This window comes from Triticum urartu, chromosome 4A (assembly GCF_056163025.1).
Source record: "Triticum urartu cultivar PI428250 chromosome 4A, HENAU_Tu73, whole genome shotgun sequence".
Classification (NCBI taxonomy): Eukaryota; Viridiplantae; Streptophyta; class Magnoliopsida; order Poales; family Poaceae; genus Triticum; species Triticum urartu.
Genome location: NC_141876.1, coordinates 585794028 through 585866116, shown reverse-complemented (window position 1 = coordinate 585866116; position 72089 = coordinate 585794028). Strand labels below are relative to the sequence as shown.

Sequence of the window (72089 nt, the reverse complement as noted above, 5' to 3'; positions counted from 1 at the left end):
GGGGGGGTCGATATACCCCCTCCCGATAACTTCAACACGAGGGGAGTTGATATACCCCCTCCCCGATAATATTATTTTCCCATGTACATATGTCGTGTCGATATAAACTCCTGATAACTTCAACACGAGGGGGGTCGATATACCCCCTCCCGATAACTTCAACACGAGGGGGGTCGATCTATATACCCCCTCCCCGATAATATTATTTTCCCGCATGTACGTATGTCGTGTCGATATAAACTCCTGATAACTTCAACACGTGGGGTGGGGTCGATATACCCCCTCCCGATAACTTCAACACGTGGGGGGTCGATATACCCCCTCCCGATAACTTCAACACGAGGGGGGGTCGAACATGAGAGGAAGAAGAGGATAAAAAAAGAAGAGGAAGAAGAAAAAAAGAGGAGAAGAAAGAATAGAGGAGTTCTTCTCCTATATTCTTTCTTCTCCTCTTTTTTTCTCCTCTATTCTTTCTTCTCCTCTTTTTTTTCTTCTTCTTCCTCTTTTTTTATCGGGAACGAGGGTCGAGAGGGGGTCTAGGGTCGCCGATGGGTCAAGGGTCGAGAGGGGGTCGACGGTCGCCAAGGTGTCGAGGGTCGAGAGGGGGTCTAGGGTCGCCGAGGGGTCGAGGGTCGTCGAACATGAGAGGAAGAAGAGGATAAAAAGAAGAGGAAGAAGAAAAAAAGAGGAGAAGAAAGAATAGAGGAGTTCTTCTCCTCTATTCTTTCTTCTCCTCTTTTTTTTTCTTCTTCTTCCTCTTTTTTTTATCGGGAACGAGGGTCGTCCAGGGTCGCCGAGCGGTAGAGGAAACCCTCGTTCCCGATAAAAAAAGAGGAAGAAGAAGAAAAAAAGAGGAGAAGAAAGAATAGAGGAGTCCTTACTCCTCTATTCTTTCTTCTCCTCTTTTTTTCTTCTTCCCCTTCTTTTTTTATCCTTGAAGCGTTGTCGAGGCCACCCCAAACCCTAGAGAAGCAGCGTCGAGGCCACCCCAAACCCTAGAGAAGCAGCGTCGAGGCCACTAATTAATATTAGTTCTATGTTTGCCACTAATATATCCATCTGTCATGTTTGAATAATAATTGCCATGTTGTAAATATTTGTAGAAACTATGGACACCGCCCGAGACGAAGTACAAGAAGAGTTGTTGGGGGACATAATCGCACGAGGAAGTGATGCCGTCTGCTCGTTGTTTCTCAACGACACCGATGGTCTGGAAGCAGCTGGCTATGATTATGATGGCTCCGGTGACCTAATGCCGGTGCAAGAAGGAGACCGTGAGGACGGCTCCGGTGACCCAATGCCAGTGCAAGAAGGAGACCGTGATGACGTCTCCGGTGACCGAACCGAGTCTGGCCAGGTATATATATTAGTTAAGCTTCTGCTGACTAGCTAATTGAGGCATTCATTGTTTTGGTATGTACACATATTAATTAAGTCATTGTTCTTTTTTCTAGCCCTTCGGATCGAGCACAACTTCGGTAAAGAGACGAGGCCCGAAGAAAAAGTTGAGCTCAGATGAAAAGTTTGAGATCATAGCAATCGCGCCCGACGGCCAACCGATTGAACCCCTCCGAACAAAGAGCGCATTTGTTACTCAATGCGGGGTTTTGGTTAGGGACAAGATCCCGATCAGCATCCAGCAATGGTTAAAGCCGGCTACAGAAGACCCTGAGGTGTCTTATGTCAATCATATGCAGAAAAATGATCTTTGGACTGAGCTGAATTCAAATTTCACCCTACCGCCAGAGGATGATCCGGAGAAGCCAGTTAAAGAGCAATTAATCAAGTCTTTGCTCTTAAGAGGATGGCAGAACTATTCAGGAGGTGGAAGAAAGATCTGAATACGTTTGTCGAAAATAAAGAGACACCAGAATTCAAGGGAAGATATGAGAAGATCAGAGATCACTGGCCCGCATTTGTGGCCCACAAGACATCGGAAAAGAGTAAGAAGATGTCGGCGACAAACAAGAAAAATGCTGCGAAGAAGAAGCATCACCATCGCACGGGGTCTGGTGGCTACCTCGTAGCCCGGCCTAAGTGGGCCAAGACTGAGAATGATCTGGTTGATAAAGGGATCGAACCAAAGACAATTAACTGGCCAGACCATTGCCGGACTTGGTTCTTCGGGGCTGGCGGAACCTTGGACCCTGTATCAGGGAAGTGCATTTGGACGAACGATCAAATGGACATACCAGTCAAGAAGCTTCAACAGTATATCAAAGCAGCGCAGCAAGGGACGTTCGTTCTAGACAGACAGAACGACGAGCTCACAATGGCCCTCGGGAATCCTGAGCACCCTAGACGGACACGAGGCACGCCAGGCTCCATTCCGTGGAAGGTAGGGTTTCCGGACGCAGGCGGTTACAAATGCCACGAGAGGAGGAAGGAAGTGGAGCAGACCCAACTGTAGGCGCTGCACGCTAGGGTACAAGCGATAGAGGAACGAGAAGCAAATCGCAGCAAACAAACTGCCGAAGGTTCCCCCGAAGCTACCCCGCCATCTCAGCGGAGAAGCAGCGTGGCTTCCACCAAGCTTCTTCAGCCGGAGAATGTCTTGACGGCTCCTGCCAGCTATCCCGTGGATGCTATCACGGGATCTCAAAATTGCCACGTTATGATGCAATGGATTAATATGAAGGTCAAGGCAGCTGTTGCCTCTGTTTTTCCTACTGAACCTGGCGCAACTTTTCACTGCCGGCCAATTCCAGAAGGATATGCTAGGGTGATGGTGGATGAAATAATGGAGGGATTTGAGGACCTCCAACTTGACCACCCTACCGGTGAAGGGGAGACTCGGCTGGGTTCTGCTCTGAAGACTCCATGCCTATGGCGGAAGGAGCTCATCAACCTTCCGAAATGGATGCCTCCGCCTCCTCCTCCTCCGGCGAGTCAGGGCACTCCGCCTCCTCCACTGCCTCCTCCTCCGGCGAGTGACGATCAGGGCACTCGGCCGGCTCCTTCTCCGGCGCGTGGCGGCACTCCGCCTCCTTCTCCGCCTGCGCCGGTGCGCCCGAGCAGCCAGCATCCTCCTTCTCCGCCTCGTCAGCAAGGGCGGAAGAGACCTGCCGCCGCTCCGGCGCGTCGTAGTCCTTATCCTCCGCCTCGTAAGCAAGTAAAGAAGACAACCGCTCCGTCTACTCTGCCAGCGTCTAGCAGTACAGCCAGAGGCGGGAGGACATACAGATTCGGTCCTTCTCTGAAGACTCCAGAGAAATTACCATACGAGAGGACCCTGGAGGAGAACACCGAGATCGCGCGAGAAGAAGTGAGGAACTTCTTTGAAGGGGTGAAAGCAAAGAAACATCCACCTCCGGAGGAGAAGGTAGATCCGGTGAAGGCGAAGCGCACTCTGGCTGCCCTGACAAAACCACCCAAGTCTCCATCGAAAGGAAACTATGAGCGCATTATTGGAAAGGAATTTGCCAAAGCGGAGCGGTCGGGAAGTACTGTCAGTGATCAAAGGCTGAAAGAATGACGAGCTGGGAAACAAATTGCCCAGCTCGGCGAACAAGCGAAGCAATCGTGCCCCCCGCTCAAGGTGCCTAGCGACATCGTCGCTAATGATCCGAGGATGGTGCCCGGTTATAGCAATCTTGGAGATTACCTGCCCGGCGATGTACATTATGATTTCATGGAGGTGCAGATACAAAGATACGAGTACAGGAAGCCTCTCGTCAAAGATGAAAGATCTCTATCAACGATGATGCGAAGATTGCATGATTGGTACTTGAAAATCTGCAGAGAGTCTGGGGGGGGGGAGTACTTTGTATGTGAGAGTTAAAAAGGAGCATGACCTCATTGGAATTGAATTGTTGCATGTTCCATTTGAGGAGTTCTTTTAGTTTTTCAATCAATTGGCCCTCGATAAAGCAACGGTCACCTGCTACTGTCTGTAAGTAGTACTACTTCTGTCATTAAGTCTCTCTATATAGCTCAGCTCTTTCATTGCATGTATTTATAATTATCCTCACTATATTATGCAGATTGAAGATCGTCGAATTGAAGAAAAGACAAATCAGTGATATTGGGTTCATTAACACAAATCTCATAGATGCAACTCAGGTTAAATTTCATGCCGCAGATACCGAGGCCAACTTGCTACGATCGTTGGTAATAAATGAAAACAAAGATATAATACTCTTTCCTTACAACTTCAAGTGAGTGTTACTGTCTTGTGCATATTCGGTTTCCCTTATATATTAGTCAAGGTTATAGTAATGTAATTGATGAGTTATGCATGCGTGTGCAGTTTCCACTATATTCCCCTAGAGATTAAGCTTGAGCAGGGACTAGTAACCGTCTTAGACTCAAGACGAAAAGATCCCCATGACTATGCAGACATGACTCAAATGCTCGAGAAGTAAGTTAAATCGATCATTATCCACCATATCAGCAACTTTGTTCATTTCCTGATATATCAAGTAATTGTTTTCTTTGTCTGGCAGGGTTTGGAAAAAATCACCAAAAGAGCTCTGGGACTCCCGAAGAAGCTGCAATTTAGACACCCGAAAGTAAGTACTATAGTAGCATGTTCCGCGCATCTCCTATTGATTCAAGCGCTAGTTTCATCAATACCATTTGGCATTCTTGCTTATCAGTTTGATTGACCTCTATTTCTTGTAAAGTGGTTGTGGCAGGAACAAGGGAATGATTTCTGTGGATACTAAGTTTGCGAGTCCATCCACCACACGACCTGTGAGTGGCGCTACTTTGACGAACAATATGAAGTGCGTAAATAACAACATTCACAATTTTATTTTATTACCATCATTTGTGTTGAGTTTCATTCATTCATATATATATATGTATTGACCCCCTTCTTCAAATTAGATGTTTCGGAAGCGGGATGAACTCCTAGCACCAGCTCGCATGCGAGCAATTCAAGAGGAATTGGCGGCATTCTTTCTTGACCACGTGATCACTGAAGACGAAGAATACTATGTGGACCATGAGTCCGTATGTTAGGAGATTATATTTGTAAGAGATAATTATTGTATATATGTAGCCGGTAGTGTCGGATATATATACGAGAACTTGTTGTTCGACCAATCTCTCGGAGAAGGAGAGGTGGTCGATATCACTTCTCTCTGTATGCATATATGTTCATGACGATCTTCTGTTTCCTTCGTTTGCTTACTAGCTAGCTAGCGTGTCTAGTCCTCTCTATACGTATGTATAGTACGTAGCGTCGACCAAGCACGGACATAAGAGAGGACACTTCTCTCTATTAATTATAGCTAGCTAACACAATATATGAAACACCTAAATTAACCCCCCAAAACCCCCCACCCCCCCTTTAAAAAAAACAAAAACCCTAGCCACAGAAATGCTGACGCGTGGATGCCTATTGGTCCCAGTTGGTGCCACCAATCGGGACCAAAGGCCCTCCTACCTGGGCTCCGCGCACAGGCCACGTGGAGGCCCATCTGTCCCGGTTCTGGATTGAACCGAGACTAAAGGGATAGGGCATTAGTACCGACCCTTTAGTCCCGGTTCAGGAACCGGGATAAAAGGCCCTTACGAACCGGGACAATAGGCCCTTTTTCTACTAGTGCCTGAGTCGACTAAGTTTTTTTACCGGAACTAGGATGTACCGGTGCTCAATCCATTGTTCATTCAATTCACCAAGATTGGTGCACCGGTTTAGGTATAAACAAGAGAATTCTTTGTAACAAGAATACTTGGGAATACACCTGACCATGTGAGCCTTTTTGTCAGAGGAGAGAGAGAAAGTACGTCCTTGGGTTGAGAGTGACCGCCGCATGCATGCATTGTCTCCTCACACAATTCCATGCATTTTATTTCATCCTTATTTTTTGAATGGTTGATATGTTCTAAATCCAATGTCTATTTTTGAAACTTTTTACATATTTGAATTCGTGGTGACTAGACCTTTTCATAGCAAGATCAATCTTGGATATATTTGAACTACTTTTTATTTTATATATTTCAATTACATTTGAAATCACTTTCATAAAACATAATATTGTTTTGTTATTTCATAAAAGTGTTTTTGACGTTTGTGCTAATTTCAAAATTTATTTCATTCGTTTAAAAAGAACTAATTTCACTTCTCTTAAGCATTGATTTTACTGATTCTAAAACAGATATTTCACTCATTTTCAAAAGATGGATTTATGCTCAATCAAAAGTGAAATCAGTTTCGTCAAATGAGTGAAAATTATTTCACTTATTTTAGAAAACTGATTTCACTCATTTGATACAATTGATTTCACTAATTTGACACACTGATTCACTCGTTTCAACTGAAAGAAAAACATTTTTCATAAAACTAACTTCACTATTTTCAAATAACTCATTTTACTTGTTTCAAAAAACTAATTTCACTCAATTAAAAAAATTATCAATTCAAAAAAATCATCTCGGTTAATAAAACAGATTTCGCTCGTTTCAAAAATTATATTTCACTCACTTCAAAAAGGATTTCACTCATTCAAACACTCATTTAACTCAGCACAAATATCAGTTTCAAACATTAAAAAAACCTATTTCACTTATTTCAGAAAAATATTAAAACATATTTCACTCAGCACAAATATCAGTTTCAAACATTGAAAAGGACGTTTCACGCCAAAAAAAATATTTCATTTTTTTCAAATAGCTTATTTCACTCATTTCAGAAAACACATTACAATCGAGCAATTGAAATATTATATTTCACTTGTTTCAAAAAAATGATTACACTCACTAAAACATAGATTTCACTAGTTTCAGAAAAGCACATTACTGTCACTCCTTTGGAGAAACAGTTTAACAAGATGGAATATGAAACTCACAAAGAAAACTACATTCAGAAAAGTGGTTTCAATCATATCAATAACTGATATCAAATTTACGAAAATTGTAACTTGAAATCACTAGTAGAAAAAGGGTCAATAGTGAAGCACATTAGTCCCGGTTTGTAACAGAACCGGCACTAATGTGATCAATAGTACCGGTTCGTGGCGGCGATCAATAGTACCGGTTCATGGCGAACCTTTAGTACCGGTTCATGCCACGAACCGGTACTAAAGAGGCTGTGGCAGCCCGCGGACAGGCTACGGCCCCACCATCACCATTTAGTGCCGGTTCGTACCACGAACCGGTACTAATGAGGTTATGGCAAGCTGTGTTTAGTCTCACCTCGCTCCCTTAACAAGGTTTTTACCACCTTAAATATGTTACTTCTCAAACTATCACAAGCACTTGGTCTTCATTGAACTCTATGTGTAGAATTTGTGGCCGCAATATGAGTCTTCACCGGTTTACAAATCCTTGAGGACTCATATTGACAATTCAGATTGTACACAAAAAGATCATTGATGATCAAAGTATTTTTGATGTATAAGATCATATTGACAATTCACACTGTAAAGAAATATAAGATCATGATCTAAATGCTCTTATATTTTTTCCGTTCCGTATGCACCATTCAAAGCGACGTCATCAATTTTCAACCCTTTCTGACATCATTTGCTATTTTCAGTCATTTACCGATTTGTTTAGAGAGCTAAATCACCCTGAAATTGAAAAGCACTACAAATGAACTCTAAAAAAGTCGAAACTTGGCATGGTATCATCATTTCACCCACATAGCATGTGCAGAAAAGTACAGAGGGTTACGGAAAAAACTGGATGCACTTCGTTTACAAACTGGACAATCTCTTTCGAAGTATCCGGGTTTCGGACGAAAACTCATCTGTTACAAAGGCATTTCATTTTTTTAAAACTTATTATAACTCCAGACTTTTTGTGTATTCAATATGCACCATTCAAAGCGACGCTACCAACTTTCAACCATTTCCGCCTTCATTTGCTATTTTTCATGCATTTAATGATTTATTTTGAGAGCTAAATGACCTTGAAATTGAAAAGCACTACAAATGAACTCTGAAAAAGTTGAAACTTGGCATGGTATCATCATTTCACCCACATAGCATGCGCAAAAAAGTAGAGAGGGTTACGGCAAAAACCGGATGCACTTCATTTACAAACTGGACAATCTCTTTCGAAGTATTCGGGTTTCTGACAAAAACTCATCTGTTACAAAGGCATTTCATTTTTTTAACTTATTACAACTCCAGACTTTTTGTGCATTCAATATGCACCATTCAAAGTGATGCCATCAACTTTCAACCATTTCTGCCTTCATTTGCTATTTTTCATGCATTTAATGATTTGTTTTGGGCTAAATGAGCCTGAAATGGAAAAGCACTACAAAATGAGACACATTTGTCCCGATTTGAATTTGAGCCGGCACTAATGTGTCCATTAGTGCCGGTTCCAATGGCTAGGCGGGAGGAGCTCTTTAGTACCGGTTCATGGCGAACCTTTAGCACCGGTTCGTGCCACGAACTGGTACTAATGAGGTTGTGTCAGGCTGTGGTCAGGCTGGGGCCCCACGAGCACCTTTAGTACCGGTTCATGGCATGAACCAGTACTAGGGTTTCTTAGTAAGCTGTTTTTTAGTCCCACCTCGCGAAGAGATAGGCACTAGGAGCGGTTTATAAGCCTTGATTGCAGAGACAATGAAGAAGAGGCTCAATGCTCACCTACACGTTGCTTAGCTTCAAGCCTTGAGGAATAGGGTAGACTGCATGGAGCTATGTGCAGTGCAGTTTACACTATTTCGATAGGCTTGAAGCTAATTAACGAGCATTGCGCCTCTTTTTTATTTTTAATAACTTATTACAACTCCGGACATCTTCTGTTACGGCAAAAACTGGATGCACTTCATGTACAAACTGGACAATCTCTTTCAAAGTATCAGGGCCAGTTTCGGACGAAAACTCATCTGTTACACCGGCACTTCATTTTTTAAAACTTATTATAACTCCAGACTTTTTGTGCATTCAGTATGCATCATTCAAAGCCACACCATCAACTTTCAACCATTTCTGCCTTCATTTGCTATTTTTCATGCATTTAATGATTTGCGTTGAGAGCTAAATGACCTTGAAATTGAAAAGCACTATAAATGAACTCTGAAAAAGTCGAAACTTGGCATGGTATATAAAAATAAATGAATAGAAGAAAATAAATAAAGCAGAAAAGAAAAAATCGAAACTCTGCAAAAAAAACTACTCAGAAATAAATTGAAGAAAATAAATAAAGCAGAAAAGAAAAAAACTATATAAAAAACTACTCAGAAATAAATACAAGAAAATAAATAAAGCAGAAAAGAAAAAAACTATATAAAGAAACTACTCAGAAATAAATAGAAGAAAATAAATATAGCAGAAAAGAAAAAAACTATATAAAAAACTACTCAGAAATAAATAGAAGAAAAAAGAAAGCAAAAAAGAAAAAAAACTATATAAAAAAAATTGGGGTGCTGCCCTGTGGTTCTGCTAGACCACGGGCGTGAAATTTCAGGCCCACAAGACCCAGCAGGCTCACAGGGCAGCGCACCGTAGTTAGGCCTAGAAGCCTGCTTTATAGAGGGGTTCAAAAGGGCAGCCGCGGCTGGGTTTATAAACCAGTGCAACTGCCCTTCGCCCGGCGAGGTGGGACTAATCTTTGTCCACCGCGGGTGGCAGCGCACCACCTTTAGTACCGGTTGGTATCTCCAACCGGTACTAAAGGGTGGTCTTTAGTACCGGTTGGATCCACCAATCGGTACTAATGGCCTGCTCTTCCCGCCTCTTCGCCTGGCCAAAGTAGGCCTTTAGTACCGGTTGGTGGCTCCAACCGGTACTAAAGGCCTCTCCTATATATACAACACTTACGAAAATTTTCAATTAGTTCCTGTTCGTCTTCGTCGCGCTCAGCCCCCGTCGGCGCCCCCGCCCCCGCCCCGTATCGCGCCCTGTCCCCGTCGCCGTCGTCGCGCCCCGGCCGTCCCCGTCCCCGTCGTCGCGCGCGCCCCGTCCGTCCCCGTCCCCGTCGTCGTGCGCCCCGGCCGTCCCTATCGTCCCGCGCCCCAGCCGTCCCCGTCGTCGACGTTGCCGCCCCGTCGCGCCGTCCCCGTTGTCTCCGTCTCGCGCCGCCGCCCCCGCTCGTACGTACACACACACATACACACAATTTTTTTTTACTTATTTTCTGTTTTCTGTTTTCTAGATTAATGCATGTCAAATTGTTAATTAGATGAATTACCTAGATAAGAATGTTAGATGAATGTCGAATGTTAGATATGAATTAGATAGAAAAGTTAAATTAATGTCAATTGTTAGATGAATTAGCTAGATATTAATTAGGTATATGAGATTTGAACTAGTTGAATTAATATAACTAGTTTATTTTTAGTAAATGCTTAGTTGAATTAGTTGAATTAATAGAAATAGTTGAATTAATAGAACTAGTTGAATTAGTTGAAATAATAGAACTAATAATGTTTCACCTATATATAGAACTTAACTAGCTAGATGTTAATGTTAATGATTTTTTCTGTTATTTGTTATTGATTTTTTTTTCTGTTTTTTAATTATATATATATATATTTAGTTTATATAAATGTTAGATTAATGTCAAATGTTAGATTAATTAGATAGAAATTTATGTTAGATATTAATGTCAAATGTTAGATGAATATTAGAATTAGCTAGATATTAATTAATGTTAGATAGTAAGTGTTTAATGTTTCACCTATATGAACATAGGAAATGTCGTCTTACGATGAAAAATATTTCATTATGTGCGAATACTGTGAAGAACAACGCGGCCTGTGCGACAGAAATTTCCTTGTTGATAATAGGCGCTTCAGTATCAAGCTGGATGAGACATTCGAAGTGGATACAGTAAGTCACAACGGCAAGTATTTTTTCGTAATAAAGCATGACTTATGCTTCATTTGCTTCAACTTATAATTTTAAATTTTCACTATTCTACTAGCGCATCCCCTGCCATGCAAGAATTTTTGTCTTGGATAAGATAGGTTTCAATGCTATGGATGATATGGAGGTAAAGAGAGTTTACTTGTAGACCGAGCATGGGTATAATTTCAACGTCAAATTATACAATGCAGACACATACACCCATTTTGATTGCAAAACTTGGCAAACACTATGCAAGGCTTATGCATTTGAGTCTGATATGGTTATCACCTTTGATATTCGTCTGGAAGATGATATTAAAGGTAATAGAGACATCTGGGTCGATGTGCAGACGCCTCCAGTTCTACCATTATGTGAGTTTTTCTCAACCATGTTTATGTCTTTGATATTGTTTATTCAAAAATAGTTGACAACTAATTTCTATTGTCAGCTTATTTCGGTTCAAGCAAACATGTCCGGCGCTTGGTAGACAGGACCTACTACTGTCCCGGGGCTGAACTAAACTGCAAGGAGATAAGTCATTATGTTTCATGGCTTGAGGATCTTCATACTGTCAAGACAAATTTTCTTCCTGCACTTAGAAATGTTAGTACTCAAAACATGCGACCAATAGTGATCGTATTGAACTACGGTCAAATCTATAATGGAAAGATGGTAAGATTTTTTACTATTTGTCCTTAGTGCATCTTTTGCATACATTATTTTTGAAGCTAAACTTTCATTGCTAAGTACATTAATTACTATACGATGTTCTTCAACAGGGACTCCCGATGACAGTTGTGCCTTAGTGGATCAAGACTAAAGGTCGCATGTCAATGGTTAGCTTACGACCAAGATATCCTACATTGCACATGAGTGCATTCAGGATTTCTGAAAGCGATGAATGCTTAATAGTGAAAGATTGGAGCAAAATTGTTAACGATCCCAGAGAAGTACTAGGGGGCAGCCATGAGAAGCGCATCCCACGATTAGGAGACAGATTCATCTTCATGCTCCAGTATGATGAATCAGGAGAGCTATACATGTTCTATGCTATTTTACTTGAGAGGGAGCAGCAGGAGTGATTTAGCTAGTTCATACTCTTAGTACTTGTCCTCTCATGTCCATATTCTTCGTCCTGAGATTAATCTCAAAAAGTGATTTGCTTGTTATGAACGCTTATAATATCATGACTATGTTGAACTCGATGATATCTTTGCTTCTGGTACAAGTGAATGCTTCTTCTTTAAGCTAGTGTTGGTGGTGATTAGATAGCGGTAATGACTATGATGATTAAATAGTGGTAATGAAGACTACGATGATTTTTAGCTAGCTAGTATGCTGTTGTTGGTGATGATATGATGCAAGAGTTTATATATTAATATGTGATGATGGTGGTGATGATGATGAGTTATTATATATATCATTTATGAAAGAAATCGCAAATTAGTTTGAAATGGATGGATCCTAGCTAAGTGATATATGCCATATCCATATTACTTGATCACTTAGGTGATCAAGTAATATGGATATATGGCATATACTTGATCACTCAGCTAGCTAGGATCCACATGCATCCAGTCGAAACTAATCTGTGGTATTTTCACCTAATGATTTAACAACTCATTATAACGTAAAACAATCCTAAATTAAATTGATAACACAAATTTAAAAAATAAAATAAAAAATAAAACCAAAACCCACAAACATTTAGTACCGGTTGGTGTTACCAACCGGTACTAATGATCTACCGCATCCGTGGCCTGGCTCGTGCCACGTGGTGGCACTTTAGCGCTGGTTCATGCCGAACCGGTACTAAAGGGGGGGAGGGCTTTAGTGCCCACCCCTTAGTGCCGGTTATGGAACCGGCACTAAACTCCTTTACGTACCGGGTCTAAAGCCCGGTTCTGCACTAGTGAATTAGTGAAATTAATTTTTTGATATGATTGAAATAGTAAAAAAATAACCCTAAAAAAAGAAATAGTAAAAATTAAACTAGTTTAAATATATTCAAGATTGGTCTTATTCTAAAGATATTATGTTTAGGAATTTGAATATTTGAAAATTTTAAATAAAAGAACATTACTGTAAAAAATATTGGCCTTCTAAAAATGTAAACAAAAATGAAATGCATGGATTTGTTTGAGAGAGAGAGAGAGAGGGGAGAGATGCCCCATGCATGCATACATCCCACTGCAAATAGTACTGCATTTCCTGCCATGAGCCCTATTGATCTGACATAGATTTGACTATATACAAAAGATTACCTGTCACAATACATGATTATACATATGAATGGGGCCTACTTAGACACAGATCATAAATCAGCTGAATAGTGGATGCTATGCCGGTACATCCTAGCTCCGGTAAAAAGGTGTTTGCGTATAGTGAGTGCTGAACACGTGTATGGCCTAAACTTTTTGCACACACCTAATTTTTGAGGACACCGATAAGTACCGAACGTTTGGAATTTTACCATGGCAAAACAATGTTTTTTTTGCAATTTATGTTTGTTGACCATAGCAAATTTTGTTATCAAGCATGACAAATTCGTCCTCAGTTTATTTTTTGATAGAAAATTGCCGTGCTAGTAAACAAAAGTTACCACTATTCTCTCGCTTTTTATTTACTTCACATATTAGATTTGACTGAAGTCAAGCTTTATATAGTTTGTTGAGTTTATAAAAAATAATATTAATATTTATAATGATGTGAATTTTTTTTGCGAGAAAAAGTTTCAGTTTATTCATTAACTGTTAAGGTAGTACAAAGAGCATCAGAAGTAAAAAAGTACATCCAGATCCGTAGACCACCTAGTGATGAAGGCGCGCCGCTGTCATCGCCCCTCCCTCATCGGAGCCAGGCAAACTTTGCTGCCTATAATAGACAGTCGGGAAGTCATCGTGGTAAGGACCCATAGAACTAGTGCACCAGGATAGCAACTGGTAATGAAGAGATGCATAGATAAGAAGGATCCAGCCTGTAGAGACATGAACACAGACGAACGAAGATTGGATCCACGTGGATCCACCAAAGACAAACACCGACCGAATCCCGGGAGATCTACCAGTGACAAACCTGTACACACCCTGCGACGATGCTAGAAACACCATTGGGACGGAGGTTAGTCGGGGAGGACGTTATTCCATCTTGAGAGAGCCGCGACCGCTTCGTTTCTTTGAGCAGGGCACAAACCCTAACATAACTCAAAAAACCATCTGAAAACGGAGCCCTTCCGCTGGCAAGGGCCGGGATGTACCGCGCTTCCATGGCCCTAAGGCCATAGAAGACATGATAGACCGACGACGGCACCGACGGGAGGCACGAGAAACCCTAGCGTATATAAACTTTGTTCATAATGTATTTCATGTGAAAATATATTCACTGTTGAATATAATGATATTGATTTGGTGTACATGTTAATATTTTTTGATAAACTTGGTCAAAGTTTATAAAGTTTGATTTTAGATAAAGCTAATATGCATAGTAAATAAAGATAGATGGAGTAGTATATTTTTTGTGGGGCAAATATATCAATGAGTGAGTAAATTTGATATTCTTTAAATTAACATAACACAATTTATCCTATCAGTACCTCGATTAACATCTCATTGGACTATTAACATACTTGGGGTTTTCCATTTTGATGAAAGCGCATTAAAAGAAGGAACAGTTACATTTCCCTTCTAATTTTGTCCCGACCTCATCTTTACCACTAAAAAATAGATGCTCAACTTTGCCCCTTTTTCGTGAGAAGCCCTTATGGGAATACCTATGTGTTGTTTCCGTCCGGTCAAAGGGGTTTGAACGTCATCGAGACGTTTGCGGGACATGGTTGCCCCTGTGTGCATATGCCACTTACGGGTGGGACCACCTCCATGAAAATAAAAATGAAAGTAAAGCTCTCTCTCACCTCTCTTTATTTCAGTAACATGTGGGGCCTTACAAGAAAGAGAGAGAGAGAGAGACGCCGCCAGGGCACTGCGGCTGATCCATGGCATCGCCGCCTCCCGTGTGCCCGACCGTCCTTGTCCTGTCATTCAACATCGGCATACCGCCTCCTCTTCATCTCCATCCTCTCCTCACCTCCCAAGCAGGCGTGTCGCTGCGCTCCGGCCGCTATTCCACCGCGGAGCCAGTGACTGCCAAGCAGTGGCCGACAGTAGTAGCCGCCAGCGCAGGCTTCTCGTGCATGCCCGCTCTGCCCATCGAACGTGAGTCCCTCTGACTGGACGGAATCGAGTGGAGTGTGGCCATCTTCTCCACCTCCGGCAGCTAGCCATCCCACCCGATTTGACCAGATTTGATGAGCCCCGGTGCCCCCTACCGCTTCCTCATCTCCAGGATGACCTCGTGAATCCGCCAGAGAACACCATGACGAGCTTCTCTTCCTCTGTCCGACTCCTCGCGACACTGTGCTTCAGCGACCACCACCGATGTCACTATCGTCGTACTGGACATCCCTGACCTCGCCGTAGCTTCGCCTAGCGCCCCCTCTTCGCTGCTCTCGTGCCCTCTGCCACCTACCAGAATATCCCCTGCTCCTCCCCCTCAAGGTCCAAGACCCACGTCGGCAATACCAACCGGCCAAGCCGCGCTGTCACTACCGTCGTACCGGGCATCACTAGCCTCGCCGCAGCTTCGCCTAGCACCCCCACTTCGCTGCTCTCGTGCCCTCTGTCGCCTACCAGAATATCCCCTGCTCCACCACCTCAAGCTCCAAGACCCACGCCGGCAATAGCAACCGGCCAACCCGCGTGAACTGATGTTGACCCTATGGTGGGTCCCATGGCCCACTTGTCAGGATAGACAGATTGTGAGAGAGTTTCCCAAATTTTTCTTGTTGGGGTCCGCATGTAAGTGAGAGAGACAGGGAAGGTGATAAAGTGGGAGTATTTTCTTTTTTAAAAGGGTAGATCCCACACGTTAGTGGCATATGCACTGATATGTCTCCAACGTATCTATAATTTTTTATTGGTCCATGCTATTATATTATCTGTTTTGGATGTTAATGGACTTTATTTTACAATTTTATATCATTTTTGGGACTAACCTATTAACCGGAGGCCCAACCCAAATTGCTGTTTTTTTGCTTATTTCAGTGTTTCGCAGAAAAGGAATATCAAATGAAGTCCAAACGGAATGAAACCTTCAGGAACGTGATTTTCTCAACAAACGTTATCCAGGAGACTTGGAGTGGGAGCCAAGAAACAATCGAGGAGGCCACGAGGCAGGGGGGCGCGCCTACCCCCCTGGGCGCGCCCTCCACCCTCGTGGGCCCCTCGTTGCTCCACCAACCTACTTCTTCCTCCTATATAAGTCCACGTACCCCGCAAACATCCAGGAGCACCACGAAAACCTAATTCCACTACCGGAACCTTCTGTACCCGAGAGATCCCATCTTGGGGCCTTTTCTGGAGCTCCGCCGGAGGGGGCATTGATCACGGAGGGACCCTACATCAACTCCATGGCCTCTCCGGTGATGTGTGAGTAGTTTACTTCAGACCTTCGGGTCTATAGCTAGTAGCTAGATGGCTTCTTCTCTCTCTTTGGATCTCAATACAAAGTTCTCCTCGACTCTCTTGGAGATCTATTCGATGCAATCTTCTTTTGCGGTGTGTTTGTCGAGATCCGATGAATTGTGGGTTTATGATCCAGATTATCTATGAACAATATTTGATTCTTCTCTGAATTCTTTTATGTATGATTGGTTTATCTTTTCAAGTCTCTTCGAATTATCAGTTTGGTTTGGCCTACTAGATTGATCTTTCTTGCAATAGAAGAAGTGCTTAGCTTTGGGTTCAATCTCATGGTGCTCGATCCCAGTGACAGTAGGGGAAATGACACGTATTGTATTGTTGCCATCGAGGATAAAAAGATGGGGTTTATATCATATTGCATGAGTTTATCCTCTACATCATGTCATCTTTCTTAAGGCGTTATTCTATTCTTATCAACTTAGTACTCTAGATGCATGCTGGATAGCGGTCGATGTGTGGAGTAATAGTAGTAGATGCAGAATCGTTTCGGTCTACTTGTCGCGGACATGTTTCCTATATACATGATCATACCTAGATATTCTCATAATTATTCGCTTTTCTATCAATTGCTCAACAGTAATTTGTTCACCCACTGTAACACTTATGCTATCTTGAGAGAAGCCACTAGTGAAACCTATGGCCCCCGGGTCTATTTTCCATCATACAAGTTTCCAATCTATTTTATTTTGCAATCTTTACTTTCAATCTATATCCTAAAAATACCAGAAATATTTATCTTATTATTATTATCTCTATCAGATCTCACTCTTGCAAGTGGCCGTGAAGGGATTGACAACCCCTTTATCGCATTGGTTGTGAGCTTCTTATTTGTTTGTGGAGGTATGAGGTAACTCGCGTGTGGTCTCCTGCTGAATTGATACCTTGGTTCTCAAAAGCTGAGGGAAATACTTACACTACTTTACTGCATCATCCTTTCCTCTTCAAGGGAAAACCAACGCAGTGCTCAAGAGGTAGCATGCACACAAGGGCAACCATGTCTATCAAACCTCTCTATGACAGTCAAATCCCTTTGACTAGACAGAAATGACATGGGAGGGTATTTCAATAAGGGCTTCTGACGGAAGAGGGGCAAAGTTGAGCAAATATTTTCTTTTAGAGGTGAAGATGAGGTCGGGACAACGTTGGGGGGGGGGGGTTGGAATTGACCCTCAAAATAAACTAGAAAGCATGGACGGATCCAGGAATCTGGGATAAGGGGCCAATCAAATAGGTAAAGGTCGGATGGGGTAAATGGACGAGGCGTTTTAGCTCCCAGGCTCAGATGAGCCCGCGAGTGAACAAAAATTCGCTAAAAATACTAAATAAATTCAAACAATTCAGAATTTTTTGTGTGGAGAAAGATGACTGAGTATGTGATGTCCATGCCAAATTTCAAAGAATTTGGATATCTGAGTAGCTCTCAGCAAAGAAGACAAATTTGGGGTCTGTGAAAAAGTTTACTATTTGAGCATTGTTTGAACCCGATTTTTTTCCTGAGAGCTACCCAGATGTCCAAATGTTTTGAAATTTGGTACGCACCTCACACTCTTAGTCATCCTACTTCATAAAAAATATTCAGATTACTTTTAACCTTTTTAGTATTATTTTTGAATTTATTGTTCACCGGGTGCAAATGAGTCCGGGCTCAGAATTGGATATTCAGGGGCCACTACATAATATCTAGAGCATTTGAGCTAACAACAGAGGGGTGTTGTCAAAAAATAAATTATCATGGGATGAACTCTCTCCCTGCTAGCAATGTTGCGAGCGACATCATGTTTTAGTCTGTCATAAGAGTTGTGTATTTTTAAATCTTATGTCTTATATTTTTCTCATATTTATTCTTTTAATGCATAATGGATAATATTTTAAGCATCAATACATGTCTGAAGGTGTAACATAGACCATTAGTTTGTATGTGAACTAATAGTTATGGTGTTAATACATAGAACATTAATAAAGGCACAACAACTACCAAAGGAGCTGGTACAGGTCATGGCCCAGCTCAAGGATTCCGAGAAGGCCACTTATAGGCGCCGGTGCGCCGGCTCAGTTTTGGGCCGGTCGCACCATCAGCGTCCGATCAAAAAAACATTAATCTACCCTAAAAAACAAACATTAATCGCATGATGCCTTCCTTCCTCTCAACGTATTCTTCCAGGAAAAAATCCCCATCGCGCCGCCATTAAGGAGCAACACGCCCGGCCTCCAAGCGCCGCCCGCACGTTTCTCGCATGTCGCTGCCCTCGACACCGGTCGCCGTCGCTGCCCTTGTCGCCAGTCCCTGTTGCCGCCCTCGTCGCCGGTCTCCGTCCAAGCTGTCGGTTGTCGGCTTCATGCATGCAGCAGCCCATGGCGCTCCCATGGCGACGGCCATAGCTCCGGTGTGATGGCCGCAACTCCGCAGCCAGCCATCCTCATCACCGATTGCAGCATCAAAATGGCACTGCCGCATTGCTCACAGCCCAAGAAATGGTGGTAGAAAAAACCTGTGCCGGTTCCAGCAAAACAAGCACACGGTGGAAGCAATAAAATGGGGCACTGGTTCCAGCAAAAAACACGCACACGGTGGAACCAAAAAATATAAGACACTGGTTCCAGCAAAAACACGGTACAGTGGAAGCAAAATGAGATACCTGTTCCAGAAGAATCAAGACGGTGGTAGTGAAAAAAAATTGTCGTTTCCAGCAAAATCCAAAAGCAGTAGTAGCAAAAAAATGGGGGTGGTTGTAGCAAAACACAAACTGATTGCAGCAGCACCATCGGGTCGTAGTCACCACTGCCGTGCGATGGCCCCCTTGGTTGCAGCAAATCTTGTCGCCGGTGGTAGCTTTCCTAGTTCCAGCTGCAGCAAAATCGCAGCAATGTCGTCATCGCCACAATACCACCATCGCCCCCCTTGTAACAAATCTGGCCGTCGGTTGTAGCATGGCCGGTCACTCGTTGTAGAATGGCCAGTGTGTGGTCGTAGCATGGCTGTGCGGCGACAGATTTGGGAATATGCCGTGCCCATGGCCAAAGGTGGCGAGAAGGAAAGTGGTGGATGACCATGGCGCCCACCCAAGGAGCTCGCCGGTGTCGACTCCCCGTTCATGCTACAAGGAGTCCACCCAAGGAGCTCGCCGTTGACGACCATGGGGCTCGCCCAAGAAGCTCACGGGCGAGGTACAAGATTGGAAAGAGGAGAGAAAGTATAGGATGTGTTATTTTGGGTTGGGGGAATGAATGGACGAGAGGAGTCCATGAGAAGATAATGCATCGCAGGGGATAAGCTGTTGTATAGGAGACAGACACGTTGTGAGATGACCGGCCGAGTCGTTAGCCGGTCAACCATCCACAAACATTTCCCTTTCGAGAAGGAGGTCGAGCGTGGACGAGAACATGTTTTAATGGTCGATGGAATCTTGTTGCTCTGATGGCGCTCCTTTCCCCTCCCCTCACCCTTCCCCCCTCCTCGACCCCGACCCCGGCGCCTCCGGCCACGGCTGGTGCCATCCCAGTGGAGCTCCTTCCTCCACCGCCCCTCCCCCTCCTCCCTTTCCCCTGTCCGCATGGTGGCCTCGGTGTTGCCTCGCGGTCGCGATCTCGGTTCCCATTTCGAGGATCTTGGAGATGACGAGATCTACTCTTCTGATGATGACGATGGCCCCTCCCATGGCTCCCCGCTCCTTCTGTCGGCTCTCAAGGCACCGACACATCTTCGGAAATTTGCCCCTGGGGCAGGGGCAGGCTGGTGCTGTCGCCGGAGCTCGCTTCTGGCTGACAGCGTGTTGGGCGCCGCTGGTGCAAATCTGGTAAGTTTTCGTTCCGTTCCCTGGGTCGTGGCGTCCTTGGTTCCTCGCCATCTGTGGTCGCGTCACCGGCCCCATGGTTTTCTCGCTAGGCTCTGATGGTTCCGTGGTGGTCGTGCCTACCTTGTGCTCGCCGTCGGCGCTGGATTCGCCTGGCTCGTCGGGGGCTGGGGCTGCGGCGGTCAAGCAAACCCTAGATCGGACCGCGGTTAAGGTGGATGGTGGGCCCTGTGGTGCGGTGGGCTTGGCGCCTCCTGGGCCTCCCTCAGCTCCTTTTCTTTGTTTGTTGTCTTGCTTCCCCCCTCCCGCCAACCCCTCCTCCGCGGCCCACTCGTCGGGCCCGGTCCAAGCGGGCCTAGCTTGCACTGGTTATATATGGGTGAGGAGGGGGTTTCTTCCCCCCCTTTCTAGGGTTTCCGGCCTCCGTTGCGGATATCTACAAGCATCCCTCCCCCATCCGTCGCTTTCTCAGATCCACTCCTCCTCCACCTCTTCTCCTCTTCTTCGCTGAGATCCTCTCCATGGACAAGTCTAGGGCATCTTCGAGTGAGGCCATGTCACATAGCAAGCGCCGGCGTGAGGTTTCACCTAGCCATGGGGCGGATCTGGAATATGAGGCCGATCTCCGCTCCAAGCTTGAAGCTGAGCGATCAACGCATGAGTAGGTGGCCTGCGACCGCGAGGCTTGGGCGGTGGGGCCGGAGTGGCTCCAACGCGACGAGCAGGCACGGGCGACAGCCGGATCTGGACCATTGGCGTCCGGATCTGGTGCTGTGGGCTCGTCTGCGGCCGATCCATGGGAGGTGGCGGCCTCGAGCGGGCTTGTTGGCTCTTCTTCCTCGGGCCCGCTTCCTGCTGAGGCGCGGGGTCTGGCAGCCCCAGCGCGGCAATCTCAGCCCCCTCCCCGTCCCTCCGGTGCTAGGGCTGGGCCTTTCTGTCCTCCTCCGTGCTTCTTCTCGGGCTCGTCGTCGTCACAGTTCAAGCCTTGTCGTTCCACGGCTTCTGGCCCTGCCTCGACGGGGTTGGGGGACGGCATCCTGCCTCCTCCTCCCCCGCCTCCTCCCCGCTAAAATGCTAACCCCCAAACCCTCCGGCCTCCCTCACATGCTTTGCTTGCCATTAGCTAGGGCACTTCCTGTCCAGATGCCTCAACCCCCCATTTTTCTTGATATGTAGATGTGAGGGGCATTTGACAATGGACTACCAGAACTGCAGCAAGCCTCCAACCTTTTTCCAATTTGGCACGGGCCTCCCTGGCTGCTCCTTCTTTGCACTGTACAGTGATCTTCCCTTGGTCGTTGCGGCCCCGTCATTCTCGAATGTTTCTATTGTTTTGGTCCAGGACCAGAAGATTTCCCCGCAGACCTTGTTGGAGGGTTTGTGGATCTGGAATGAGGGAGGTTTGGATTGGCAAGTTCGCCAGCTTTCTCACCATGAGTTCGCTGTTGTATTTCCCTCCAAGGAATGTCTGAAGATGATCTCGTCATGCACAAGTTTCACCCTCCCCTACAACCAGATGGTGGTGTCTGTTAAGGTGTCCACGTGCGGAGCCAAAGCGATGGGATTGCTCTCCCACATCTGGGTGCTGGTAGATGATGTCCCAGCTGGGTTACGCTCGACTCCGTTCATGATGGCATTTGGAGATCTGATTTGCAAGCCTGTTGAGGTCGATCCGGAATCCCTATAGAAGATTGGTCTGGTGCGTATCAACGTCTGGTGTGTGGATCCGGTTTGTGTTCGGGGCTCGCTTGATGTTTTCTCTTCCTCTGATGGTGTGCGGCTGTGGGTTCGAGCCAAGGATGCTGAGGCGTTCCTGGCCCCTCCTCCTCCACCTCCTCCTAGTTCTACCAATGCTGATCAAGACAAACAAGGTGTTGGTTTGATGGGTGGGCAGAATCCTAGTGATGGTACTGATCCTCGTTTCACTCAGTCCAAATGGGACAGCCTGGAGCCGGAAGAATGCGAGCTTTTCAAACCTAATGCTCCGGTGGGTACAGCCCAGATGGATGGGGTGGATGCTACTACCAAGGAAGGGATGACCCAGGCGGCTGCAAGACAAGGCAAAAACGTTATCATGAGCACCCCTATCTCAGGGGTTTGCTCCAACCTGCCTCGCCGGCCTCTTTCTCCTTCATTCTCTGGGATTGAAGACCTGCCTCCGTCCCCTCCTCATCCTGCCGAACCTAGCTTGACCACGAAGAATAAGACCTCTGTGAGAAAGTTCTCGGCCAAAAGTAGGGCTTCCTCAGGCTCAAAGCACTCAATGATGGGAATCTGTCGTCGTCTAGACAAGGACCTGGGGGCGTCATTTGCTTCCGGCCCTGCCTCGGCCTCTCTTGCGGCTCGCTCCCCTCTGCTCCATTCACCGGTGTCGATGGCTCACAAGGGTAGGCGCATTCGGGACTCCGGCGTGCTTGTGGCTGTGCGGGATGAGCGCCGTGCTGCGGCCAAGGATCTTCCCTCCCCAGGTATGGTGCCTCATTCACCTTCCCCTTCCTCTCCTATTCGCCTTGTTCTGCCTTCGCTTTCGGATGATCATTTATTGCATATTTTATCGAACGTGGGTGTTTGTTTTGAATTTGGTGCTGGTTCTCCCTTGACTATTCTCTCCACCATCAGAGCTAATGAGTTGGCTCAAGCAGCCATTGCCAAGGCCAAGGAGGCCGGCGCGGCTTGGGCTTCTAGGTTTGTTCCTGGACAGGCAAATGAGGGGGTCGTGGACGATGGTTGTGGCCAGTCTATTCCCCTTCCATCCAAAATGGGCACGAGCAAACGTTCTAAATCTTGTGTGGCTCCCTGCAGGTGTAGTCTTCGCATCAAAAACCTATCTTTCAAATGAAAGCTTTGTTCTAGAATATTAGAGGTTTTGGCGCTAGGGGGCGCCAAGACCAAATTACAGATGTTGTCCATGGAGATAACATTGACAGTTTGGGGTTGGTGGAAACCTTCAAAGAATCTTTCTCCCCTAATGAACACTTTGTGATAGTGGGCATGGATAGATTCGATTGGCACCTTCTTCCTTCCTCGGGGCACTTGGGAGGAAAGTGGCATTTTCTAGGAAAGTATTGTTGTACACCATCGACATCTTAACACCTTGTGGAAATTTATGGTGGTTTATGGCCTTGCAGATTATTCGCTTACTGCTACCTCTTGAGCATGCGTTGGTTTTTCCTTGAAGAGGAAAGGGTGATGCAGCAAAGTAGCGTAAGTATTTCCCTCAGTTTTTGAGAACCAACACTACTAGGGAAAAGGCTAGCAGCAGCACGGGTTTTAGGTGTATCAGTAGCGCGAGGAGTGACACTACTAATAAGGCGCTACAGCTAACACGTAGCAGTAGCGTGTGCTCACCAGCGCTACTGCTAGACAAGTGTAGCAGCAGCGTGCTTAATGGAAGCTCGCTACTGCTAATAGCTATAGTGCGCTTCTCATGTGCGCGCTACTGCTACTACCGCGCTGCTGCTAACTGTTCTCCACTCGCTACTTCTAATTTTAGTAGTTTTTTGTTTTGTTTTCGGCATATTTGTTTTGTATTTGAACAGGCTTTATAGAAGAATCTTTAGCACATACAAATGTCATCATGATACACATACAAATGCCTGCGAGACCACAAATGTAATCATAGCATATACATACAAATAGTCTCATCATAATCATCATCCAACACAAAGTGGTATCTTGTCATCATCTCGAAAATAGCGATACATGCAAGTCTTGAATACTTGCAACTACAACGTCATCCATCTAAACAAAGGTATACACGAGAAGAGCTATCACTATGAGTGAGAGCGGAACTATGTAGTACATGAGGTGGCGGTTACGAGTCCTCTCTCGCGCTAGCGTGAACCTCAAGTAACTAGCTTCTCCTTCTTGTCTGCTTTTGAAGCGTTTATGGCTGGCGCCCAAGAACCCATTCACTTGCGCCTGACACTCATGCCACTCGTTGTACACCCCCGGAAACTTCCCTTTGTACACGACATAGCACTTCCATCTCGCCATCAAGAAACTAGGTACCTGTTAGAGATGCATGTTCATGAAGAGGATGTACAATCATATATATGCAACAAAATATACTAGAGCAACAGTGAAAAAGAAAGGGTTAGCAACTAGATGCAACATACAGTACGCAAATTAATTAACTAGAGGTACGCATGTCATCGTACGCAAACTAACAAAGTAGCGCTACGCAAGTTCGGCAGGGGCCGTGGACATCACAAAGTTTCATCGCTACAAAAAGTATACAAGTTCAACCGACACATATCATCATCATCGGCATCATAAATCACTAGAAGTTCCATCCTTCCATATCATCGAGGATGGACCCTAGCTTCTTGAACGGCGTGAGGTCTAGACGTTGCATGCCTATGTGAGTTCGGACGTCAGCTCGCGATATAGGCTTGTGGTGGAACATCCCCTTCTCATCGACGACTTCTTTCATGATGATCATCGCAATGTCGCTTTGGATGCGAAAGAAATCATCTCTAAGTTTATAATCCGCTTCTCCATGAGATTCTAGACACTTGTGGATATGATCATCATTTCTGCTGCTCATGTGAAGCTTTTGGTGATCCGTGTTGAACTGAATCCTGAGATGGACGATGTAGAATCCATCCTTCTTGCTTGGTTTTGGGACATGCATGCAGGAGAAGTTAGTTTTATGCGCGAAACCCATCATCTTGTTCCTTTGTTTCCTGATCTGCATGTGGCCACCTCTAATGCTGAAGCCTTGGAGAGCATCATCTAGAATATTCATTATGTGGGTGTAGTCTTTTTTTCTCGTAGTCTCTGGAAGGGTCAAAATACACAGCGTGGGAGACTTGCGGGTAAAGAACGATAAGGACGGCGTGCCCGTTGCTGCGGGGAAAAGACACCTCAAATTATTCCCCATGAGAGAGAAGGAATGATTGAAATGTACGAAAGGGTTGTCCGGAACTGACTTACTTTGGATGATAAGGCACGAGGACAATTTCCCGGTCCTTATTCTGTACCATGAAGTTTTGGAGGTACTCCCTAGCAGTTTCATGCTCAAAGTCGCTGAGACTCAAGAAAGACTCGTGCATGTAGTACGGATCCGCCACACAGATTTGCGAGACTTCTTCACTCTTCATGACGGAGCTCATATGTAGCGCAAAAAGGCGGACGATTGTAAAATCGAGCTGCCTTATCAGAAACATCTCAAAGATATGGTCAAACCGCAGGAAGAACACCTCCGCGGGCCGTGTCTCGATGTAGCACTTCCCCTCAGGCACACGAGCCGCGTATGTCAGATATCCTGGATCCTTTGAGGCTAGTAGGCTTTTCTCAGTCGACAGCACATGGTCGTGCAGTCTCCTGAGATCCCCTGATAGTGCCTCCAGCGGTTTCAGCGGTAGCATCGGCTCGCCCGTGAGATGGAACATGGCCGCACCTTTCACGGGTACACGCTCTTCAGAATGCATCATCTGGCTGCTTTGTGCTCTGGATTGTTTGGAGGCAGTTATCGTCCCCGATCTCTTCCTCTCCTTTTTCTTGGGCACACCCTCCAGAACCTTCCTTAACCCCTACCCCAGGGTTCCCAGGCTAAGCACTGTACGACCCCCGGCTAGTTGTGCCTGTGTTGAGGCGACATCTTCAGGCGTGTCCTATGAGGAATTCATGAAGAGAGACTTTTTGCAATCCTTCCAACGACCTTCCTGCCCGGGCATATCATCCATATCCTCATTAGCAGGCTGATAGCCCGATTCGTCATATGGTTGACTCATCATATCTATGTCACATTCATACGCGTTTGTATTGAGGAAACCTATAGGGTCGACCTCCGTCTCATCATCCATTCTCTGTTCTACAGGACCGATTACATCAGCCAGTACTATTGCACCCCCTTCATCACGTCGTCCGCTGCTCTCACTCGGCACTACAGGAGCTGGTAATTGCGTAGGTGGGGTGGTGGTCTCCGCACATGCTTGTTGATGTGTGGTTATTGGTGTGCTCTCAGCCGGCTCCAGACGAATAAGATTCTTCGTCCATAGCGGCACCCAACCCTTGCAGCTTCCAATCCGCGGCGGGGTCTCGTCGTCCTCTCCCACATGCTGTACTGGAGGAGGCAACGCCTCGTGCCCCGATTTCACACTGGACAAGCTAACCCTGAAGTGCCCAGCGGGGATCGACTAGTTGTGGAACGTGGGTTTCAAGGGGTTCAATATCATCCCCTTTCCCACGTCGACCTTCTGGCCTTTTATCAAGTAGAGTATGGTGCACGGGGTTTCTTTGCCCTGCAAACACATATGTCTGTGGCATAAAACATCCAAAAGGCAACAAAAATGGAATATTCTATATATATATATATGTTGGTGCGACATGTAATTACCATGACGGCGTCGAGCTCAGCCAAAGACGAAGGCCCACCTAGCGCACCACAGACTGAGGACGGGCTGCTATGAGCGGGAGCGACCACGAGAGGAGGCCCGGTTGCGTGAGCAAGTGATGGTGCGGTGTTGTTGTTGTTCATGGAGTTGCTCCCGACGAAACTGGGCATTGGGAAATCATGTACCGTCTTGTCTGGATTTTCCTTCGTCCAGTTGATGATAGTTGGAACCAAGTTAGTAACGAAATCATTTCTACAGGCAGTTACAGCTGCATTAACTGCCTGCTGTAGCAACTCATTTTTCTCCTCAGCTGTTTTTTCCGCGTCCTCAGCTGCTTTTTTCTCGACCGCAAGCTTCACCTTCGCGTTGATGTCCGCCTGACTAAACTTCTTTTTCTGCTTCTTGCCCTCCGCGCCCTCGTTGTAAAACACCTTCCACGTGGCGCCGTCTCCAGCGCCGTGCACATGACCATATTGCGGCCGCTGGCCCAAAGGGAGTCCCTTAAGTTCGTTCAAGGCCCGGTTGAGAGGGGTGTCCCACTTGGGCCTCGTCGGAGAAGTAGGGCTTTCGGCTGCAAGCTGGTGATTCTTCTCCAGTAGTCTAATCAATTTCCTCGTGATCTGGTCCGTGTAAAAAACCTTTTTCTCCTTGTTCCATTTGTAGCGGGCCCTGATGAAGTCACGCTCCAAGGGGTTGGTGAACTTCGCGAAGGGGTCTGGGAGACCCACGGCTTCACGTTTCGTGTCCTCCTTATCCCATATGGGCCTTTTATCGAGGTAGCCACGGCTTCCGAGGCGATGCTTCCCCGTGTTCCTTTGTTGAAGGCTCTTGAATTTCGCAGCCTTAGCCTTGGCTGCCTCGGTAGCGCAAGTGTCCTTGAACTTTTCGAACTCCTCTTCCGTAAGTGTCGGATTTTCCTCCAGAATCATGGACAGGGGTTCCTCGGCCTCAATAGCTCGTTTCACCCTCCCTTTCCAGGAGGCCAAATCATTGCTAAACATGCCCATGGCGTGATTGTTAATCTTTTTCATCTTTGGATCATCCCACAGTTGTTCTATGTTATCATCCCGGTCGGGGAAGTTGCATCTCTTGTGCAACTTTGTTAGGAGCAACTGTGTCAAATGTTCTTTACTCCTTAAGTCATCGTCGTTGATGCTCGCGCATTCCCGTAGGATGCATCCTAATTGGTTCCCATAGCACTTGCGAGGTTCTTCCGGCTCTAATGGCTCAAGCTTGCCAGGTGCCATCTTTGTGATCACAAGTCGTCCAATCCCTAGTTTGTTAGGTTTTCGTATCCTCTGCTTCTTATGCTTCCTCTTTTCGGTAGCGGCATCGGCGCCGGTACCTTCCCCGCCGGTCTCGGCGCCGCCATCGGTGCCGGCACCGTCGGTGTCGATGTCGGCGTCAGTACCATCATCGAGGCTGACCTGCAAACCTTGGTTAGCAGTCAAATAGTCGAGGTACTCTTGTTCACCCTCATAATCCATCTCGTCTGCATCTTGGTCAGAAGGCCCAGTTTCTTCGTTGTTCGACATGTTTCCTATGATTAAGTGTCCTCGTTTATTTCTAAAAGTATTAATAAATGAGAAATGACATAAAAAAGAAATCTATGTACGAGCACTCGATATGCCAACTATGTAGCACAAATCATGCCTTTATTCACGGCAAATTTCGGCATGACCTTTGCTAAAAAATGGACATATCGAGCGCCTGAAATTCACCAGAACAGAAATGAATCAACATTCCGGCGTAACATAGGCCACTCGGATCATTTACCAAAATTGAACCAAAACATCACATGTCCAAATGACATGTTCAAATTCCAAACATGACATGTGCAAAACATGACATATCCACATATCACATGTCCAGTTCAAATTTGCACATAAATTTAGCCTACCTAAATTTGCTTTAACAAGGGATGTTGATTTGGACAATTGCTTAAATGTTGCCTTTTCTTTTAACTACAATTGCTTAACCCTAAATTTCTGTCCTATTTTAAAACCTAGCTAAATTCATAACTAAATAGATAACCTAATTAACCTACTGCCCTAACTAAAACCTAAGTAAATTAACCGAAGAACCCTAGCTAGCAGAGAGGGGGGGGGGGAGTTTATAGAGGGTGCAGGGGCGAGGAGGCAGGCCCGACAATGACCGAGGTTGGGAGGGGAGGAAGGAGAGGAGGGAGGCGAGGGCCGATGGGTCGGGGTCGGGGGCGAGCGCCGGGGTCGGGGGCGAGCGCTAGGGTCGGGGGCGAGGGCCGGGTCGGGGGCGAGCGCCGGGGTGCGGCGGTGCGACGGGGGAAGAGAGAGTGGGGATTTGGGGGGAAAAGAGGCGGGATGAAGCAGGGAGAGTGAGAATTTTGGGTTAAGTGGACGTAGCAGTAGCGCGTTTAGACAAAACACGCTGCTACTACCTTCACTAGCTGTAGCGGTTTAGATAAAACGCGCTGCTACTACCTTCACTAGCTGTAGCGGTTTAGATAAAATGCGCTGCTACTACCTTCACTAGCTGTAGCGGTTTAGATAAAATGCGCTGCTACTACCTTCACTAGCTGTAGCGGTTTTATAAGGAAATCGCTACTGCTAGCTTGACTGTAGCTGTTTTATAAGGAAATCGCTACTACCAGTTTTTCTGATAACATACGGTTGCTCAGCGCTGACGGTTAAATATGTATACAAAATGGGAACATATATATTACATCATTGGACCCATGCATAATAATGGCTAAGTGTGTATACAAAATAGGAACATATATATATATATTACATCATTTGACCGATAACATACGGTTCCTCAGCACTGACGTTTTCGTTTTTGAGTCAGCTTCTTTCCCTTCTTGTTCGTTGAAGAATAATTGAGCCCCTCATTGTGACTTTGCCTTTTCCATGGAGTATGATTTTTCTTAGGTAATGTAGTATTGATTCTTCTTTTGACGTATACTTCATCATCATCGTCATCTTCCCTCATTGGGTTGCCGTATTGATCATAGTCTTCCTCGTTGACGACTCCATCCATTCCAATGATGTTCCTTTTTCCTCTCCTCATGACAACACGACTGGGATTGCATGGGTCAGTTATGAAGAAGCATTGTGTCACGTGCTTAGCTATACCCATGGCTCGTTTTTTGTGATAGCGTTCACAGTAGCGCTCTTGGCGTCGGGTATAGTCATGGTAGTGAAAATCCAGTTTTCTCTTTCGACATTCTTAGCCCATCTGACACGAAACATCATCATGTTGTGCAGTCCAGAGTAGTCAAGCTCCCAGATCTCCTCGACCCTTCCATAAAATCATTCAGTTGCGCCGTTGTCGCTGCCGGTCATGCATTCCATCGTCACCCCTGAGTTCTGATCATCACTGTCCATATCTTTGGCCTCAGTGTAGAACGTGTATCCTTTGATATCATATGCCTGATAGGTTACGAGGTTGGGCGAGGGGCCATGTGCTTAGGCGTATATGAGAAATCCGTCCTTAGAGGCCTCCTCCGGGGGATTAGCAATAATATGCTCTTTGAACCAATGCAGGAAAGTGGAGTTGTGCTCTCTAGTAACTTCGGCGTCCGTCCTGCATACCCCCCGGTCACGATACTTCTTTGCGATAATTTCTTTGTGCAGTGCCACGAAAGGATCTACCTCGTCTAGGTTTTGTAGCACTACCAAGTTTGCTCTGTCAAAGTCGCTGCGTTGATCTGAGTATGCCACGTGCAGTTCCCTGCGACTGTTGCAGTGACCTTCTCCTTCGAGCCTCCCATCGTGCTTGTTAACGGGCAAACCAACACTAACACCAGACGGCTGGTCTGCGCCATATAGAAAATTCTCACAGAAAGAGATGCACTCTTGTGTCACATAGCCCTAGACGATGCTTCCATCCGGACGGGACATGTTATGAACGAATCCTTTGATGATCCCATTCATCCTCTCAAACGGCATCATGTTGTGCAGGAATGACGACCCCAGGTCTATCATGTCATCCACAATATGGACACACAGATGCACCATCATGTCAAAGAATGCGGGCGGGAAGTACATCTCAAGCTCATTCAGTATCACAACGATCTCTTCCTGTAGCCTTCGGAGCTAGTTCAGACTGATCGACTTTCGAGAGATGACGTCGAAAAAGTTGCATAGACCAATAAGCGTGTCACGGAGTGCTTGTCCATTATCCCTCTAAGGGCAACAGGTAGTATCTGCGTCATCATCACATGACAGTCATGGGACTTCATCCCACTGAACCTTTTCTTGTCCGTGTCTAGATATCTGTTTATCTTGCCACAGTAATCGGAACTAACTTTGACTCCGTAAGGCACTTAAAGAATTGATCGATCTCAGCCTGACTTAAGATGAAGCAAGAAGGGGGGCAATAATCCTCTTTCTTTATTTTCTTGCCCTTCTTCTCCCGTGCCTCTGTCTCCGTCTCTGTCTCATCTAACATTTTACGGGGCGGCATGTGCAGATCTTCCCTGATTTTCAAATCTTGCAAGTCTTTTATTGTCTTCGGCCCATCCTTGGTCTTATCCGGCATGTTCATCAGTGTTGCGAGCAAGCTCTCAAGGACATTCTTACAGATATGCATTTGATCAAGGCAATGAGGTGTATCGAGTTTGTCCCAGTACTCCAAGTCCTAGAACACAGACCTCGTCTTCCATACCTTCAGCAGCGGCTCCGGCGCCTTTCTCGTCGTCTTTCCCGGCGCAAGGCACTCCTTCCAGTTTTTCAACAGCTCATCGATTTCGGCACCGCTCCGCTTACGTGGAGGTCCTCGATGCTCAGCGTGACCATTGAATAGATCTCCATGGTTTCTCCACGGGTCGTCCTGTTCGAGCCATCTTCGATGCCCTATGTACACGATTTTCCCAGAACCACCATCTTTCCTTGAAGTTAGCTGCTGAGACGTCGTATGATCCATGCACCACATGCATCCGCAATATCCATGGCACACCTGGCCTGCCACATATCCGTAACCGAGATAGTCCTGCACTGTAGTGATCAGCACGACTCTCATGTTGAAATACTTACCTTTGCGGCATCCCATGTCTTGGCCGGTGTTTTCCATAACGTGTCTAACTCCTCATGAAGTAGCCCCAGATACAAATTAATATTATTTCCTGGTTGTTTCGGCCCTTAAATAAGCATGCTCATGTGAATGTACTTCGATTTCATGCACAACCAGGGGGGCCATGTGCTATGGTTGGTGTTCTGGTTGCCAAATGGATTCATGCCATCGGTACACGTGCCGAGCACGATGTTCCTTGCATCACATTCAAAATACCAATAGAAGATGTTCAACGCTCTCCACTGGCTTCCATCCTTGACGTGTCTCAGCTTCGGATCATCTCCATCGTCGGGCTTCTTCCTCTCCGCGTGCCAGCGCATTAGCTTTGCTTCCTTGGGATCTACAAAATACCTCTGGAGACGGGGAGTGATTGGTAAGTACCATACCACTTTCTGGGGACATTTCTTCCTGGCCTTCTTGTATCGAGAAGCACTGCACACTGGACAGCTTGTTTTTTCCGCGTGCTCCTTCCGATAAATTATGCAATCGTTGATGCATGCATGGTATCTAACGTGTGGCAGATCAATAGGGCACATGATCTTCTTGGCCTCATCAACTCTACTAGGACATAGATTACCCGCGGGAAGAACATCCTTTAGGTACTTGAGATGCTCATCGAGGCTAGTGTCGGTCCATTTGTTTTTAGCCTTCGTCTTCAGGAGTTGGAGCGTGAAACTCAAGCGGGTCACCTCAGGATTGCAACCATCATACAATGGAGTGTTCGAGTCTACCACTAGTTGCTCCAGCTTAGCCTCCTCTCTAGAAGCAGCACTCTCAGTACGATTGAACTTAGTACGATTGAACTCTGCTGCGTGGAGTCCATGTCATTCTCTCCGCAGCCATGTCCGGCCCCTTCTCCACCGCCATGTCCGGCCTCTTCCCCGCCGCCATTATCGATCATCTCTTCGTCTTGCCCCGTGTCATCATTGCCTGCCCCATCGGCATCCTCAACATCATCATCCTCATCTTCAATTATCCACCGAGTATAGCCATCCATGAAACTAGTCATGAGCAGGTGCGCTTCGACACGACCATCGTCATGGGGGTCGAGCCAAACTATTCCTTTGCATTTTCGACACAGACATAAAACCTCTGTCCGGTTATTTTCTTTCATGTCCTACATCACCGACCGCAACCACCTGTCCACCATCGTTCCATTGACCATCGTCAACTCTGCACGGTAATAATAAACAAATTGATTATAAAAATGCGTGCATGCATCAAAGTCATACAAAAATTCGGCATGACCTTCCTTAAAAATAGGACATATATAGATATAGAGTTAGCCCGGAATTCGCCGAAACAGAAATAAATCGACATTTCGGCAAAACATAGGCAACTCAAAGCACAATTTGGCATCAATTCATGCCACACACACACTTTCCATAAACATATCACACACAGATAAACATATTTCCATTTTGCAAAATCATGAAATTTGAATCACCTATATCTCGAGATCGAGCACACGGTGAAGATGATGATGTAGGGAGATCAAAAGTGCACAAAGCTCTTCTTGACAAAGATAGATCTAGTTAGGGGGCAAATAGGTCACTTAACTAAATGCTACATCTACCTAGCTACCTAATTTGGGAGGAGACAACTTCAACTAGTGGAGGGGGAAGGAAAAAGAGAAAGGAGATGCATTAATGGAGGTGGTGTAGTTAGCTAGGAGTAATGAAGAGAGAGAAAGGTAGGTAGAAGCGGGAGAGTAATGGGGGAGAAGTATTGAGGAATAAGAAGAGTGAGAGTGGGAGAGGTAGGGGAAAGGGAGAGGAGGGGGAGGGGAGGGCGGGTGGGGAAAAGGTGCTGGGTGCGGATTAGCAGTAGCGCGGGACATAAAACGCACTGCTGCTAAGAAAGTAGCAGCAGCGCGCTTTTGGTACAAGCGCTACTACTAACCGGGACCAAAAGTGTGCCCGATTTGAAAATTAGCAGCAGCGACCTCAGAAAAACCGTGCTACTGCTACAACTATAGCAGTAGCGCGGCTCGCGGCACCGCGCTACTGCTAAGCACTTGTCAGTAGCGGGTTTTCCACACCCGCGCTACTGCTAATTAGCAGCAGTGCTCCTTTTTGAGCCGCGCTGCTGCTAAGATTCTGTGTATAGGGTTTTCCCTAGTAGTGCAAGGTATCAATCCAGTAGGAGACTACACGTAAGTCGCCTAGTACTTGCACAAACAAATAAGAACATTGCAACCAACGCGTTAAAGGGGTTGTCAATCCCTTCATGACCACTTGCAAAAGTGAGATCTGATAAAGATAATAAGATAACTATTTTTGGTATTTTGTTTTATAGATTGGAAAGTAAAGACTGCAAAATAAATAGTAAACTAGAATTGTAGATCGAAAACTTATATGATGTAAAGTAGACCTGGGGGCCATAGGTTTCACTAGTGGCTTCTCTCAAGATAGCATATATTATGGTGGGTGAACAAATTACTGTCGAGCAATTGATAGAAAGGCGCATAGTTATGAGAATACCTAGGCATGATCATAAACATAGGCATCATGTCCGTGTCAAGTAGACCGAAACGAATCTGCATCTACTAATATTACTCCACACATTGACCTCTATCCAGCATGCATCTAGAGTATTAAGTTCATAAGAACAGAGTAACGCATTAGGCAAGATGACATGATGTAGAGGGATAAACTCAAGCAATATGATATGAACCACATCTTGTTATCCTCCATGGCAACAATACAATACGTGCCTTGCTACCCCTATTGTCACTGGGAAAGGACACCGCAAGATTATACCCAAAGCTAAGCACTTCTCCCATTGCAAGAAAGATCAATCTAGTAGGCCAAACCAAATTCATAATTCGAAGAGACTTGCAAAGATATCAAATCATGCATATAAGAATTCAGAGAAGAATCAAATATTGTTCATAGATAAACTTGATCATAAACCCACAATTCATCGGATCTCGAGAAACACACCGCAAAAAGTATTACATCGAATAGATCTCCAAGAATGTTGAGGAGAACTTTGTATTAAGAACCAAAGAGAGAGAAGAAGCCATCTAGCTAATAACTATGGACCCGGAAGTCTGTGGTAAACTACTCACACATCATCGGAGAGGCTATGGTGTTGATGTAGAAGCCCTCCATGGTCGAATCCTCCTCCGGCATATCGTCAAAAAATGTCCCCAGATGGGATCTCGTGGGTACAGAAGGTTGCGGTGGTGGAAAAGTGGTTTCGTGGCTCCCCTGGATGTTTTCAGGGTATAAGAGTATATATAGGCGAAAGAAGTAGGTCGGTGGAGCTACGAGGGGCCCACGAGGGTGGGGGGCATGCCTGCCCCCTGGGCGCGCCACCCTACCTCGTGGCCGCCTCGTTGCTTCCTTGACCTCCACTCCAAGTCTCCTGGATTGCGTTTGTTCCAAAAAATATCCTCGCGAAGGTTTCATTCCATTTGGATTCCGTTTGATATTCCTTTTCTGCGAAACACTGAAGTAGGCAAAAAACAACAATTTGCACTGGGCCTTTGGTTAATAGGTTAGTCCCAAAAATAATATAAAAGTGCATAATAAAGCCCATTAAACATCCAAAACAGATAATATAATAGCATGGAACAATAAAAAATTATAGATAGGTTGGAGGCGTGTCAAGCATCCCCAAGCTTAATTCCTGCTCGTCCTCGAGTAGGTAAATGATAAAAACAAATTTTTTGATGTGGAGTGCTACCTAACATGATTTTCAATGTAATTCTATTTATTGCGGCATGAGTGTTTAGATCCAAAAGATTCTAGACAGAAGTTTAATGTTGACATAAAAATAATAATATTTCAAGCATGCTATCCAAGCAATTACGTCTTATCAAAATAACATAGCCAAAGAAAGCTTATCCCTACAAAACCATATAGTTTGTCCATGCTTCATTTTCGTTACACAAAATGCTCCCATCATGCAGAACCACGATGACAAGCCAAGCAATTGTTTCATATTTAGCCTTTTCAAACTCTTTCAACTTTGACGTAATGTATGAGCGCGAGGCATGGACATAGCACTATGGGTGGAATAGAATATGATGATGGAGGTTGTGTGAGAAGACAAAAAGGGAGAAAGTCTCACATTGACGTGGCTAATCAATGGGCTATGGAGATGCCCATCAATTGATGTCAATGCAAGGAGTAGGGATTTCCATGCAAAATATATGGGTGTGCATCCAACTTGCTTGCTCACAAAGACCTATGGAATTTTGAGGAAGCCCATCATTGGAATATACAAGCCAAGTTCTATAATGATAAATTCCCACTAGTATATGAAAGTGACAAAATAGGAGACTCTCTATCATGAAGATCATGGTGCTACTTTGAAGCAGAAGTGTGGAAAAATGATAGTAGCATTGCCCCTTCTCTCTTTTTCTCTCATTTTTTTATTTGGGCCTTCTTTCTCCTTTTTATGGCATTTTCTGTCCGGAATCTCATCCCGACTTTTGGGGGAATCATAGTCTCCATCATCCTTTCCTCACATCGGACAATGCTCTAATAACGAAAATCATCACACTTTTATTTACTTACAACTCAAGAATTACAACTTGATACTTAGAACAAAATATGACTCTATGTGAATGCCTCTGGCGGTGTACCGGGATATGCAATGAATCAAGAGTGACATATATGAAAGAATTATGAAGGTGGCTTTTCCACAAATACGATGTCAACTACATGATCATGCAAAGCAATATGACAATGACGGAGCCTGTCATAATAAATGGAATGGTGGAAAGTTGCATGGCAATATATCTCGGAATGGCTATGGAAATGCCATAATAGGTAGGTATGGTGGCTGTTTTGAGGAAGATATAAGGAGGCCTATGTGTGATAGAGCGTATCATATCACGGGGTTTGGATGCACCGGCGAAGTTTGCACCAACTCTCGAGGTGAGAAAGGGCAATTCACGGTACCGAAGAGGCTAGCAATGATGTAAGGGTGAGAGTGCATATATTCCATGGACTCAACATTAGTCATAAAGAACTCACATACTTATTGCAAAAATCTACAAGTCATCAAAACCAAGCACTACACGTGTGCTCCTAGGGGGATAGATTGGTAGGAAAAGACCATCGCTCGTCCCTGACCACCACTCATAAGGAAAGCAATCAAAGAACACCTCATGCTTCAAATTTGTCACACAATGTTTACCATACATGCATGCTACAGGACATGCCAATTTCAACACAAGTATTTCTTAATTCCACAATTACTCAACTAGCACGACACTAATACTACCACCTTTATATCTCAAAACAACTATCAAGTATCAAACTTCTCATAATATTTAATGCACTCTATATGAAAGTTTTTATTACACCCATTCTGGATGCCTATCATATTAGGACTAATTTCATAGCCAAAGAAAATTACAATGCTGTTCTAAAATACTCTCAAAATAATTTAAGTGAAGCATGAGAGATCAATAATTTCTATAAAATAAAACCACCACCGTGCTCTAAAAAGATATAAGTGAAGCACTAGAGCAAAATTTATCTAGCTCAAAAGATATAAGTGAAGCACATAGAGTATTCTAATAAATTCCGATTCATTTGTGTCTCTCCAAGAGGTGTGTACAGCAAGGATGATTGTGTTAAACTAAAAAGCAAAGACTCAAATCATACAAGACGCTCCAAGCAAAACACATATCATGTCGTGAATAAAAATATAGCCTCAAGTAAAGTTACCGATAGATGAAGACGAAAGAGGGGATGCCTTCCGGGGCATCCCCAAGATTAGGCTTTTGGTTGTCCTTGGATTTTACCTTGGGGTGCCTTGAGAATCTCCAATCTTCGGCTCTTTCCACTCCTTGTTCCAAAATCCATCAAATCTTTACCCAAAAACTTGAAAACTTCACAACAGAAAACTAAACAGAAAATCTCATGAGCTCCATTAGTATAAGAAAACAAATCACCACCTTAAGGTACTTTAATGAACTCATTATTTATTTATATTGGTGTTAAACCTACTGTATTCCAACTTCTCTATGGTTCATACCCCCCGATACTAGCCATAGATTTATCAAAATAAGCAAACAACACACGAAAAACAGAATCTGTCAAAAACAGAACAGTCTGTAGTAATATGTAGGTTTAGAATACTTATGTAACTCCAAAAATCCTGAGAAATTAGGAATTCCTAAATAATTTGTATATTGATCTACTGAAGTTGGAATTGATATTTTATCACTCCCTGGTAAAAAATGAAAATTATTCTCGGGAGTGCATACTTTCTGTTTTTTAGCAAGATCAAACAACAATCATCCAACAAGATCCTAAAGGCTTTACTTGGCACGAACACTAATTAAAACATAAAAAACACAATCATAACAGAGGATAGAATATTTATTTATTACTAAACAGGAACAATAATCAGGAACAAAAATAAATTTGGGTTGCCTCCCAATAAGCGCTATCGTTTAACGGCCCTAGCTAGGCATAAAACAAGAATATATCTAGGTATTGCCATGATAATGATAAGGCAAATCACGAAAACTCATCTCATACTCCCTACGTTCAGCAGCAAGTTTTCTTTGTGGCAAGCAAAAGTAATCAAAAGGGCTAAATTAATGGGACAAAAAGTCCCCAAGATCAAGCTCAAGAAGTATCGGTTCCTCCTTTGGCCCCTCATATTGCGCAACCAATTCATCATTATAAGCATTCTTTTGGGAAAAAGTCATGAGCCTTTGTTCAAGGGAGAAACCTAACCCATTGTTCTGGATAGCAAAATTATCATTAATTTCAGAAATCCTGTCAACTAGAAAATTGGTAGGAACCTTTTTTCTAAGGTTTTCATTAAAAGCAACATGATCTAAAGATCGTAAGCGCATTATGTCTTCTTGATAGAAAAGGATTGCTTCTATGGGAGGACGGCCGGCGTCCACCCTATAATGCGCAAAAATTTCATTGGCCTCTTTTATTATAAATCTGAACTCATGAGTTAAAAAGGTGGTAGCTACTCGCTTAACAGAAGAATGCTTAATATTAGAAAATTCTAGAAAAATTCTCTATATGCAAGGATGCATGTGGATAAACTGTCTTTCAAGTTCAACCACGAGCAAAGATATAGCATCCGCAAGAATACTGGTTTTATGAATAATAGACCCGCTCATGGTGGGCAAAGCACCGGCGCAAGTAAAGAAATCTTGAATAACTGCTTTTCCAATAATATTACCACTACCGATCCGAAACTTTTTAGTGTGTAAAATAGTAGGTTCTTCATGAGGATAATCAAAAGAATCAACGTTTCCCGATCGTTACTACTATTCTTTTCAATGATTACCTCCCTAGTTTCAGACATGATGGCAACAAAACGTACTAAGAACAAACACACAAAAGGCAAGCGGAAAGAGACGAATGGAAAAAGGGCGAATAAAACGGCAAAGGTGAAGTGGGGGAGAGGAAAACGAGAGGCGAATGGCAAATAATGTAATGCGAGGGATAAGAGTTTGTGATGGGTACTTGGTATGTCTTGACTTGAGCATAGATCTCCCTGGCAACGGCGCCAGAAATCCTTCTTGCTACCTCTTGAGCATGTGTTGGTTTTCCCTTGAAGAGGAAAGGGTGATGCAGCAAAGTAGTGTAAGTATTTCCCTCGGTTTTTGAGAACCAATGTATCAATCCAGTAGGAGACTACATGCAAGTCGCCTAGTACCTGCACACACAAATAAGAACCTTACAACCAACGCGATAAAGGGGTTGTCAATCCCTTCACGGCCACTTGCAAAAGTGAGATCTGATAAAGATAATAAGATAAATATTTTTGGTATTTTTGTTGTATAGATTGGAAAGTAAAGATTGCAAAATAAATAGTAAACTAGAATTGTAGATCGGAAACTTATATGATGTAAAGTAGACCCGTGGGCCATAGGTTTCACTAGTGGCTTCTCTCAAGATAGCATATATTATGGTGTGTGAACAAATTACTGCCGAGCAATTGATTGAAAAGCGCATAGTTATGAGAATATCTAGGCATGATCGTAAAGATAGGCATCACTTCCGTGTCATGTAGACCGAAACAGTTCTACATCTACTACTATTACTCCACACATCGACCGCTATCCAGCATGCATCTAGAGTATTAAGTTCATAAGAACAGAGTAACGCATTAGGCAAGATGACATGATGTAGAGGGATAAACTCAAGCAATATGATATAAACCCCATCTTGTTATCCTCGATGGCAACAATACAATATGTGCCTTGTTGCCCCTACTGTCATTGGGAAAGGACATCGCAAGATTGAACCCAAAGCTAAGCACTTCTCCCATTGCAAGAAAGTTCAATCTAGTAGGCCAAGCCAAACTGATAATTCAAAGAGACTTGCAAAGATATCAAATCATGCATATAAGAATCCATAGAAGAATCAAATATTGTTCATAGATAAACTTGATCGCAAACCCACAATTCATCGGATCTCGACAAAAGACACCGCAAAAAGTATTACATCGAATAGATCTCCAAGAACATCGAGGAGAACTTTGTATTGAGAACCAAAGAGAGAGAAGAAGCCATCTAGCTAATAACTATGGACCCGAAGGTCTGTGGTAAACTACTCACACATCATCGGAGAGGCTATGGTGTTGATGTAGAAGCCCTCCGTGATTGAATCCCCCTCCGGAAGATCGTCAGAAAAGGTCCCCAGATGGGATCTCTTGGGTACAGAAGGTTGCGGCGGTGGAAAAGTGGTTTTGTGGCTCCCCTGGATGTTTTCAGGGTATAAGAATATATATAGGCGAAAGAAGTAGGTCGGTGGAGCTACGAGGGGCCCACGAGGGTGGGGGGCGTGCCGCCCTACCTCGTGGCCACCTTGTTTCTTCCTTGACCTCCACTCCAAGTCTCCTAGATTGTGTTTGTTCCAAAAAAGATCCTCGCGAAGGTTTCATTCCGTTTGGATTCCGTTTGATATTCCTTTTCTGCGAACCACTGAAATAGGCAAAAAAACAACAATTTGCACCGGGCCTTCGGTTAATAGGTTAGTCCCAAAAATAATATAAAAGTGCATAATAAAGCCCATTAAACATCCAAAACAGATAATATAATAGCATGGAACAATAAAAAAATTATAGATACGTTGGAGACGTATCACTTATCTCACTACTAGGGAAAACCCTAGTAGTAGCGCGGGTTTAAAGCCCACTAGTAGCTCGGGCAGCCGCGCTACCAATAAGGCGCTACGGCTATTACTTAGCAGTAGCGCGTGCGACAAGCACTACTGCTAAGACACATAGCGACAACGCTTGTTCTGTCCCGCGCTGCTGCTAATCTAGCTAGTTGTAGTGTGTTTTTTATCCATCACTACTAGTACTCTTTTTTTCATTTTAGTGTATTTATACGTCATTATACAAATTTTGGTACAGTACCAATTATGAGGTTTATATCATTATGTCCATAACAGTGTGTCAAATGAAGGTGGATTAGGTTCAAGTGGAGGCAATATGTGGTGCATGTCAAAAGTATACTACTAATCCAAACATGATCTAGTTTGGACTAGTAGTACTTTTGATGTGCACCACATGTTGCCTCCACTTGAATCTAATCCGCCAGCACAAGCTATTTAATAATCATCATTGTCATTACCACCAACAGTATTTATTTAATCACCATAGTCATAGTGTAGCACACACTAGTAGAAAACGGAGCTTTAAAACCGGTTCGTAAGGGCCTTTAGTGCCGGTTCCATAACCGGCACTAATTGGTGGGCACTAAAGGCCCCCCCCCCTTAGTACCGGTTCGGCACGAACCGGCGCTAAAGTGCCACCACATGGCGTGAGCTCGCACCCTGGTATGGGGGACCTTTAGTACCGGTTGGTGTTACCAACCGGTACTAAAGGTTTTTTTTTTAAATTTTGAATTTTTTTTTCGATTTTTAATTTTTCTGAATTATTTGGTGATTTAGTGTCTAATCACCTCTCTTAACTGCTCAAGTGTGGATCACTCATTCCAAATCATCTAACTTCTCGACCGGTCACCCATCCCTCTCATTACTCTAGCCCGAGCACGCTTATCTTTCGGGTTCTATTCTCCTTCGTTTCCAAGTCTGCACTTGTTGTTTTCCTGACAATAGTAAGATGCCAATCCTATTAACCCTCAGGAGTTTAGCTTGAGCATGAAGTCACACATTTCACTGTTTGAGTTTGAAACTATTATTCTAAAAAACAGTAAATATTTAGTAACACTAATATTTCTTCAATAAGTTTGACCATAGTTTGGCCACAGTTTGACCATAGTTTGACCACAGTTTGACCATAGTTTGACCAGATTTGACCAAAATTAAAAAAATTGAAATAATTATTTAGTAACACTAATATTCTTTAATAATTATCTAGTAACATTAATACTTCATGAATAAGTAGTTTGACCAGATTTAACAATTTTTTTTAAAAAAACTTAAATTTGACCTTATCTTTTCACTAGTGGCTTCTCTCAAGATAGCATATATTACGGTGTGTGAACAAATTACTGCCGAGCAATTGATTGAAAAGCGCATAGTTATGAGAATATCTAGGCATGATCATAAAGATAGGCATCACTTTCGTGTCATGTAGACCGAAACGGTTCTGCATCTACTACTATTACTCCACACATCGACCGCTATCCAGCATGCATCTAGAGTATTAAGTTCATAAGAACAGATTAACGCATTAGGCAAGATGACATGATGTAGAGGGATAAACTCAAGCAATATGATATAAACCCCATCTTGTTATCCTCGATGGCAACAATACAATATGTGCCTTGCTGCCCCTACTGTCATTGGGAAAGGACATCGCAAGATTGAACCCAAAGCTAAGCACTTCTCCCATTGCAAGAAAGTTCAATCTAGTAGGCCAAGCCAAACTGATAATTCAAAGAGACTTGCAAAGATATCAAATCATGCATATAAGAATCCAGAGAAGAATCAAATATTGTTCATAGATAAACTTGATCATAAACCCACAATTCATCGGATCTGGACAAAACACACCGCAAAAAGTATTACATCGAATAGATCTCCAAGAACATCGAGGAGAACTTTGTATTGAGAACCAAAGAGAGAGAAGAAGCCATCTAGCTAATAACTATGGACCCGAAGGTCTGTGGTAAACAACTCACACATCATCGGAGAGGCTATGGTGTTGATGTAGAAGCCCTCCGTGATCGAATCCCCCTCCGGAAGATCGTCGGAAAAGGTCCCCAGATGGGATCTCTTGGGTACAGAAGGTTGCGGCGGTGGAAAAGTGGTTTTGTGGCTCCCCTGGATGTTTTCAGGGTATAAGAATATATATAGGCGAAAGAAGTAGGTCGGTGGAGCTACGAGGGGCCCACGAGGGTGGGGGGCGTGCCGCCCTACCTCGTGGCCGCCTTGTTGCTTCCTTGACCTCCACTCCAAGTCTCCTAGATTGCGTTTGTTCCAAAAAAGATCCTCGCGAAGGTTTCATTCCGTTTGGATTCCGTTTGATATTCCTTTTCTGCGAACCACTGAAATAGGCAAAAAAACAGCAATTTGCATCGGGCCTTCGGTTAATAGGTTAGTCCCAAAAATAATATAAAAGTGCATAATAAAGCCCATTAAACATCCAAAACAGATAATATAATAGCATGGAACAATAAAAAAATTATAGATACGTTGGAGACGTATCACTTATCTCACTACTAGGGAAAACCCTAGTAGTAGCGCGGGTTTAAAGCCCACTAGTAGCACGGGCAGCCGCGCTACCAATATGGCGCTATGGCTATTACTTAGTAGTAGCGCGTGCGACAAGCGCTACTGCTAAGACACATAGCGACAGCGCTTGTTCTGTCCCGTGCTGCTGCTAATCTAGCTAGTTGTAGTGTGTTTTTTATCCATCACTACTAGTACTCTTTTTTTCATTTTTAGTGTATTTATACGTCATTATACAAATTTTGGTACAATACCAATTATGAGGTTTATATCATTATGTCCATAACAGTGTGTCAAATGAAGGTGGATTAGGTTCAAGTGGAGGCAATATGTGGTGCATGTCAAAAGTATACTACTAATCCAAACTTGATCTAGCTTGGACTAGTAGTACTTTTGATGTGCACCACATGTTGCCTCCACTTGAATCTAATCCGCCAGCACAAGCTATTTAATCATCATCATTGTCATTACCACCAATAGTATTTATTTAATCACCATAGTCATAGTGTAGCACACACTAGTAGAAAACGGAGCTTTAAAACCGGTTCGTAAGGGCCTTTAGTGCCGGTTCCATAACCGACACTAATTGGTGGGCACTAAAGGCCCCCCCCTTTAGTACCGGTTCGGCACGAACCGGCGCTAAAGTGCCACCATGTGGCGTGAGCTCGCGCCCTGGTATGGGGGACCTTTAGTACCGGTTGGTGTTACCAACCGGTACTAAAGGTTTTTTTTTGTAAATTTTGGAATTTTTTTCGATTTTTAATTTTTCTGAATTATTTGGTGATTTAGTCTCTAATCACCTCTCTTAACTGCTCAAGTGTGGATCACTCATTCCAAATCATCTAACTTCTCGACCGGTCACCCATCCCTCTCACTACTCCAGCCCGAGCACGCTTAACTTTCGGGTTCTATTCTCCTTCGTTTCCAAGTCTGCACTTGTTGTTTTCCTGACAATAGTAAGATGCCAATCCTATTAACCCTCAGGAGTTTAGCTTGAGCATTAAGTCACACATTTCACTGTTTGAGTTTGAAACTATTATTCTAAAAAACAGTAATTATTTAGTAACACTAATATTTCTTGAATAAGTTTGACCATAGTTTGACCACAGTTTGTCCATAATTTGACCATAGTTTGACCAGATTTGACCAAAATTCAAAAAATTGAAATAATTATTTAGTAACACTAATATTCTTTAATAATTATGTAGTAACATTAATACTTCTTGAATAAGTAGTTTGACCAGATTTAACAATTTTTTAAAAAAACTGGTTTTTGACCATATCTTTTCACTAGTGGCTTCTCTCAAGATAGCATATATTACGGTGTGTGAACAAATTACTACCGAGCAATTGATTGAAAAGCGCATAGTTATGAGAATATCTGGGCATGATCATAAAGATAGGCATCACTTCCGTGTCATGTAGACCGAAACGGTTCTACATCTACTACTATTAGTCCACACATCGACCGCTATCCATCATGCATCTAGAGTATTAAGTTCATAAGAACAGATTAACGCATTAGGCAAGATGACATGATGTAGAGGGATAAACTCAAGCAATATGATATAAACCCCATCTTGTTATCCTCGATGGCAACAATACAATATGTGCCTTGCTGCCCCTACTGTCATTGGGAAAGGACATCGCAAGATTGAACCCAAAGCTAAGCACTTCTCCCATTGCAAGAAAGTTCAATCTAGTAGGCCAAGCCAAACTGATAATTCAAAGAGACTTGCAAAGATATCAAATCATGCATATAAGAATCCAGAGAAGAATCAAATATTGTTCATAGATAAACTTGATCATAAACCCACAATTCATCGGATCTCGACAAAACACACCGCAAAAAGTATTACATCGAATAGATCTCCAAGAACATCGAGGAGAAATTTGTATTGAGAACCAAAGAGAGAGAAGAAGCCATCTAGCTAATAACTATGGACCCGAAGGTACATGGTAAACTACTCACACATCATCGGAGAGGCTATGGTGTTGATGTAGAAGCCCTCCGTGATCGAATCCCCCTCCGGAAGATCGTTAGAAAAGGTCCCCAGATGGGATCTCTTGGGTACAGAAGGTTGCGGCGGTGGAAAAGTGGTTTTGTGGATCCCCTGGATGTTTTCAGGGTATAAGAATATATATAGGTGAAAGAAGTAGGTCGGTGGAGCTACGAGGGGCCCACGAGGGTGGGGGGCGTGCCACCCTACCTCGTGGCCGCCTCGTTGCTTCCTTGACCTCCACTCCAAGTCTCCTGGATTGCGTTTGTTCCAAAAAAGATCCTCCTGAAGGTTTCATTCCGTTTGGATTCCGTTTGTTATTCCTTTTCTGCGAACCACCGAAATAGGCAAAAAAACAGCAATTTGCACCGGGCCTTCGGTTAATAGGTTAGTCCCAAAAATAATATAAAAGTGCATAATAAAGCCCATTGAACATCCAAATCAGATAATATAATAGCATGGAACAATAAAAAATTATAGATACGTTGGAGACGTATCACTTATCTCACTACTAGGGAAAACCCTAGTAGTAGCGCTGGTTTAAAGCCCAGTAGTAGCACGGGCAGCCGCGCTACCAATAAGGCGCTACGGCTATTACTTAGCAGTAGCGCGTGCGACAAGCGCTACTGCTAAGACACATAGCGACAGCGCTTGTTCTGTCCCGCGCTGCTGCTAATCTAGCTAGTTGTAGTGTGTTTTTTTATCCATCACTACTAGTACTCTTTTTTTCATTTTAGTGTATTTATACGTCATTATACAAATTTTGGTACAATACCAATTATGAGGTTTATATCATTATGTCCATAACAGTGTGTCAAATGAAGGTGGATTAGGTTCAAGTGGAGGCAATATGTGGTGCATGTCAAAAGTATACTACTAATCCAAACTTGATCTAGTTTGGACTAGTAGTACTTTTGATGTGCACCACATGTTGCCTCCACTTGAATCTAATCCGCCAGCACGAGCTATTTAACCATCATCATTGTCATTACCACCAACAGTATTTATTTAATCACCATAGTCATAGTGTAGCACACACTAGTAGAAAACGGAGCTTTAAAATCGGTTCGTAAGGGCCTTTAGTGCCGGTTCCATAACCGGCACTAATTGGTGGGCACTAAAGCCCCCCCCTTTAGTACCGGTTCGGCACGAACCGGCGCTAAAGTGCCACCACGTGGCGTGAGCTCGCGCCCTGGTATGGGGGACCTTTAGTACCGGTTGGTGTTACCAACCGGTACTAAAGGTTTTTTTTGAAAATTTTGGAATTTTTTTCTATTTTTAATTTTTCTGAATTATTTGGTGATTTAGTCTCTAATCACCTCTCTTAACTGCTCAAGTGTGGATCACTCATTCCAAATCATCTAACTTCTCGACCGGTCACCCATCCCTCTCACTACTCCAGCCCGAGCACGCTTAACTTTCGGGTTCTATTCTCCTTCGTTTCCAAGTCTGCACTTGTTGTTTTCCTGACAATAGTAAGATGCCAATCCTATTAACCCTCAGGAGTTTAGCTTGAGCATGAAGTCACACATTTCACTGTTTGAGTTTGAAACTATTATTCTAAAAAACAGTAAATATTTAGTAACACTAATATTTCTTCAATAAGTTTGACCATAGTTTGACCACAGTTTGACCATAGTTTGACCACAGTTTGACCATAGTTTGACCAGATTTGACGAAAATTCAAAAAAATGAAATAATTATTTAGTAACACTAATATTCTTTAATAATTATGTAGTAACATTAATACTTCTTGAATAAGTAGTTTGACCAAATTTAACAATTTTTTTTAAAAAAACTGGTTTTTGACCTTATCTTTTCACTAGTGGCTTCTCTCAAGATAGCATATATTATGGTGTCTGAACTAATTACTGCCGAGCAATTGATTGAAAAGCGCATAGTTATGAGAATATCTAGGCATGATCGTAAAGATAGGCATCACTTCCGTGTCATGTAGACCGAAACGGTTCTGCATCTACTACTATTACTCCACACATCGACCGCTATCCAGCATGCATCTAGAGTATTAAGTTCATAAGAACAGAGTAACGCATTAGGCAAGATGACATGATGTAGAGGGATAAACTCAAGCAATATGATATAAACCCCATCTTGTTATCCTCGATGGCAATAATACAATATGTGCCTTGCTGCCCCTACTGTCATTGGGAAAGGACATCCCAAGATTGAACCCAAAGCTAAGCACTTCTCCCATTGCAAGAAAGTTCAATCTAGTAGGCCAAGCCAAACTGATAATTCAAAGAGACTTGCAAAGATATCAAATCATGCATATAAGAATCCAAAGAAGAATCAAATATTGTTCATAGATAAACTTGATCATAAACCCACAATTCATCGGATCTCGACAAAACACACTGCAAAAAGTATTACATCGAATATATCTCCAAGAACATCGAGGAGAACTTTGTATTGAGAACCAAAGAGAGAGAAGAAGCCATCTAGCTAATTACTATGGACCCGAAGGTCTGTGGTAAACTACTCACACATCATCGGAGAGGCTATGGTGTTGATGTAGAAGCCCTCCGTGATCGAATCCCCCTCCGGAAGATCGTCGGAAAAGGTCCCCAGATGGGATCTCTTGGGTACAGAAGGTTGCGGCGGTGGAAAAGTGGTTTTGTGGCTCCCCTGGATGTTTTCAGGGTATAAGAATATATATAGGCGAAAGAAGTAGGTCGGTGGAGCTACGAGGGGCCCACGAGGGTGGGGGGCGTGCCGCCCTACCTCGTGGCCGCCTCGTTGCTTCCTTGACCTCCACTCCAAGTCTCCTGGATTGCGTTTGTTCCAAAAAAGATCCTCCTGAAGGTTTCATTCCGTTTGGATTCCGTTTGTTATTCCTTTTCTGCGAACCACCGAAATAGGCAAAAAACAGCAATTTGCACGGGGCCTTCGGTTAATAGGTTAGTCCCAAAAATAATATAAAAGTGCATAATAAAGCCCATTAAACATCCAAAACAGATAATATAATAGCATGGAACAATAAAAAAAATTTAGATACGTTGGAGACGTATCACTTATCTCACTACTAGGGAAAACCCTAGTAGTAGCGCGGGTTTAAAGCCCACTAGTAGCATGGGCAGCCGCGCTACCAATAAGGCGCTACGGCTATTACTTAGCAGTAGCGCGCGCGACAAGCGCTACTGCTAAGACACATAGCGGTAGCGCTTGTTCTGTCCAGCGCTGCTGCTAATCTAGCTAGTTGTAGTGTGTTTTTTATCCATCACTACTAGTACTCTTTTTTTTCATTTTTAGTGTATTTATACATCATTATACAAATTTTGGTACAATACCAATTATGAGGTTTATATCATTATGTCCATAACAGTGTGTCAAATGAAGGTGGATTAGGTTCAAGTGGAGGCAATATGTGGTGCATGTCAAAAGTATACTACTAATCCAAACTTGATCTAGTTTGGACTAGTAGTACTTTTGATGTGCACCACATGTTGCCGCCACTTGAATCTAATCCGCCAGCACAAGCTATTTAATCATCATCATTGTCATTACCACCAAAAGTATTTATTTAATCACCATAGTCATAGTGTAGCACACACTAGTAGAAAACGGAGCTTTAAAACCGGTTCATAAGGGCCTTTAGTGCCGGTTCCATAACCAGCACTAATTGGTGGGCACTAAAGGCCCCCCCTTTAGTACCGGTTCGGCACGAACCGGCGCTAAAGTGCCACCACGTGGCGTGAGCTCGCGCCCTGGTATGGGGGACCTTTAGTACCGATTGGTGTTACCAACCGGTATTAAAGGTTTTTTTTTTGAAAATTTTGGATTTTTTTTTCGATTTTTAATTTTTCTGAATTATTTGGTGCTTTAGTCTCTAATCACCTCTCTTAACTGCTCAAGTGTGGATCACTCATTCCAAATCATCTAACTTCTCGACCAGTCACCCATCCCTATCACTACTCCAGTCCGACCATGCTTAACTTTCGGGTTCTATTCTCCTTCGTTTCCAAGTCTCCACTTGTTGTTTTCCTGACAGTTGTAAGATGCCAATCCTATTAACCCTCAGGAGTTTAGCTTGAGCATGAAGTCACACATTTCACTGTTTGAGTTTGAAACTATTATTCTAAAAAACAGTAATTATTTAGTAACACTAATATTTCTTGAATAAGTTTGACCATAGTTTGACCACAGTTTGACCATAGTTTGACCATAGTTTGACCAGATTTGACCAAAATTCAAAAAAATGAAATAATTATTTAGTAACACTAATATTCTTTAATAATTATTTAGCAACATTAATACTTCTTGAATAAGTAGTTTGACCAGATTTAACAATTTTTTTTTAAAAAACTTAAATTTGACCATATCTTTTCACTAGTGGCTTCTCTCAAGATAGCATATATTACGGTGTGTGAACAAATTGCTGTCGAGCAATTGATTGAAAAGCGCATAGTTATGAGAATATCTAGGCATGATCGTAAAGATAGGCATCACTTCCGTGTCATGTAGACCGAAACGGTTCTGCATATACTACTATTACTCCACACATCGACCGCTATCCAGCATGCATCTAGAGTATTAAGTTCATAAGAACAGAGTAACGCATTAGGCAAGATGACATGATGTAGAGGGATAAACTCAAGCAATATGATATAAACCCCATCTTGTTATCCTCGATGGCAACAATACAATATGTGCCTTGCTGCCCCTACTGTCATTGGGAAAGGACATCGCAAGATTGAACCCAAAGCTAAGCACTTCTCCCATTGCAGGAAAGTTCAATCTAGTAGGCCAAGCCAAACTGATAATTCAAAGAGACTTGCAAAGATATCAAATCATGCATATAAGATTCCAGAGAAGAATCAAATATTGTTCATAGATAAACTTGATCATAAACCCACAATTCATCGGATCTCGACAAAACACACCGCAAAAAGTATTACATCGAATAGATCTCCAAGAACATCGAGGAGAACCTTGTATTGAGAACCAAAGAGAGAGAAGAAGCCATCTAGCTAATTACTATGGACCCGAAGGTCTGTGGTAAACTACTCACACATCATCGGAGAGGCTATGGTGTTGATGTAGAAGCCCTCCGTGATCGAATCCCCCTCCGGAAGATCGTCGGAAAAGGTCCCCAGATGGGATGTCTTGGGTACAGAAGGTTTCGGCGGTGGAAAAGTGGTTTTGTGGCTCCCCTGGATGTTTTCAGGGTATAAGAATATATATAGGCGAAAGAAGTAGGTCGGTGGAGCTACGAGGGGCCCACGAGGGTGGGGGCATGCCGCCCTACCTCGTGGCCGCCTCGTTGCTTCCTTGACCTCCACTCCAAGTCTCCTGGATTGCGTCTGTTCCAAAAAAGATCCTCCCGAAGGTTTCATTCCGTTTGGATTCCGTTTGATATTCCTTTTCTGCGAACCACCGAAATAGGCAAAAAAACAGCAATTTGCACCGGGCCTTCGGTTAATAGGTTAGTCCCAAAAATAATATAAAAGTGCATAATAAAGCACATTAAACATCCAAAAGAGATAATATAATAGCATGGAACAATAAAAAAAATTTAGATACGTTGGAGACATATCACTTATCTCACTACTAGGGAAAACCCTAGTAGTAGCGCGGGTTTAAAGCCCACTAGTAGCATGGGCAGCCGCGCTACCAATAAGGCGCTACGGCTATTACTTAGCAGTAGCGCGTGCGACAAGCGCTACTGCTAAGACACATAGCGGCAGCGCTTGTTCTGTCCCGCGCTGCTGCTAATCTAGCTAGTTGTAGTGTGGTTTTTATCCATCACTACTAGTACTCTTTTTTTTTCATTTTTAGTGTATTTATACGTCATTATACAAATTTTGGTACAATACCAATTATGAGGTTTATATCATTATGTCCATAACAGTGTGTCAAATGGAGGTGGATTAGGTTCAAGTGGAGGCAATATGTGGTGCATGTCAAAAGTATACTACTAATCCAAACTTGATCTAGTTTGGACTAGTAGTACTTTTGATGTGCACCACATGTTGCCTCCACTTGAATCTAATCCGCCAGCACAAGCTATTTAATCATCATCATTGTCATTACCACCAACAATATTTATTTAATCACCATAGTCATAGTGTAGCACACACTAGTAGAAAACGGAGCTTTAAAACCGGTTCGTAAGGGCCTTTAGTGCCGGTTCCATAACCGGCACTAATTGGTGGGCACTAAAGCCCCCCCCTTTAGTACCGGTTCGGCACGAACCGGCACTAAAGTGCCACCACGTGGCGTGAGCTCGCGCCCTGGTATGGGGGACCTTTAGTACCGGTTGGTGTTACCAACCGGTACTATAGGTTTTTTTTTCTGAATTTTTTTCGATTTTTAATTTTTCTGAATTATTTGGAGATGTAGTCTCTAATCACCTCTCTTAACTGCTCAAGTGTGGATCACTCATTCCAAATCATATAACTTCCCTACCCGTCACCCATCCCTCTCACTACTCCAGCCTGAGCACGCTTAACTTTCGGGTTCTATTCTCCTTCGTTTCCAAGTCTGCAATTGTTGTTTTTCCTGACAATAGTAAGATGCCAATCCTATTAACCCTCAGGAGTTTAGCTTGAGCATGAAGTCACACATTTCACTGTTTGAGTTTGAAACTATTATTCTAAAAAACAGTAATTATTTAGTAACACTAATATTTCTTGAATAAGTTTGACCATAGTTTGACCATAGTTTGACCACAGTTTGACCACAGTTTGACCATAGTTTGACCAGATTTGACCAAAATTCAAAAAATTGAAATAATTATTTAGTAACACTAATATTCTTGAATAATTATGTAGTAACATTAATACTTCTTGAATAAGTAGTTTGACCAGATTTAACAATTTTTTTTAAAAAAACTTAAATTTGACCATATCTTTTTTTCCTTTTGGAATTTGAGGATTCTAAAAAATTGCAAACAAGCCGTAGGCGGTCTCCATCGGATGCGGATTTTCGTGCTGAATTTTTTGATATATTATATGTTTTTTCCGACATCGTATGCAAAAGTTATAGCCGTTTTACATTTTCCCTACACTTTTTGCAAAACATGTCCAAATTTAAGTTTTCAAATTTTCCTAACTAGTAGATGTAGTAATATAACTACCTCTCGAAGGATTTTATTTTTTGAAGTTTTTATCATTTTCTTTTGATTTTTTCAGAACTGAAATGGCGACACACGGGGGGGGGGGGGGGGGGTTAGAGTTTGAAAATTGCCCTATAGTGCCGGTTTGTGTCACAAACCGGTACTATAGGTCAGACCCCTTTTGTACCGGTTCGTGGCACAAACCGGTACTAAAGGTTAGCCCTTTACTACCGGTTTGTGACACGAACCGGTACTAAAGGTGATCGTGGGGCCCCGGCCTAACGCCAGCCTGCCATCACCCCTTTAGTACCGGTTCGTGGCACGAACCGGTGCTGAAGGTTCAACACGAACCGGCATTAATGCATAGCCGTTCGAACTGGCACTAATGGTACCATTAGTGCCGGCTCAAATTCAAACCGACACTAATGTGCTTCACGTTTGACCCTTTTTCTACTAGTGACATCATCATTTTCAAACTCATTCTAGCTAGCTAATCACCACCAACACTAGCTGCGGTAGCTATCTAATCACCACCAACACTAGCTAATAATAATCACCATAGTCATTACCACTAATACTAGCTATTTAATCATCATAGTCATAGTGTAGCACATCATCATCTTCAAACTCATTTCTAGCTAGCTAATCACTCCTGCTGCTCTCTCTCAGGTAAAGTAACATAAAACATGTATAACACTTCTCCTTCATCAAGTTGGAGCATGCATATGAACCTGTCTCCAAATCGTGGGTTGCGCTTCTAATTGCTGCCCCCTAGTACTTCTCTGCGATCATTCACAATTTTGCTCCAGTCTTTCACTATTAAGCATTCCTTGCTATTAGAAATCCTGAATGCACTAAAGTGCATTGTAGGATATCTTGGCCGTAAGCTAAAAATATTCATGGTACCTTTAGTCTCGATCCAATCAGGCACAACATTCATCGGGAGTCCCTGTTGAAGAACATCGTATATTAACATAGTTAGCAATGAAGTTTAGCTTAAAAAATAATGTATGCAAAAGATGAACTGAGGACAAATAGTAAAAATCTTACCATCTTTCCTAAATACATGTGACCGTAGTTCAGTACGAACACTATTGGTCGCACGTTTTCAGTACTAACATTTCTAAGTGCAGGAAGAAAATTTGTCTTCACAGTATCAAGATCCTGAAGCCATGAAACATAATGACTTAGCTCCTCGCAGTTTAGTTCAGCCCCGGGACAGTAGTAGGTCCAGTCTACCAAGCGCTGGTCATGTTTGCTTGAACGGAAATAAGCTGACAATTGAAATTAGTTGTCAACTATTTTTGAATAAACAATATCAAAGACATAAATATGGTCAAGAAACTCACATAATGGTATAACTGGAGGCGTCTGCACATCGACCCAGATGTCGGTATTACATTCAATATCATCTTCCGAACGAATATCAAAGGTGATAATCATATCAGGCTCAAATGCATAAGTCTTGCATAGTGCTCGCCAAGTTTTGCATCCAAAATAGGTGTAGTCGTCTTCGTTTGTATAATTTTGCATGGAAAATATAACCATGCTCGGTCTTCGTCAAGTAAACTTTCTTTACCTCCATAGTACGACTGAAACCTATCTTATACAAGACAGAAACTCTTGCATGGCAGGGGATATGCAAGTAGAATAGTAAAATAAATAAATTATAAGTTGAAGCAAATGAAGGAGATGTCATGCTTAATTACGAAAAAAGAGTTGCCATTGTGACTTACTGTATCCACTTCAAAGTTCTCGTCCAGCTTGATGCTGAAGCTCCTATCATCATCTAGGAAGGTTCCGTCGCATAGGCCGCGCTCGTCTTCGCAGTACTTGCAAATACCGAAATCCTTTTCGTCGTCAGACATTTCCTATGTTCATAGTTGAAACATTAATTGAAAATCGATCGAAGACAACTACCAGGATACTCAACACACAAATCCGGGACACTCGATATTTCCTACATATTCTGGCACAAGTCATGCCAAAATTCACGAAAAATCTGGCATGAGCTTTGCTAAAATACGACATATCGAGCGCCTGAAATTTTACAGAACGGAAATGAATCAACAATCCGTCAAAACATAGGCCACTTAGAGGTGTAACCTGCAAACATGACTGGCCACTTGGGCAAGCACATATCCTATTTGAGCAACACAAGATATACACTTCAAAATATCTTATAGGACTCATATTGACATGAGCATTCAATAAGCAAAACCAAATCGTAAAATAAGTAAGTATTCAAATTAGCATGCATTCAATAAGCAAAAGTAAATCATCTCATGCGTCCGTACATCATCGAATATTATCACTAATACATCCCGAATAGTATCATACATATAACATCACTAATACAACTAAAACCCTAGCGCACGACGGGTATCGGCGCGGGCGGTGGACACCCACAGAGAAGGAACCATCACAGGATCATAGCTCCAGTGAGATCCCTAAAGAACCTGCCAGGTATTGGAGAACATGTGCTCCAACGCAAACAAGTAGCGACGGACGTGCGCGTCCTCCTCACTGACACGGTGACGCACCACCTCCGCGGGGTCCTCGAGCCTCTGGACCGTCACTGGCCCACGCGACCGCCACCAAAGAAGGTTCGGGTCAATGACGGGCTGACTCCTCACCAACCTGCGCCCCTGGTAGGTAGCACCTCCCAGTACCACCCCGGCGGAGCCCAGTCCCGGATATGACCCATCTGGTGACGCAGGTGTCCTCCGCCGACTCGACGACGAGGACGCGGGATAGGCATCGTCGACGTCGATGTGGGAATAATTGCTTTAACTAAAAAAGTAAACTAGTTCTATTAATTTTCATACTAAAAATAAAATAGTTGTATTAACTCAACTAGTTCAATTAAGCACTTACTATGAATAAAAATAAACTAGTTTTTACTAAAAATAAACTAGTTCAACTAGTTATATTAATTTTCTTACTAATTCTATTAAACGCTTACTAAAAACAGTAAAAAAACTAGTTAGATGGACTCTAAAATTTAACACTAACTGATGAACTCTAAAATTTAATGAACCCTAACTAATTTGATGAACTCTAAAATTTAACTCTAACTAATTTGATGAACTATAAAATGTAATGAACGCTAACTAATTTGATGAACTCTAAAATTTAACCCTAACTAATTTGATGAACTCTAAAATTTAACCCTAACTAATTTGATGAACTCTAAAGTTTAACCCTAACTAATTCGATGAAATCTAAAAATAATTCTATTTAACAACTATTGCCGTAATTAGAATCTAATTTGATGAACCCTAACTAATTAGATGAAGTATGAAATTTAACCCTAAGAACCCTGGCTAGGCAGGCGTAGGGGAGGAGGAGGAGGAGGGCGTGCTCACCTCTGGAGCCGGCGGAGTTAGGGAGAGGGGCACGTGGCGTCGAGGTCGGCGACGGGGTCGGGGTCGGGGCGGCGGGCGCACGGCGGAGGGCAGCGATGTAGGGGGTGCGTCGAGGTCAGTGTCGGGGGTGGGGTCGAGGTCGCGGTCGGGGGCGGCGTCGAGGGTGTGCGGGGAGCGATGGGTCGCGTTTCTTAACAAGCGCTACAGCTATTCCTTCTCTTTTTTATTTGCTTTCCATTTAATTTTATTTTCGTTAGCAGTAGCACCTTTGTTCGTAAACGCACTGCTACAAAACAAGTAGCGGTAGCGCAGTTCTACGCAGATCGCTACTACTATGTGTAGCCTATCGGCTAAACCGTGGGAATTTTAGTAGTAGCACTTTTGTACTCGGGCGCGCTACTGCTATAACTGTATCTGTAGCGCAGTTTAAAACACCAGGCTGCTGCTAATTCCACCAGCGTGCGTTTTTAGCCCGCGCTACTGCTAATGTTCTGTGTATAAGGTTTTCCCTAGTAGTTCCTCCCTGTTCCTTGACGAGTTATCTACTAAGATTGAATCTTGCACGATTCCTATTGTTATTGGAGGAGACTTTAACCTCCTTCGTTCTCCCTCTGACAAAAATAATAACAACTTCTCTTGGTCACTTGCTAATTGATACGTCTCCAACGTATCTATAATTTATGAAGTATTCATGACATGTTTACAACAATTTTATATGGTTTTGGTATGATTTGCATGGAACTAACCCGGACTGACGCTATTTTCAGCAGAACTACCGTGGTGTTGTTTTTTATGCAGAAATGAAAGTTCTCCAAATGAGCAGAACCTTTTTGACGATTATTTTGGAACAAAAGAGACCCTCGAAGCTTTGTGGGAGGGTCAGAAGAGCCACAAGGAGGGCACAACCCACCAGGGCGTGCCTGGCTTTGCCCCGGTGGGTTGTGCTCACCTCGAGGCCCATTTTCGCGTGAAATAGACGCCAAAAGATCCTATAAATAGAGAAGCTGTCAGAAATAACCCCAGATCATAAGTTCCACTGCCGCAGGCCTCAGTAGCCACCGAGAACCAATCTAGACCCCATTCTGGCACTCCGCCGGAGGGGGAAATCATCACCGGTGGCCATCTTCATCATCCCGGCGGCCACCATGATGATGAGAGATTAGTCCACCCTCGGGGCTGAGGGTTTGTACCAGTAGCTATGTGTTTAATCTCTCTCTCTCTCTCTCCCTCTCTCTCGTGTTCTTGAGATGTCATGATCTTGATGTATCGCAGGCTTTGTTAATATAGTCGGATCATATGGTGTTTCCCCCTCTCTATCTTGTTGTGATGAATTGAGTTTTTCCCTTTGAGATTTCGTTGTTATCGGATTGAATACTTTTATGGATTTGAGAGCATTTGATGTATGTCTTGATATGAATACCCATGGTGACAATGGGGTATCATATTGATTCACTTGATATGTGTTTTGGCAGTCAACTCGTGGATTCCTGAGGTGCCATTGGGGTAATCTATGCATAGGGGTTGATGCACGTTCTCGTCTTTGTGTCTCCGGTAGAAATCTTGGGGCACTCTTTGAGGTTCTTTGTGTTGGATTGAGTATTATGAATATCCATTTTCTTTGGTGTTATTTTAGTACGAACTCTTGATAGATCGATCGGAAAGAATAACTTGTGTTATTTTAGTACAAACTCTTGATAGATCGAACGGAAAGAATAACTTGGTGTTATTTTAGTAAGAACTCTTGGATAGATCGATCGGAAATAATAGCTACAAACAATTTCTTCTTATGTTCTCTACTAGATAAGAACTTTGGAGTGATTCTTCATCGCACGTTGAGGGATGGTTATAAGATCCAATTAGATTAGCACTGTTGAGAGATTGCACTAGCGAAAGTACGGACGCTAGGCCCCATTTTCAAGCATTGCAATACCGTTTTTGTGCCCGTTTACTATTTGCTACCTTGCTGTTTTTATTTATTTAGATTATAAAATATATTTCTACCATCCATATTACGCTTTTATCACCATCTCTTCGCCGAACTAGTGCACCTATACAATTTGCCATTGTATTGGGTGTGTTGGGGACAGAAGAGATTTCTTGTATTTGATTGCAGGGTTGTTTGAGAGACACTACTACAGGATGCGGCTAACGCGACACCATGATCAGATACCCTTTGACGAAGCTGTGTGCGACGCATTAATCACAAACGGGGATGTAAAAGACCCGTCAAAAATGTGCGAAACGGTAGTTGCGTGTACGATTCAGGGCACACAGTTAACCCGCTCGAACTATTTGCGTTGAGACAGAACAACAGAAACAGGCAGCCATATCAATATTTGTGCGATTTACGGCATACACATTTCACTCCAATGAACTATTTGCTATTAGAGAGTGTAACAGAAATGGTTAGCCAGATCAAGATGTTCGTGATATAGGGCATACGGTTCACTCGGATGAACTGTTTTTGATTAGCGAACACAATAGAAACGGTTCAACTTAACAAGATGTGTGTGATACGTGGCAAACAGCCGACTCAGATGAACTGTTTGCAATGAGAAATTACAACACAGACGGTTAATACAGTTAGTTCGTGTGCGATTCTGTGTGTACAAAAAGCTTTGAGAAATGCAAACTACTTGCTTGCGGTGGCTAGGACTATCGCACATGATGCGTCTGCGAGTACTCGTGTGCGATGATTAGTAAGTTACACATACATTTCCTTATGTTAACACTTGTGTGATAAATAACACATGGCGCCAAATACGGTACTCGGGTTGTGTGTGTGCTCCACTTAGTCTTCCCGCGCTCAAGTGAATGCTTCCCGCACTCCACATGGGTGAATTGTAAAATCCACCCATCTTCCCTCACCGGTTTCCCGCCACCAGCTAACGGCTTGCTGCATATAACCCAGGAGGCAACGCACCGCTGTGACACTCTGCGCAGATCTAGTCCTCACCTACCGTTAGTTATTCCATGCATGCCAGGCAATGACCAAAGCTTTCACGTCGGCGCCTACCTGAGTTACATCTTCAGCGAGGCGAACGAGCCGGAGCAGGTCGGGGAGCGCGATCTTCATCGGCCGGTTCAGGCACCATGGCCCATCGGCAGCGATACCGGCGTGACAGTCCTTGGGAGTACAATCAACATATTGCAGAGGAGGTGTGATGGGCAGTTTGTCATCCACCGTGCGAAAGATCTAGAGATGCATGGTTGCATGATCAACGACCCACTTGAAGAGCCGCCATCACCAGTGCTCTCAAGAGCCTGATGCCCTGCAAGAAATGGGCAGAGGACCTCAATGATTCAGTCAAGACACTGGCAGCATGCGGCTTCATCATTGCCCATGGCGGCCGTGTCAACCTCGATCCCGATGATGTGGTGGCCAAGCTCGAGCACATACTTGGAGGAGTTGACGTCCCCGACGAAGTAGAACATCGCCAACGTGATATCTTGAGGATGCAGGTGATGGACGAAATTTGCTACCAGGTAGAGACATGGAAATGGAGCGGTTCTGTGGAGTTGTCATGCGTGCGATTACACGCTGTCAAGCTCTTCTGGAAGAGGCCCAGCAGCCCCAAGAGCCTCCTAGTGCTAGCAGCTCCGTAGGTAGAGGTGGGTCGGGACACTTGGAGTGAACGGCCACAAGGGTGCCATGATGATCATGGAGTCCGAGAAGACCATCATCGGAAGGCCGCCAACTCAGCCTTTTAGCTTATATTTTATTATAATTCTATGCATATGTAGGTCGTGAGTGTTCTGGGCCTTGCCGCATGTGGCATTTTAAATTATCCTGAATATGTAAGACAATCATTAAGAATTATTAACCATTGCCATTGTAAATTTGCCTCAACGGCGAGCAAAGCGCGCAGGGACGCCAGAGCGGAGCCCGTCGTGGCCGACTCAACGGCGAGCAACCATGTGGTCAACCTTCTGCCATCAATAAATTTTGACCATGTTTCTCGTCACATTGTAGATTACAACACAATAAGTAATTGCAAATCTTTTCACACCTATGAAACTAATATGTGTTCACACTTAGCACCGGGCTATAAAAACTACCCACTCAAAAATTACTTCATAGTTCCTCTCCTGATCACCCACAAAACTGGTCTTTCTTGTCAAGTCGTTCCGCCATGACCGGTCGGAGGAGTTTTGGGTGGACATATAACCAGGCAGCAAAGACCAAGGCCGCGGAAGCACTAGAGAGGTCCCGCCGCGAAGCCGCAGCCTTAGCAGAGATGTCCCGGCCCGGCGCGTCGCGGAGCCCTCGAATGAGCTCTCACGGGCATGCGAGGGCTCTCACAAGCGCATTCGCGGCATCGGCCATTGCAACGAGCGGCGTTCCTAAAGTCCTTCGCTGGCAATGATGACATTCTCGCTGGCGTCACTATGTAGCAGGAGCTGGTCGATGGCTTCATGAAGCAGCTCAAGATCAGCGATACCTTGGTTGACAAGGCAGCCGGCCTCGTCGAGCAACTCATGGGTGACAATGCGAAACTCCTCAAGGTGCTCGCCGAGAAGGAGGAGGAGGCCGCCGGCTGGAAGATGCTGCATGAGCAGAGCAGTGCCTCAGGGATGACGCTGATAGCGGTCGTCGAGGAACTTATGGGTGACTTGAGGAAGCTCCGGATCGAGCGCGAGCAGGAGGTGGAGGAATCCGTGGCTGCTTTCAAGCAAAGTCGTGAGGAATTGAAGAAGGATCTGGAGGATGTCATCGCCCGGCGATCCATCGACGAGTAGAGACAGTAGCGACCCAGATTGTTGTCTGCAATTTCCTTCTTCTCTTGCCCCCGTGTCTTCCGGGCTTTGCCGCATGTGGCATTTTGAATTATCCGGAATATGCATGTAAGACAATTATTATCTGCGCCATTGTAAATTTGTCGTCATATTATCCGTTGACATTTTATTTGTGGTCGTATTATTCGTTGCCCTATGTGGCAATTTAAATTAGGGCGGAATACGAGTTGAAAACACAAACAAAGCAAATGCTGCCATGGGATCACAAGCAAACACCCGCCGTCCAGGTGCTTTAGTTAACCCATTAATGGAGAAGTTGTGAGCGAGGCGGGCGGTGGCTGGTGCATGGAGGTCAAAGAGCTCGCTTTCCGATGAGCATGGGCGGCCTTGCTGCTCGCACATGTCCCGTCAAGCCTGCGACTGCGAGGTGGACATGATGCACGCGTCACGTCAAGCTTGCGCAGCGGACTGCTTGCACGCGTACCGCTGAACCTGCATGGCGGACTTCTCGCGATCGTACCGTCTAATCAAACAGCTACACGCACGCCACCAAGTATGGTTAAATTTCGACACGGTTAATATAATACAACCGTTTGCGATACTAATGTGTCAGCTTTTTGTTTCAAAAAGGACTTTGTTGGGTACTAATGTGTGCGCCTCTTCTCAAATTGGACGATTTTTTACCACGGCATATATGTGCCATGTCATGAAACCATGCCAAGTTTCATGTTTTTTGGGTGAGTTTTTATTTACTGGGATTTAAAAATCGAGATTCTCAATGTTTCAGGATGACGACAAGTTTGTAATCCATTCCCATTCCTTAAATGAGACCTAAACATGCACCCAATGACACATGTATGATTTTCCACCCATTTTGCTTCACTGGAGCAAGTGCTTGTATTTCAAATTTGAATTATGGACTACATTAAATGCATAGAAAACTTAGTAATTAGTAATATATATACAATGGCCAAACGAACCTTGAACGGTTTCAAATTTCAGCCCGACACTCCTCTTATTCTATGTTGCCTGTAGAAAACAAAGTTTAAGGCGAGAAGATGTAGCGATTATTGTTTTGCTCCCAAGAGGGGCATGTTTCCCTACCGGAACCACGAGGGTTGCGACAGGCTCCAGTTTGTAAGAGGCTTGTAATATAGCTTCACCCAAATTGGACAATTATATGTACCATGTAGTGACACCATGCCAAGTTTCATGATTTCCTAGTGAGTTTTGGATTTACAGAGATTTAAAAACCGAGATTCACAATGTTTGTGGCCAAGCCAGGACAGCGAGATAGTTGAACTCGTTCCCATTCATTCCATGGGACCTAAATATGCACCCCAAGGAAACATGTACATTTTTTCTAGCCATTTTGGTGCACTAGAGCATGTATTTGTAGTTTGGATTTGAATGATGGACATGAAATGCCTAGAAAACTCAATTAATGAATAAAAAAGGTCAAACGAACCCAGAATAATTTCAAAGTTCAGCGCGAATCTCCCGTTGTTCCGTGTTGCATGTAGAAGAAAATACGAGGCTAGAATAGGGAGCAATTATTGTTTGGCCCACAAGGGGACACAATTCCCTATCGAAACCACGAGGGTTCTTACGACAGGCACCGGTTTGTAAGAGGTTTGTAATAAAGCTTGGCCCAAATTGGCAATGTTTTTATCACGAAATATATGTGCCATGATGTGACACCATGCCACCTTTGATGACTTCCTGGTGAGTTTTGGATTTATGGGGACTTAAAAACCGAGATTTGAAATGTTTAATTAAGGACGATTCAGGACACCGGTATGGTTGTAATTCGTTCCCTTCCTGGCATGGGACCTAAACATGCACCTAAGGACACATGTATAATTTTTCTAGCCATTTTGATGAACTGGAGCTTGTATTTGTAGTTCAGATTTGAATTATGGAGATTAAATTCCTAGGAAACTCAATTAGTGTATAAAAAAGGCCAAACGAACCGTGAATAAGTTTAAATTTCAACACAGATATCATGTCGTTCCATGTTGCCCGTGGAAGAAAATACTAGGCGAAAAGAGGCAGTAATTACATTTTGCCCACAAGGGGAACACGTTTCCCTATCGGAACCATGAGTCTTCTTTGAGAGAAGCTCCAGTTTTCGTAAGAGGTTTGTAATAAAGCTTGGCCCAAATTGAACAATGTTTTTACCACGACATATATGTGCCATGACGTGACACCATGCCACCTTTGATGACTTTCTGGTGAGTTTAGGATTTACAGGGATTTAAAAACCGAGATTCCAAATGTTTGAGGACGAGCCAGGACGTGGGCACGATTGTAATTCGTTCCCATTCCTGGCATGGGACCTAAACATGCACCCAAGGACACATATATAAATGTTCTGGCCATTTTTGTGAACTGGAGCATATATTTGAAGTGTATAAAAAGGCCAAACGAACCCTGTATAATTTTAAATTCCAGCACAGATATCCTATCGTTCCATGTTGCCCATAGAAGAAAATACAAGGCGAAAAGAGTCAGTGATTACAAGGGGGACATGTTTCCCTATCGAAACCATGAGGCTTCTTTGAGAGAAGCTTCGGTTTGTAAGAGGCTTGTACTAAAATATGGGCCACAATGGACGAAAAAATTTCCTCGACATATAAGTGCCATGTCATGACACCATGCCAGGTTTCACGATTTTCGGCTTACTTTTCGGTTTACGGGGATTTAAAAACCGACATTCTTCTCACGAAATGTTTTCAAATAGCACAAGGTTCACTCACGAAAGCCGATATTCAATGAAAACTTCGTGGAAACCATATTTTAAAGTTTCATAAAAATCTAAAAAAAGTGGGATGTTAAGAGGGTGATGTTTTATTGTGACACAAAATTTCAAGTTGAAAAATATTACGAGATGTGAGTTATGAAAAAGACAAATTCAGCCCTAAATAGTGACATTATTATTCGGCACTATTGAACGCTGATTTTGTCGTTTTCATAGTTCACATCTCGTAATGTGTTTCAACTCGAAATTTTGTGTGGAAATAAAACATCATCCTCTTAACATCCCGCATTTTTTCAAAAAGAATTGAAACTTCAAAACATCTTTTTCTCCTGGTTTTCACCGGTTTCCACCGATTGTTGGTTTCCGTATGATATTCTCCCTCCTGCTGGATGTGCGATCTGACTCATGCATTCTGATTGGCTAGAACCCAAACCCCACAGATCGTACGTGTGCAGCGTTGGATGCTCTCAGATCGACCGGCAACCCTTGTGCGGCTTATAGATGCGGCACATATATGTGTGCTCCCCGAGGTATATATACTATCCTTTACTGACAATTAGGGGGGTCCACACAATTTATCCCTTTGACCCAACAACGAGAAGGGTTTGACCATGATGGTTTCCTATTGATACTAGTAAGGTACACGTGCATTGCACGCATGAGATTTGGTAACCAAATTATGAATAAATAGCACACTATAGCATGTATGCTTTGAGTCATATATGCATGATGTAGATGTTCGTTTAATTCTTATAATTCATCTCATCCAAAATCAATTAGTTTTATAAAAAATCTATTTTAAGATTCATGGAATTGTGCATTGTAAAGGTAAAAACAAAAAGTGAATTCATTTAGAAAAAAAGTTCGGGCAATTAAAATATGGAAGATTCTAGAGAAGAAAGGAGAAGTGCTTGTGTTTTGAGGTTTGTGCATTATGCTTAAGTTCAACCATGGAGTCTTCTAGATTGTACATGTGGCAAAATCTGGTGCAATGTATATGATATCCAACGGCCAGTAGTGATCGGATTTGCCATCTCTGTACCGTCGGATTGGCTTCATCCAACGACCATCTTTCAAAGTTATTCGCTGACTATATAGGTGTATAGATGTATAGATATATATAGATGTGTCCCATGCTAGACCAAATAAAGTTTGAGCGCATGCGTGGGACAAACTCCATGCCGCCGCCACCTCGAAGTTGGGAAACTGACATCGTACGTATTGAGCCAGGCTTGGAGTCGGGTACGGTGTTAGGTTTGTAATGTAGTTGGTGGCCTATCGAAGTTGTGCATTTGGGATTTAAACACATCACACACCACCGAACCCATACATATTTTCGGGCCGCATGCAGTGTATATGGGGTCTTCTGATCAACCGCATCTCCCTTGTGCGGTTTTTTGTGACGACACGCATATATGTGGGCTCCCCGAGTGTATATATATCATCCCTTTGACCGGTAATGAGGGGTATGTGTTGGCCATGAATGGATTCCTCCTAGTTCGTGTTAGGACCGGTCACCGTCACAAGTCGCTCAACCAAATCTCGAGCTCATGCGTTGTCAGGATTCCCTCCCACATGCTCGGATTGCTAGGTTCGACCTACATCAAACCCTGCATATCTCGTCCTTAACTACCTTGCCTTCATGGTTGTTGTCTATATCGAGAGGTAGGCACCACATCTAAATTGTACATTATTCTATATTAAAAACACACATCACCCCTTCCCAACACACATCATTTTGGGCTGCATGCAAGAGGTGCTGGTTTTGTGGTCCCTCTCGTCCGATTTTTATGATGGTTCAATCCATTGGCCCAAGCGGTTTATCGACAACAACAACTGTCATTTTACCAAATGATAGATTCATTGGTCCGTCTTATGGTAGGTCATGGCGACATGCATGTATGACCAAAGTATCGATCATTACGTGCATCCGCCCCGCTGACACAAAGTGGGAGGTGGTGGGCCAAGCATCCTAGCTAGGTATGACATTATGTCATTATATGTATATATCCAAGGGTGCTTTCGGGTTTGTGAGGCAGGTGCCACCAAAGTTATGCGTTGTGTATTTAAAGTTTTAAACATCCCCAGTATTCCTACATATATTTGTCCACTTCCAGGTGGTTCTTGACTTCTGGCCCCTCTCATCGATCTTCGACGACGTGCCCAACTGTGGGCCCAGGCGGTCAAAGTTGTGCATTGGAATTGTGAACATCACAGACCACCCTTTTCACTCATATATATTTGGGCCATGTGCTGGTGTGGCTGTCTTCTGACCCTATCTACCATTATTTTTTGCTACAAAGAATCTGATGACGCTCAACGGACATGGGTATAATACCTTAACCGTGTGCCATACAAGTGCGCTGTGAATCATCATGCGTGGACAAGCACGAGCAAAGGTGGAGGTACTGGCTCAACCGTGTGCGATGCAAGTGCGCTGTAAAATCACCACGTCCGTGCAAGTGCGAGCATGGAGGTACTGGCTTAACCATGTTCGATGCTAGTGCACTGTAAAACCACCACCTGTGCAAGCTAAAGGCGGGTAAGTTTATTTGGAAATTAGGACAAACCGTGTGCAATAGACGAGCTAGCTAGCAATTAATATAAAAACAAACTACCTGCCTTGAGCGTTGCAAAAATTAGCGGTTCCATGCCACTTTTCCTTATTATCATACACGCATATTGTTTTTGGACCATGCGCGATCTTGGGAACTCCCGCCCCGCATCAATTCCTTTACCCAAATTATAGTAGCCGCCATACTTCAACCATCGCCCACACTCCTCCAGCACTGACCTTATAGTAAAATTGCAGTAGCCGAGGCATTTGAACCGTCGCCCTCCCTTGTCCACCACCATCTCCACAAACCATTACTAAAATTTTCAGTAGCCGCGACATATCCTCAAACACCAACCCCCCTCCACAGTCCCCCACCAGCCCCCCCCCCCTTGAACCGTAGCTCGCGGCCGCCGCCGGTGCCACCGCCAACCCCTGCCGGTCTGCCCATTCCTCCTAGCTTAGATAATAAAGGTCAGGTTACCCAGCTATTCCCATACCGTCGCCCCACTCCCCTGAGTTTTTAGATGAGGCCTGCGGTGTCCCTCCCCGCCAGATCCACATCGCTTGCTCCAGAATGTCGTACCCTAAGCTCGACCACGTATCCCGTGGAGCCCGACGAGCATTTGGCCAAGAAGAGGTTTATCATGGCCTCTTCGGCGGACGTTGGCGAGGTGGCCGCCGTTCGCCCCAACCTGTCGATCCCAGAGCAACACATCACCACGGAAGCCGGCGAAGACGTTGACTACGTTGCCATGCCGAAGGCTTCATGTCAGCAGGCTAGCGTATTACTGTATCTCGGGAAAGCTGGCTACGACATCAAGCTCGTCCACAGTGACGGCTTCACGCGGGCCATGTCACAAGTTAAGTGGTCCATTCCCAACCCCTCTGGTTCAACCGCCGTCGATCTCTTAGATGGCCCTGCTGCTGATCTCCTCCACCAAGCGGTCAAGGATTTGCGAGCTTTATACACCATCGAGCCCATTTTGTCATTTCTGAACGACACGTTCTACGGCGGCGGCTTGGGATCCTCAATTGCCAAGTCAGATCTCATCGACCACGACCACGGCCATGAGGAGGGCACCCAAGAAGGTTCTTCCAAGGTGAAACAACCCATCTGTGACATCAGAGAGCGCATCATTGGTTTGTGCTCTTCCAACTGGAAGGATCCTGTCCATGAAATGTGAGGCAACATTCTATCAGCAAATCTTACCTTTTCTAGCTTGCCAACCGATACCCTTTGTTGTTGTAGCATTTGTCGTGCAGTGCTTTAACTGTGCCGTGTTTAATTATTTCAGTTATGCAAAAATGCATTGTTCAATAGGGTTATGTGATGTTTAAGTATGAATTGTCCACTTCAGTTTCACAAATGGCTATATTTGGTTGTTTATAGTGAGTAGATGCCTTGTTTATCTGTATTTGGTTGTTAGGTTGGTTGGAGTGAGCATCTTGCAGTTATCAAGCAGATGTATAAGTATATGGTTCTTAGTTTGGTTGAAGTGAGCATTTGTCTAGTTATCAAGCAGATGCCTTGTTTATCTTTATTTAGTTGTTAGGTTGCTTTTTTAGCATTTGTCCAGTTATCAAGCAGATGCCTTGTTTATCTATATTTGGTTGTTAAGTTGCTTTTTTATCATTTGTCCAGTTATCAAGCAGATGCCTTGTTTATCTTTATCTGCTTGTTAGGTTGGTTGCAGTGAGCATTTGTCCAGTTTTCAAGCATATGCCATGTTTATCTGTATTTGCTTGTTAGTTGGTTGCAGTGAGACTCTATCCAGTTTTCAATGGCTATATTTGGTTGTTATACTGGTCATTTATGCCTTGTTTATTTCAGTCATTCACAATGTGTTCTTCATTATGTGCAAGTCAGAACTATGTCGCTCGACTACATCAATACCAATTTGAATAGCTATATTTGGTTCCAGTTATTCCTGGTGTAGTTAACACAATGCCCTTTATTTCAGTTTTACACATTTATCCAGTGTGATGTTTAAACATTAACTACATTCTATTCATTTTCAACAATACCCGTTTGAATTGCAATATTTGATGGTTGTTAAGCCTGCCTTCCAATTTATATCTGCTTTAACAGCATGCTGAAACCAACACATTCAAGGTATCATTCGGAGATGATATTGTTTACCTTTTCTATATTTGTTTGATGTTAAGGTTGTTGTACTTATCATGCCTTTCCACTACTTATGTAGGACAACAACGAGACTAGCCACCATTTTCCATCGAGGTTAGCTTCATCCCTCGGCTTGTACTCCCCCCGTCATTCCATAATGTAGTGCATATAGATCCAGGCCTGGACACTTGTTAGCTTCTAGTATTGACTTGTTGCTTGTATGTACATATGCCCTTGGCAAGGATCCACGCATCGACCGTTTTTGCGTATGGGGGGATGAGATATTCATGAACAAGCATCAAGTGAGGAAACTGATAAGGATTATTAGCAAAAAGATACAAATGGTGGAAAGCAAATGTTTTGTTTGTGTTCTATCCAACACAACAGTGAGCTATAGGATGGTAACTACAAACTCCACAACCTTTTCTTTTTACTGCCCATAATGAGTTGTTAGACAACAATGTCTGAATATTTTTCATTCCCAGTGGTTCCCAAAGCAGTTCACTCAAGATTACCTCGCAAAGTACATGATTGGTGGGCATCGAGAAGTCATAATCAAGACAGTGAAGGATGGACGGGCAGCCATCACAATGGGTTGGACTAGAGTCGTGCGCGCATTATGCATGGAGGAGGGCACAATATGGGCATTCCGCTTCACCTTGTCCAGCAACCAGAATGTCTTTCGCCTCTCTCTTTACAGTCTTTAGTACAACTGTGGTTCATCATTCTTTACTTGGTGCTTCTGTAGTTCTTCAGTATATGTACCTATGCATCGAATTATGCATTCGTGGTTGAACCTATATTTGTAATAAACATGGTTGGATATGAAATAAGTGATTACCTACTTTCAAGTTCAAAACATGTGATTTTTAAATTAGGGATTAGTTAGAGATTACACTGCACACAGTTTGCAAAAACGAAACGTCTGCGATAGATGTGGAGATCAGATACGTTTCTAGGATCCACTACGTGTGCGATCAATCTCCACTTCGCACATGGCATCCTCTGGAAACTGTTTGCATTAGGCCACCTTGCGCAAACGTACCACATAAAAACTGTGTGTGATGGACAACCTTTGCCACACAGTTTCTTCTATGCACCGTGTGTGATGCATTCAATAACACAAACGATAAAATTGTTAATATTGTGTGCAATGGCAACGCTATCACAAATGATTTAACAGGAAAAATTGTGTCTGATGTACCTATTAACGGAAACGTTTTCCTTGGAGCGACTATGTGGGATGTACATACGAACAGAAACGTTTAGGTGGGACTGACTGTGTGGGATGTACCTGCGACCAGAAACAATTTCGCCTGTATAATTGTATTTTTTTAGCTCTGCTGTATGTATTTCCGTATTTAATCGCTCGCCGGTCACACACAACCTCATTTTGCCGAGCGTGTGTGCGAGGAGGGCATATCCCCGACGGTTTCTGGGCCGTGTGGGAAGGACCCCCCTATCGCCATCACTCACTAGGCGACGGTTGCAAATGCCCTCACGGAAAGGGGTTTAAAACCATTTGTATAGCGCCGACACGTACTAGTGAGAGAACATCTTCATCCTAAACCTCCCACGGATTGATAAACCTTAGGTCATCCACTTGAGGGAAAATTGGTACTGTCCTACAAAACTCTGCGCTTGGAGGCCCAACATGTGTCTACAAGAATAAAGTTGCGTAGTACACATCAAGCTCTTTTCTGGCGCCATTGCCGGGGAGGTGAGTGCTTGAAGGTATCGAATCTTTTAGTTTCTTGTTTTATCACTAGTTTGGTTTATAAAAGAAAACTACAAAAAATGAAATTGAGGTTGCATCATATTGTTCATCTTTATAATGTCTTTCATGAAAATGATGGAAAGGAAAATTGTGCTCAATTCATTGAAGAAGAATTCAATAAAATGTTTTGCATAAATGATGAGCATGATTGCAATGTTGTTTGTATGAATTCTTTGAATATCCATGATGCTAATGATATGCAAAGCCATAAGCTTGGGGATGCTATATTTGATGAAGATGATATTTTTAATCACCCAAGATCTGATGTGCAAATTTGTTGTAATGATTGCATGCCTCCTATTTATGATGATTATAATGATGAAAGTGAATTTGGCGAGGTCATGACTTTATTTAATGATGAATCCACCATTTTGGATGAGGCTTCAATTGACTATGATAACAAAGTTGCTATCTATGATGATTATGGCGATGACATGTATGCTATAAATAATAATGATAACCATGAAACTTGTCATCATGATTTTAATTTTCAATCACATGATAGTTATTTTGTTGAGTTTTCTCCCACTACTATTCATGAGAATAATTTTTCTTATGTGGAGAGTAACAAAATTTCTATGCTTATGGATCATGAAAAGAATGCTTTATGTGATAGCTATAATGTTGAATTCATTCATGATGCTATTGAAAATTATTATGAGAGAGGAACATTTGCTTTTACATATCTCAATAATATCAAGTTTCCTCTCTATGTGTTGAAAGTCTTGAAGTTGCACTTGTTTTGCCTTCCTATGCTAGTTTATTTTTGTTCCCATAAGTTGTTTGCTTACAAAATCCCTATGCGTAGGAAGTGGGTTAGGCTTAAATGTGGTTGCCATTTGTTTCATGATGCTCTTTTTATGTTTCAATTCCTATCTTTTATGCGAGCATCATTCAGATCATCATGCCTAGCTAAAAGGCATTAAAGAAAAGTGCTTGTTGGTAGACAACCCAACATTTCACCCTACTGTTTTTGTGTGTTCACATGATTAGCCTACTGTAGTAATCATGTTTTCTTGCTTTCGTTTCAATAAATTGCCAAGTAAGACCTTTGGGATGGCTTATGGTGATAATTTATTTGATCTTGCTGAGAAACATAAACTTTTTCAACAGAAGCGTGATAAAATGCTAATTATTTTTGCAGAAGATTAATAGACAAATTGCCCAGGATTTCCTATTTTTTCAGAATTTTTGGACTAGCAGAAGTATGGTTGGTGTACAGATTACTACAGACAGTTCTGTTTTTGACAGATTCTGTTTTCAATGCATAGTTTGCTTGTTTTCTAGTTTCTATGGCTTATATTGCTCAAAATAGATTCTGGAAATGATATGCTACAGTATGCATTGTGTGATAATAGTTATGAATCTTGTCTTTGACAGTACCAAACTGAAATGGTTTGCTCTTTTATCATACTAACCTATCTCACGAAGTTTCGTTAAGTTTTGTGTGATTGAAGTTTTCAAGTTTTGGGTGAGATATCAATATGAGGAGAATAAGGAGTGACAAGACCCTAAGATTTGGGATGCCCAAGGCACCCGAAGGTGATATTCAAGGAAGATCCAAGCAACTAAGCTTGGGGATACCCCGGAAGGCATCCCTTCTTTCGTCTCCAACATTATAGGTAACCTCACTTGGAGCTATGTTTTCATTCATCACATGATATGAGTTTTACTAGGAGCGTCATTTTATTTTGTTAGGATTTGCTTTCTGTTATTTAGAATAATGTTTTGCATCTTTTATTTCAATAAAAGTGGCAATGATAGCCTTTGCCATGCTTATTTTGCAAGTATACATGTTGCTGTTTCAAAACAGAAAGTTTACCGTTGTTGCAAAAATACCCCAGAAATGTCAGAATGTGATAAAATGTTGAAACTTTTTGCAAAATGAGCTCTGATAAATTTTCTACAGTGTGGCAAATTTTCATAACTTTTGGAGTTAGGGAAGTATTGATACTCTTACATTCTTTATAGACTGTACTGTTTGGACACATTGCTGTTCTATTTGCATTGTTTGCCTATGTTTGCTTGTTTAATTATTCTATTTGAGTATAGGATTATTAAATATGAAGAGGAATTTAGTGTGCAATGTTTAATAATAATATTAGTGATTTGCTACAGTAGATAACGATAAGGTTTTTGCATTGGTTTAAAATAACTTATCTCACGAGTCCTTGTTGAGTTTTGTGTGGATGAAGCTTTTGAGATTTAGGAAAACAGTGATATGAGAAGAATTAAGGAGACACAAAAGCTTAAACTTGGGGATTCCCAAACCATACCAAGATAACATTTCAAGAAGTCTCAAGCATCTAAGCTTGGGGATGCCCCGATAGGCATCCCACCTTTCTTCTTCAACAATTATCAGTTAGTATCGGTTGAGCCTAAGTTTTTGCTTCTTCACATGATGTGCGCTATTCTTGGAATGTAATTTTATTTTGTTTTGCTTGATGTTTTAATAAAATTCTTAGATCTGAAAGTTTTTGAATAAGAGAGAGTCCTCAAATAGCTACCTATTTACTTAACTACTTGCTTGATCTTCACTTATATCTTTTTGGAGTAGTCATTTACT

General features: G+C 43.4%; 1 pseudogene; it reads left to right on the top strand.

Annotated features, from left to right (window-relative positions):
- Positions 1 to 21559: 21559 nt before the first annotated feature.
- Positions 21560 to 58834, top strand: LOC147976859 (uncharacterized; annotated as a pseudogene).
- Positions 58835 to 72089: the final 13255 nt, after the last annotated feature.